Source organism: Alosa sapidissima, chromosome 23 (assembly GCF_018492685.1).
Source record: "Alosa sapidissima isolate fAloSap1 chromosome 23, fAloSap1.pri, whole genome shotgun sequence".
Lineage (NCBI taxonomy): Eukaryota > Metazoa > Chordata > Actinopteri > Clupeiformes > Clupeidae > Alosa > Alosa sapidissima.
In genome coordinates, this window is record NC_055979.1 from 21889421 (window position 1) to 21957270 (window position 67850).

General features: G+C 41.0%; 4 protein-coding genes across 6 annotated transcripts in view; 3 read left to right on the top strand and 1 right to left on the bottom strand.

The window, feature by feature from the left end:
- The window catches only part of tdgf1 (teratocarcinoma-derived growth factor 1), a 2552-nt gene extending 2254 nt beyond the window's left edge, over positions 1-298 (bottom strand). Inside the window, exon 1 of the mRNA XM_042080979.1 lies at positions 76-298. Coding sequence (XP_041936913.1) covers positions 76-92 — 17 coding nt within the window. The 5' untranslated portion in view covers positions 93-298. The remainder of the gene's footprint in view (positions 1-75) is intronic.
- Positions 299-6025: 5727 nt separating this feature from the next.
- On the top strand, positions 6026-11587 carry LOC121698638. The gene is made up of 3 exons (XM_042080916.1): positions 6026-6114; positions 6860-6998; positions 8226-11587. Exons 2-3 carry the CDS (start codon positions 6871-6873, stop codon positions 11308-11310), a joined length of 3213 nt encoding a protein of 1070 aa, XP_041936850.1. The 5' UTR covers positions 6026-6114; positions 6860-6870; the 3' UTR covers positions 11311-11587.
- A 4778-nt stretch (positions 11588-16365) lies between these two features.
- On the top strand, positions 16366-22547 carry LOC121698637. The gene is made up of 2 exons (XM_042080915.1): positions 16366-16707; positions 18408-22547. The coding sequence occupies exon 2, from the start codon at positions 18924-18926 to the stop codon at positions 22152-22154; it is 3231 nt and encodes a 1076-aa protein (XP_041936849.1). The 5' UTR covers positions 16366-16707; positions 18408-18923; the 3' UTR covers positions 22155-22547.
- Positions 22548-32288: 9741 nt separating this feature from the next.
- Positions 32289-59229, top strand: LOC121698636. Of its 3 annotated transcripts, none has more exons than XM_042080911.1 (4): positions 32289-32397; positions 35096-37013; positions 55695-55839; positions 56290-59229. In XM_042080911.1, exons 2-4 carry the CDS (start codon positions 35480-35482, stop codon positions 58385-58387), a joined length of 3777 nt encoding a protein of 1258 aa, XP_041936845.1. In that variant the 5' UTR covers positions 32289-32397; positions 35096-35479; the 3' UTR covers positions 58388-59229. The 3 variants fall into 3 exon arrangements, with proteins under 3 accessions (XP_041936845.1, XP_041936848.1, XP_041936846.1); XM_042080914.1 differs by having other exon boundaries at positions 35096-35371; XM_042080912.1 differs by lacking the exons at positions 32289-32397; positions 35096-37013 and adding an exon at positions 54764-54829.
- The last annotated feature ends 8621 nt before the right edge of the window (positions 59230-67850 follow it).

Consider the following 67850-nt stretch of genomic DNA (forward strand, 5'->3'; position numbering starts at 1 on the left):
GAAAATAAATAATTGAGAGTTCGTCGAAAATCAGAACATTTCATGAAGGCTGCAGAAAGAAAAAAATGCACTTACAGAAGGAGGTAATTCATGTTGATGCTGTTATCCACTCAGAAATCAAGCTATTAACCCAGTAACCTCCTATAAGCAACCAAACGAACACAAGAGTTCCTCCACAGCCAACGTGCGTATTCCTGTCCACTGAGACCGACACCATAATAAACCCTCGGACCTGGAGATGGCTCTGTCCTACCCACACCCCTAACGGACAATTATCACCACGAGGCCCAGCCTCCTCCGGTTCAATAGTCATGCATGAGGTAACCATTCGCGAGGGCTTCCAGATGTTAATGTAGGTATGCTGGCTTCTCTCCATATTTGCATGCAAATGTAAAGCTTAAGCAAGAGAAGAATTCAATTAGCTGATTTAAAATAAAATCTAGAATTATATTGCTATAATTCCAAATGTACATGTTTTATATTTAGTTATTTATTTATTGTTTACCTTGCAATGTTCAGATCTAATGTCCCACAGTAAAATGTTTTTAAGAGACAGCAGTGGAATATTATTTTGAATATAACAGGCATTTTCAGTTCCACTGAAAACCTAACTTAACCTGCTTATTTCATTGAACTATTAAACAGTATTGTAGGTTCAAAAAGAAAAGCTTTGGTCTATCCCATTGATCCATAGTAACATGCTTCTTTTCACTGGTCAAATGCTAAAGCAGGCTAGCCTCCAATAATACTCATTGAAGTCAAAACTGTATATTAATAATGTGTTTTCAAAAGAAAAATCTATAATAGGATGTAATGCTGTCCTCTTCTGCTGCTCATCACATGTGCAGGAGTGTACATGTGATATCTCCATTGGCCTGTCCAATTGAGATGTTCAGTGTGGACAGATATTGGCCTTTGCTTGGGTAATTAAAATTTACAGCGTATGCCTAACTTGCCCTGTAGAATTGTATACACAAGACCCTTTTAAACATCTAGTTATCTAGCTTTAACAGACACACTTTAACAAAGTGTGATGTGTAAATACTCACAGTTTATGAATACTGAAAAAAAAAAACACAACATGGCATTACTTTACAACAAAAAGTCGGATGTTTTTTCCCTAATAAAACAGAAACTGCCTGTCTTGTGAATCAGTTTGAGCAAATATTTCGCAATATTAATCGCAATTGCTAATGTACTATGTGAAACACCCCTGAAACTATGTGACCCCCCCCCCCCCCACACACACACACACACACACACACTAATGGTGAAGAGACAGACAGTCAGACAGTTTTCTTGCTGGCCCACAGCAGACCCACCCAACCCCACCCCACCACTCGCTAGATGAGCTCCCTCTGCCTGATCTGGTGTGATAGGTTGCTAAATAAAGTGGGAGTCGGCATCAGACGGCCACGCGGGCCCAGTGTGAACGGTGACCCCCAAGAAGTCAGGGGTTAGACAGAAATTATGTCTCACGTGTGCCAGCAGATGCTTGGCCGAGAGCGGTCTTAAATCACCCACTGGATGGCGAGACGGACAAGTCAAGCCCCATCTAAGATGACCTGCTCAAGAGACACAGAGGCCTGGCTTGGCCCCTGAGCACAAAATGGCTGACCTTGGTGTCATTGTCAAGTAAATAACCTCATCTATCACTCTCTGTGGAGTCAAAGGGAGAGATTTATGTGTGTGATTTCTAGCAGTGAATAGCCCAATAAAGAACTACTTTGTGGCCAAAAGATCATCACAGCAAGTGCAGTGGAAAAGACAAAATTTGATATATTTTTTCCCAACGATTCCTCCAATCATTTTAAGAGAAGAGGGGAAGATTGACTATTGAATTCTCATAGACGATTGTGATGTGTGCCTAGCGAGCTTTAATTACCGGTGAGAAAATTAGACCACTCAAATGATGAATCGGAGAGCCAGTACGAGTTGGGCACTAAAGTGACCATGAAGCAGAAAAGGGACCTATTGAGCTGCCAAGGTCATGGATCTTTCCGGAGTTTCTGCCTTTCTCCCAGCGGCCTCAGGGGCTCTAGCTGTGTGACAGAAATAGAGGGAAGTCAAAAGGTGATTCACTCGACTCTGTGCCCAGGTGCAAATCAGTCTGCACAAGCCGACAGCCTGTCATGTTTTCCGTCAGGGGTGCATGTGCGATAATTAGAGTGACAGAGGAGGGAAAAGGGGAATTGGACGTGCCGACTCACAGGGATGGAGGGGTATTGGTGTTCAGACGAGCAGAGGAAATGACAAAACAAAAGTGGACCTGGTTGGTAACCACCTTGAGAAACCAACATTTGCTAAAACTGGAGTGCAGAGTAGGCTGCTGAAGATATCTCCTAAAGGGGTGTCATGCTATGCAGGGTTTGATTGGGAACCCAGGGAAGGCCTGGGGCCATCCAGCAAAGTTCTAATAAACAGTGGAGGTGTGAATGTCATGCTAAAATATTATGCACAGCGTCCACAACTAATTTTATTGACATGAAAATTTGCCTGGCTGACCACTTCATAAAGTACACATAACTTAATTAAAACATCTTTTATGAGTATGCCTCGATCAAAATAAGCCCAATAAAAGATGATTACGATATGTGGAGGAAATAAGAAACCGCTGGACTTTTATAAACCTAATGTCTCCATGTGGCCTCTCACTCTGTAAACTTGATTTACATCAACTACGGCACCTCCTGTTGGTTGCTAGTTTTATAGCTGCTCATAAGCAACACCTGCTGGTGCTCAATTAATCCACACATTCTAGCTGGGTGGGTTTTTACAAGTGTACTGTACTGGCAAGATGGGACAGATAAATGCCCTTGTATGCTTATGCACAACCTGCAGAGGCAACTGTTTTTGGATGGTTGTGCTGTTACAAGCTTTACAATTTCACATAGACTTTGGGTGCTTATACAACTGCTGAATCCTTTGTTTTTGGGTTGTTTCCTCACATCCTTAAGACCATATAGACACACCGTTTCACACAATACACACACACACACACACACTCATACAAATATCATTACCACACGTCTGCACAGCACCCCACAGCAGCCCTCCTGCACACACTTCCATAAATCCATTATGGCGACTTTTTTCTCTCACATGGATTCTGTGTATGTGGACAGTCTTTTGAAACGCAGCCAGCGGTTCTCAGGCAAGTGAGTGTTTGTCACTCTGCACCCTGTTGGACTATTTCCAGGTGACTGTGGATAGCTAATGGTCTTGCAGTTAAACAAGGCTTTTTTCTTTTTTAAAGCACACCAATGCGGATTGGAAGGAGGCTAATTCGCACCACCATGGTGCTGCAAGTGCTAGAATGATGATATGTAGCATGCTGTATGCCAGCACACAAGACAAATTAACAGCTTTCCTGTCAGGCGAATGCTATCTCTCCAGCATGGACTTAAAGCTGTTAAATTCACTCAGTGAAACCCTACACCGGCCCAGTGTTATGTTTAGTCCATGTGAGAGGGGATATGTCACGCCGTATCAGGTGTCAGACATCAGCTTGTGTTCCCAAATGTTGCGCCCGTGCAACAGGGTTGAATGTGAGACACAGGCAAGGCGGTGGACGCCGAGGCGAGTGTACTTTTCTCCATGTCATCGGACTGGTAGATTGGCATTCTGGTGCCCTGTGCAGTGACAGATGGATGTATGTGTTAGTGAAAGACATTGATTATGTTCTGTTTGTTGCAGAATGCTTGTGTTTTGTGCTAGCAGAAGGCGAAAACAGAATAACCCACCCTCACTGTTTAGTTGGCAGAAGTGGAGGCTATGAAAGTTGAGAGGAACATTTATGATACTGTAGAAGTCAAGGCAAAGCTCTACATTGATCCAAAGGGCAACCAAATGTCAACAACTTCACCACCAACGGTGTGCTGGTCCTGTTAAATTCACACACAATCATTTATCTAAATCCCCATTTCTCTTCTCCCATCACCATGCATTGCATACATATATTAAGAGATACTGAACCTTTTGCAGTTGATAATGGTTAAAGTAGTCCTGTTCATTGAAGTATGTGGAACATGTTTCTCACAATGTAATTAAATTACTTCTGCAGTCATATATTCATACAACTGTAATGTAATAGTCACTGTGAAACACTTAAATATTTACGCTAAATTGTAATAACCATGGAATGTCTGAGATTTATGCTTTGTTAACCTTCAGTTTGACCTCTGTCAGCGACTCTGGCTGGCTGGTCTTTTGCCCAGATAGTGATATTGCAGAGCTTCACTCAGTAGGAAGGCCATTGCCAGACTTGATTAACAATTGGATTCATTTTTTTGATGGGAAAAACTGACAAAGTTGACATATGAATCTTTATCAGACATTCAAAAGGTTGACAGTTCTATTCCTAATGAGCTGTCTCTCCCCTTCAGCCATGATCCTCTTTAGTTCACTTTGAAAGGTTAAAAAAATCAAGATGTCATCAGCTTCAAACAAACCCCAGAACAGTGAGCCTCACAATGACCCACCTCTGTCATAAGTGAGTGTTAATCCTAATTAAAATACAGTTAGTTAAAAAAAAGGAATGAATCAAATGTTATCTAAGACAGTATATATGTGCATGTGCATATGTATACATCCATCTCCCTCTCTCTCTCTCTCTCTCTCTCTCTCTCTCTCTCTCACACACACACCCACACACCTATATTCACTCATATGCATATGAAAAATGTGCTTGGGAAAGATTTGGGAAAAAGTTGAATTAGTTGGTGATTACCAGCTAGAAATAGTAATATCTATTGTTTAAAAAAGGGGAAACCCTTTATACAGCAGTGCTCTTTTTTGAATTATGTGGTGTCACAGTTCCCACCCTCTATGACTTACCTGTTTGATGCCTGTCTGGGGTTACACAGAATGTGCAAGGCTGTCCCTGAATCATAACGCAAACAGAAAAGAATTGCATTACCTGCATGCTAATTGAACAAGACGTGTCACACACACACACACTGAACGAGATGTGTGTGTGCCGTTGTCTGCAGGAACACAAGTAGTGTAGGCTGTCATTGCTTTTGACGGGTGAATGCGTCATGTCTGAGACCAGGTGTGGTATGTGTGATGCTTTTGTGGCACTCTGCTGAAACCCTGAGGTGTGTAGGAAGACCAATGAAACATCACAACAACGATAACTGGTTAATTGAAAATGTGTTCGTCAAATTAATATCAGAGGCGCCTGGAGTTATGCTGTGCTATGTGATGTATGTTTGTTCCCCTGACAAAAGAATAAAAATAGAGATGTCATAACTTGTATAAGAGAGGATCATATGAGGACTCTGTAGGCATGATAGTCACTCAGCACCCGGGTCCAGCAACATGTGATCCACCCCATCTGTACCATGAGGGGACAACTTGTGCTATACTATTTATACACTCAGGCTACACCCACTCTTTAGATGTAGCTGCGTTAGGTGACGTGTAGATGTTTCATTCTTGGCAGGCATCTCACTTACTTACATTTAGTGTCGACAAACTCTGCGGTTGACCCTATTCCTGGGTTGAGAATAAAAATGGGTCACAACTCAGCTATACCACTTCTTTAAGGTGATCTTGGCAGAGACAAGTGGTCTTGTTCTTGTGAAGAAGTGGGACTTGTTCTTAAATAAGCATGTTAATGTGGTGTGAGCAACATAATCATACAACTTGGTATTTTGCTTGAATGCCCATTGTGGGGCTGGTGCCTGGCCAAACCATTGTGCATGACAGGTGGGTTGCATGGGTGTGCCACCACAGCAGCTGTCACTGTGGCAACAGGCTTGGCAGGAAAAGGGCAGATTATAGCCCATATATATTTACACTAGGGTTTCCTTCCAGCCGCCTTTCCCTGACCAGTGTGCCCTGCATGGTGCTTGTGGCACAGTTAAGCTGTGCTCTTGATGCCAGCTTAATTTTCTCCACACGCAGAGAATAAGGGTATACGGATAGGCATCCGAAGACGAGAGTGAGGGAGCCGCATCAGTCTTAAAGGTCTATAAATAGTGAAGGCCAAAGCATCCCTGGTCACACGGGGCCAGTTAATTACAGTTGACACTTTGCGATATATAGGAGTTGCTTCTGTCTGCCGGTGGGAACAGGATATCTACAAGTTTGCCCCAGGAGCTGTGACTGGTGAGTTTTCTTATTTATCTTTTACTTAAGTGATTTAATGGAAAAGCAATTGTCAATATTTTGTCACAAGACAAAACAAGGCAGGTGAGATTATTGAAACTATTTTTATAATGTGCCACAGACATATTAATTAAGTGATAATGGCTGATGGCAGGGTGCACTTTCTCATTTAAATATTTTCATTTATATGATGATTGTGTGCTCTTGAAAGATAACAGTGGATTAAAAAGTGACCAATATTTTTATACACATAAATATACAATTGTTTTATAATCAGGAAATAAAAAGCCATTGTATTTTCTTCACTAAGCATTGCTTTCTCAGTATGCACGCTATGCGTGTGGCAGGTATATGACATTTCTGTATTTGCCTTTGTGCGTAGCATAATGTGGCATAATGCTTGTTGAATCTTTCCCTGGCTAATTAAAAAAAAAACAGTACAAAATACAATACCTAGGCAAGCATGTGTTTTATCAGAGAGAACCTTGACTTGAATATGGTTTGTTTTAGATTGCAATCCTAATAAAAAAAAAATGTGGTACACAGATATTGTGGTACAGGCTAATACATAGGCTAATACATACTTAAAGCATCAATGAAGTTATTGGCATGGGAAACAGTCCTCACCCTACTCATGGTTACATTTTCCCTAGACTTACGGCAAATTACCACATGACGTATATTTTGTTTTCACATATTGCAGTAGACTCGTCTTGCTAAAATGTTGTTTTTCAACTGCCTGCAGAGAAAGACGGGATGCCGCGGTCAGAAGACGTCGTCTGTAATGCGCTCCTCATCAAGGGTGTATGGGAGATCAGGACCAGAGACACGCTTCAGAAGCAGTATAATGACGCCGTACGGCAGGAGAAAAGTGCACTAAAAAAGTAAACATATAGACAAAGGGCACACACAGAGGGCTCTTTTGAGACATGCATGTTGTGTGAGCTAACCACGTGTTGTCTAAGAACATTGAGTGAGAACAGGTTTTTTTTTTCAGAATTGCAGTCAAGAGAAATAACATCATTTTACACAACTCGTGAAAAATAGTAAAATCACTAAACATAAAAATGTAGTGAATGTAGATGTAGGAAGCTTGTTCTGTGTTTGTCTTTAACCCTCGACATATTAGATTACCTACATCATCCCAAGGAACTCAAGCAGACATACAGTATGACATGTTGAGCCACCATATGTTGCAAACTAAAATTAGACAGCACATATTAATAACGAAAGTGAACCTTGACCTTCCCATGCTTTACTGTAATGGCAAAAGCACTGTGCTTTTGGACATTGTTTTAGGTTTGCCCAACCTCTACTGCAAACAGACAGACAGACAGTCACACACACACACACACACACACACACACGCACACACACACACACACACAAACACACACAGACAGAGTGAGTGAGAGAGAGAGATTGAGCATGCATAGTTCTGTTATTCTATGTTCTGATGTTTTCTACATTTTTGTAAGCTAACTGAATTGAATTGATAGAGAGAGAGAGCTAGAGAGAGAGAGAGGATCACCTTCAAATCATACATCTTTCAGTCTTTCTTTCCTTGTTACAGCACACAAAACTCCTCTTTGGATCAAAGCTATTCAGAGTTTTACATTACTGAGTGAACTAGACCGGGACCTCTGGTTCATTTATATTTCTCCTGGTTGGCCAGCAGGGATTTTCTTAATGCTCTTCTGGACACTGAAACACTTTGCTCCAATTTCACAGGTTCCACATCATCATTGATTTCCATTACAGGTTGTCCTCTAAAAGAACATTACCCTATCAACCCGCATGTCCTTAGGAAACCTTTTGGGACATGCCCTGATCACCTCTATGATGTCACACTGTATTTAATTGTACTCTTGATTAGCTTTTCTTACTATTTGGAGGAAGGTCTTTTGATCAATAAACCACTCTATTGGGTAACAAAAGCTAATAGTTTGACATTTCTGAGGCCAGCAGTTCAAAGCCCCTTGTCCAAAGCCCTTTCTTTCAATTGCATGAGAAATACATCCAAACAAACTCTTTAGCTTTTTTTAATTGCTTTGTAGTATTATTATGCTTTACATGTTAATAAACTGGACTGTGTTATGTTTTAACTACAGGATCAATGAGGAATGGCAGAATCGTATGGGTGACAAGTACAAGCCTCGCAAGAGGATAGAGACAACAATCCCAGTTCCTGACGCAGCACCACCAAAACTCAGAATCTCAGTGAGCAAAACAAAATCATCACCAGAAATCAACAGACCTGGCCTCTCAGTTGGTCGTCAGCCACTGGAAAAGAAGGCCCTTGTGAAGAGTGACAAGCTGGCCTTATTGTCTTTATTGAAAAGCTCTCAACCTAGTGGGACAGTATGGTCATCATCTTATAAGTTTTCTAAGCTCCCAGGAGAAGGTTCAAACAAACCAGAGGGCTCAGATTGGGGAACGGCATGGAAATGTTTGAATTTTCAACCCCAGCTTAATGGGAAAGCTTGGATTGAGCAAGAAAATGCTGATATGAGCCCCAATGGTGAGTCAAGCTTGTGGGAAAAATCCCCAAGGTTTGTTGATATGGGGCAGTCTTTGGAGAATCACATGTCATCAGAGTGGGAGTCATCTTGGAAATATAAGAAATCTGGGGGGAAAAAAAGGGATGGTGTGGCCAATGGGCCCAAGCATGGCCGGATGGCTCGACTAAAGCACCTTGAAGCATCACACCACAAAAATGAAGAGAAATGCTCTTCTGAATGGATTGAGTCTTGGAAGAGCACAAAACCATCTGAAAATGGGGACGTGTGTTTTGAGGAAAACATGGTTCAAAGTGAAAAAGGTAATCAACAGGGCAATGAAGACCAAACTGGATCCAAGTGGGAAGCATCTTGGAAATATTTAAATAGACAGTTCCATTCTGTATCAAAGTCCTCTTCAAAAAAGCCAAAGAGTTGTGGATGGTCTGATGCATGGAAGATCTCAAAACCAATAGAGAACCACGATGAGCCTACAGAAACCAAAAGCATGGATGTAATGGATCATGAACCACTAGATCCCTATGTTCATGGTGTGATAATACCTGTATGCACGGCTGAGAAGTACAAGTACAGGAGTAACCAGTTCCGTGAGGGAAAAAACATCCTGGCTGAATGGGATAAGTCTTGGGAGGCTGCAAAAAACATTTCTATCCTAGCAAGTGTAAAGCCAAGAAAGAAAGTGGAACCCAAGGGAGAGGAAAAGAATGATGAACCAAAGAAGGTAAAGGAAAGTGAAGTTGATGGATTGCCTAAAAAGCTCCAACCCAAAGATAGATTGGAAGTTTGGCAAAATCGTATGAAACCTCTTTCAGAATGGGATTCTCCTTACGAGTGGAATGAGTCTTGGAAACTCCCCCTATCTCAGCCTAAGAAAGACCATTGGGCAAATACTGCTGTGCTGAATGGGCCAATGGTCCTCCAACCTCATTTGAAGAAAAGATGTTTGACAGATTGGATGGAATCCTGGAAATGTTCAAGATCCCGATCTAGTTTTGGCAGGCCCTCGGCCACTGAGTGGAAAGAGTCAAGCTGTTTAGGTTATGAACTCAGAAAAGGTCGAGAACAGTGGATGAAGGAGATAGGTATTGAGAAACATCAGGGCAAATCTAACAAATATGAAGTATTCTCTCTTCCAAAAAGAGGCATGAGAGCAGAAAGGCAGGTGTCCATTGGTACAAAGGACAAGTATACATTTGCCCCGGAATGGAAAGACTCCAGTCAGACCGTAAAGCATCAAAGGAGAACTGAAGTAGCCAGAGCAAGGTCTAATAGATCACAGCCATTCAGAGAGCCTGAGAGAGGAGAAACACCTGTGTCTGATTGGTCCAATGCATGGAAATTTACGAATGTTACACTGAACCAGGACAGCAGCCTTTGGGATCAAGGCTGGTCCTCCACTGAAAATGTTCGACAAGACAGATGGACAAGAGAACAGGAATTCCTGAATGAAGAGGTTCCTCACAATGGCCCAACTGGATTTAGAGGATGGGGTGACGCTTGGAGGTCCACAAGAAGACAGCACCGCGTAGAGGGCGCAACTGCAGGTCAACCTCCTCGGCAAAGACAGCAGCACAAGACATCCCTGCTTTCTGCAGGATGGGAGGACTCCTGGAGAGTTTCAGGCACCCAGGTCAGACAAACGCTCCGTGACAGACCCTCTATGACAGAGTGGTCAGATTCATGGGAGTTCTCTGGACTCAACTGGTATGAGTGTCCACCAAGAGAAACATTGCTTCAAAAGTCTATGGAGATCGTACCAAGGAGAACCCTCCATCGTGTGCCAAAAGTGGGGCAAATTAGCAGATCTTTCAACACTGATGTGTTTAACGAGAGAGTTCCTCCATCACAATGGATGGAATCTTGGAGAGTGGCAAAACTTCAGAGACATCACAACAGATTCACTTTCCAAAATAAATCTCACTTGTCTGTCCCTCTTCATCAGGTTGAAGATGTTCAAGAATGGGCTAAAACTTGGAAGTTCATCAATCTTCTCTCTCAACAGGACAAGTCACTCTGGGACAATGGTTGGGAAAGCTTTGAATTGGAAAAACGGCCTCCGGCGCCTAAATATGTTCCCCTCACCAATAAAGCACAGGGAAAACAGTCAGAATGGAGCATGTCGTTCAAAATATGTGGCCCGCAGCCTCTGGAGTGGGATGACACTCCTAAAGTATTCCATCATAAAGATAAAGTGCTGTGGTCAAGGAGAAGGTGCAATAATGACCTCTATTCTCATCTCTCCTCGAATGCACTCTCACAGAGATTGTGGGGCAAATCTTGGAGATTCATGAAGCTAGAGAGTGTACTTTTCCCTGTAATGTCACAGATGAGTAACACCACATCCAGCCAGTCTGACAATTCACTTATTGTGTCAAAAACGAGTAAAGCAAAGAAAAGCATGTATTCTGAAATAGAAAAAAGCAAACCACAACCAAAGAGGTGGTCAGATGCTCCAAAATTAGCCAAAACCCAACCACGGGCAAGAGGCGGTCCCATCAAAAGAGCCAAAGGCAAGGAAGAGGCTGAGAATATTTCTATGGAATGGGTTGACTCGTGGAAGTTTTCAAATGATTCAATTAGCACCAAAGTGGAAGTAGTATCTTGGTCTGAGTGGGGAAACTCCTGGAAGTTCCTCCTGGCCTCTTACCCTCCAGAAAAGAAAGGAAGGTCCATTTAGGAATATTAGGAATCTTGGCTTTAGTTATTTACAGATAAAATCCAACTTGCCCAACAAAGTGTCCTTGATGTTATGTCATCATAGAAGTCAGTCATCTTACATTGTTAATTGTATTCAAGAACACCTAACACAAGAACCTTTAATGTATGCGGTATTGGCTGGTTGAAGTATATTACCAAAAATCTACAAGAGGCTGCTGATGTTGAATAGTAAACATTTTGCCATCAAAGCATTTTCTACCAAGTGAAACTATACTGTAATAAAGAAGCTATGTTGATCAGTTGGTCTGTTTTCATTTGCCCTTGCACACTCAGTCTCAGATCCTGCACAATAACACTGCCGGTGTATGTGACCCACTCATGTGCGCAAATAGGATTGTGCACATGGTATTAAATTATCAAAATTATTTCGAATTGGAATTCAATTAGTTTTTCTTCATGCACGATGGGCTTGCCTGCTACGTTGTGTGTCACCCAAACCAGACCCCATAGAATGCCAAGAAAATAATTTGGTAATTTGAATATAACTCAAAGAATGATACCTGATGACTCCACCTGATGATAGCTGATGCAATCACATTACAGATGCTCTCTTTGAGATAAGACAGAAAAATACACATAACAAAGCTTCATAACAGTTCAAGTAGGCAAGTAAGATTATAATGATGGTTATGCTGTCCAAGTAGATAAGTAGTAAGTACCTTGCAATTTAACTAGTTGTGGAAGACCTTGTCTAGCTTACATGATTATGACTGAAATGCTTCTGTGACACATTTTGATAACATACATATTTCAATGTTTCAACGCTTAAAGCAACACAATGCCATACACAATTGATACACTATGCACTATGTAACATGTTAATTGGATAGTACCAAGACCCATTTAGTATTTTTTTGACAAACTGGGTACCACCTTAGAGCTTAATGGTGTTGAATATTGATGCTAACACCAGACCAATATTATCATTTCATTTTTTTTTTATTTCCAAGGGGGTTTACTTGGCCTGGAAGCCAGTCCAAATGTACTATATATTTATAATTCATTTACTTGAGGGAGGGAAATTCTGTCTGGAGTCACTCCATTGAGAAGTCTATAATCCCAGTTAAAGGAGAATTCCGGTGTGATATTGACCTAAAGTGTGTTGAAACATGATACCGAGTGTGAACGTATGTCTCATAGCCCATCTCGGCTTGTCCCCTGCACTCCGAAATCTGGCGCTAGTTAGCCGATGCTACCAACAGCTTTTTCAATGGTGGTGCTTCGGCATCGGGCTAGCCATGCAAATAAATCACTGTTGTACACCATTTACGAGGCTCAATGTATCTCCACAATTCATTGGTAAACTACCGAGGGCCCTGACATTTAAAACGAGACATTGAGAACTTTAAAAAAGCACTGGTAGTTTACTTACAAGACGATTTATACAGACAGTATCTTCACGAAGTTTAGCGTTTGCAGCCATCTTGAATTTAGTCACGATAAGTCGAGCGACGAGTAAAAATTAACAGGTATGATAAGGGATCAGATTCCAAAAATAATTCAGTGGAAATGCATGGATTCCAGTTGCTGCTACTGGAAGAAACTGGAATCCATGCAAAATCATAACAGAAATATGCACACATCTTGCAAAACTACAAAAGCCTTGAGGTGTTTGAGGTATTGAGGAACTTTGAGGAATTTCCATTTGGGAAAAGAGCACCCTGTAATACCTACATGCTGCAAGGTGCTTCATGCCATCAGAATTTCACCACATCCTTAGAAAAGGGATTGGCAGCTGAAGTCAAATATGCCTGTTGCTTGTGCCATAGTAAGATGAGAGGGAAGGACTCATATCATGTCTAATGGTCTATAAATAGCAAAGACCATAGCGTTTTGGTCACAAGGGTGCAGTTAATTACAGTTGACACTTACTGCAATATATAGGAGTTACTTCTGCTTGCCTGTGGGAACATCTACAGGTCTGTCCCAGGAGCTGTGACTGGTGAGTTTTCATTCACCTGATATGCTTTAATGTACATGCAATTGTTAATTTTGTGCCATGTTGTGACAAAACAAGTATAGCAACTATTCAAATGTGCTTCAGACATATCAATGCAGTGATAAAGACAGTTGAGTAAAGGGTATGATGTATGATGATGACTGTGATAAGATAGGAGTGACTGAAAAAATGAACTGTAATGTTATAGACATAAATATATAAGTCCTTTTAAGTAGATAAATAAGAATCCATTGTTTTCCTCTTCTAAGCAATGATATCTTGTTATGCTTACTTCCACTAGTGGAGTTTATTTTTTTGTTTTGCTTTATATAACATTTTGAATGATGCATGTGTCCCTCTTATGTGAGTGAGACATAAATATGGATTGTTTTGGATTGCAGTCCTAGAAATATAGTACACAGTTAAAACATATACTGTAGGTGTTGGCTAGCACAGTAGCGTAAAACAGCAGAAGTTACTACTGTAGCATGGGGAACTCCATGCACCCCCATTTTACTAATGGATACATTATTTCATGGACTTTCCACAAATCACTGCATCACATTTCACATTGTAGTAGACTCATTTTGCGAATGATCACACAGTAACTAACTGGTTTGTGTTATGTTTTTTTTAACACAGGACCAATTGAGAATGGCACAGCCGTATGGGTGATAAGTACAAGCCTTGCAAGAGGAAGAAGAGGTAGCTCCAGTACCCAAAGGCCCACCACCAACATCCAGAATCTCAGTGAGCAAAACAAGGCCACGGAATCAGCAGGCCTAGTGGGTTTCCAGTTGGTTATCAGTCTCTAGAGAAGGATGACAAACTCTCCTTCTTAAGGCCTACGCACACGGCCGGTTGACGCGACGGCAGTTTATGGCATGCGACCGGCAAAATGGAATAGAATCTATTGAAGTGAATGGTGCAACGCACACAGCAAGTAGAGCGACAGGGCGACCGTCGCCGTCGCTCGACCCTTTTCTATTTTTCAGGGCGATTTTGATACGTCATATTAGAAAACAGCTGTCTGGCCACTGAATCGATGGGTAATCGCGTCGCCAGCAGTGTAGTAAAGCGCTGACAGAACTCCACCTTTGCGTTTGACTGTCGTATCGCCCGCCGTGTGCGGTGGGCTTTATTATTGCTGAAAGTTGTTAGTGCATCGGTATGGCCACTGTCGAGGTGTTCCAAGCCACCAGGAGAAGGTCTATACAGGCCAGACAGATCAGAGAGGGAAACGTCTGACTTTCAAGCACATCTTGATAAGAAAGCATGAGCAAAAGAAATACTGAGAGCGGCCCCAATATTGAACAGAAGGGCATGAATGGTGCAACTCGTAGGCCCATTGATGAGGCTACTGGCTACAACTAAAGTCCCTTGAAGAATCATATGACCTGATTGATTGCCTAAAATGCTCAAGTCAAAAACAGATTAAGAATTTGGCAAGTAATTTGGCAAATCCTTTATCAGAATGTAATTTTCCTTACGGGTGGAAAGAGGCTTGGAAACTGCCCAGATCTCAGCCTTAGAAAGACCGTCAAACAATGCAAGATAATACAACTGTAATAAATGGGCCAATGACCCTCCAACCCCATTTAAAGAAATGATTGGCAGATTGGAAGGAATCATATAAATAGGAATGTTCAAGATTCTAACCCAGTCTTGGCTGACCCTCAGTCTTTAAGTGGATACATTCAAACTTATTGGGATATAAGCTCAGAATAGGCAGGGAATAGTGGATAAGAAGGTAAGCACTGAAAAATCTTTAGGGTCTGAATATTTCCCCCTTCATATAATGTACAGCATAGGCCAAACAGCCAGAATGGAGCACGTCATGGAAGATGTGTGGTTCACAGCTTCTGGAGTGGACTGACTATTCCATTGTAAAAATGAAGTGTTCAGTCAGTGATTACTCTAGTCAGTGACCCTCTCATAGACATTGTGGCGCAGATCTTGGATTCATGAAGCTAGAGATTAAACATGTCTCCCAGATGAGACACACAGTCATATATTCCACTTATAATGCAAAAACATATAGAGGGAAAGACACATTTATTTAAGGTATCCAACTGATATCCAACATAAGGAATATGTATCCTTTACACATTAAACTATATTCATGTCACCACCCACTTTACGGTCCATTTTACATAAAACCAGTAACATGGCATGTCCCATTATGACCAAAAATGGAACAGTATTTTAAATTGATACAGAAAAAAACAGAAAGAGCCTGGCGCAATAAAGCGCAAAATCTAAAGTGAGGCTAAAGCTGACTAGGCAAAATCCATTTGCCAATTTAATATCATGAGCCTTTGCATACACAAACATCAGTGCTCCAACATGGTATCTTTAGTTTGTGAACGAGACGAGACACTTTGCACTTTGCCCAACTTTGGCCAGCAGCCATAACAAACATGTACCCTCTCTGCTGAATGACTGAAGCTCCTTGGAAAGCTAATCTGCTTCTGGAGGTTGTGTTGGTAGACCAGTAGGGGGCATTCTTCCCTCTGGTCATAACAAGTCCAGTGCTCCAGTGCATTGCCAGGGGCAATGTGCTGTACGAGATGCCATCCTTCAGATGAGACATTACATCTAGTTCCTGGCTCACTGAGGTCATTTTAAGATTCCATGACACTCATCAGAAAAAGAGTAGAGGTTCCCTGGTGTTCTTGGCAAAATTCCCATTCCATCAGGCCACCTAATCATCACCCAGTGGTACTGCTGAAAGGTTCCATTGCTCTTCACCTCAAGCTGGTGTGTTGTGTGCATTTTGGTGCCAAAATGTCTGCCATGCATCACTCAGGTGGGTGTGGCGATGGTTGAGGTGACGGTGAGATTTCCCCCACTTCATTGTAAAGCCCTTTGGGTACCTAGATTAAGGCTTATGAATGGTCATGAATTTTGTTGTTGAAATTAAGTCTTTACACCATAGAGAGATTGTGTTCCAAAACAGAGCAAAACTATTTAGCCACATTTATATCGGAACTTGAGAGCCAGTTTCATGTTTCCAAATAATAGTTTTGAATCTCCTTAGTTCAGCAACTAACATTTTTTAGAGCTTACATTATACCATATGTGTGTTCACTAGTCTTTTCTCCAACTGTCTTTCCCTGCCAGTATGTCACAGGAGCTCTACTGCTTGAGGGACTATAAGACTCTATGACTGTATGGCACATCTTCACATCCTGAAAATAGGGATATGCAGCTGAAGACGAATTTGCTTGTTGCTTGTGCCACAGCAAGACGAGAGTGAGGGAGTCATATCACGCTTAGGGTCTATAAATAGCAAGGGCCAAAGCATTTTTGTCACACGGGTCCAGTCGGTAACAGACACTTTGCGATATATAGGAGTTGCTTCAGCCTGCCTGTGGGAATATGCTATCTTCAGGTTTGCCCCAAGAGCTTTCACTGGTAAGTCCTCTTATTTACATTTTATTTAAAAGTAAAGCTTTAAAGTAAATATAATTGTCAATGTTGTGCCATGAGACAAACTATTTTCAAAGCTGCTCTATGTAAGCCTGGCCCGATTTCACACATGCCCCACCCCAAGCAGTTTGGGGGCAATGTGTGACTATATTTACACACCAGTGCCTTTGCAGTAAACAACAAGTTTGACCAGAGCCTGTTTATTGCAACAAAACTCTGGTTTGGGAGACTGAAGTCTACATTTAGCATGAAAACACCTATATGATTGAAAGTCCCTCTGTTGACATCAGTTATATGTACCATTAACATGTAATAGCAAATTCACTCTCCGTTTTCATTTAAGCACCAAAGCTTTTCAGTTAGCTGATATTCTATTCTTCTCAACCGTTCATTTTAACCAATGGACTCCTTACTAAGATACTTGGGTCCATATGTAAACTCAATCCAGTACTCTGCAATTGGACTGATGCTCTCTAAAAGTAGAGCAATCCATTTATCAACAGCTTAAAGGAGAATTCCGGTGTGATATTGACCTAAAGTGTGTTGAAACATGATACCGAGTGTGAACGTATGTCTCATAGCCCATCTCGGCTTGTCCCCTGCACTCCGAAATCTGGCGCTAGTTAGCCGATGCTACCAACAGCTTTTTCAATGGGGGTGCCTCGGGCATCGGCCTAGCCATGCAAATAAATCACTGTTTTACACCATTTATGAGGCTCAACGTATCTCCACACTTCATTGGTAGACTTCCGAGGGCCCTGACATTTAAAACGAGACATTGAGAACTCTGAAAAAGCACTGGTAGTTTACTTACAAGACGATTTATACAGACAGTATCTTCACTACTGGAAGCAACTGGAATCCACGCATTTTCACAGAATTATTTTTGAATTCGGATCCCATATCATACCTGTTCATTCTTACTCGTCGCTCGACTTATCATGATTAAATTCAAGATGGCTGGAAACGCTAAACTTTGTGAAGATACTGTCTTCACAAAGACAGTATCATACATATATTCACCAAAAATAAAAACGCCCTCTATTTATTGATCCATCTAACAGCAAAATTGCAAAATTTTATTGACAATATCGTCATTGATTTCATGATTATCATCTAAACTAATCTATTGTAACATTATAACAGTCTAGTTAAAATCATTGGAACATTTTTTTTATATTCACTGGAAGTGAGTTAGACCAGTTAGCCTAGCTAGCCTATAGCTAAAAGGAAGTTATAGGATAATTGACCTGACAAACTTCCAGTAAATTATTCTAAGCTAGGCTAACGGTGTCAGACTAAGTTATTGTATGCACAGAGAAGAAAAGGGTATATATCCTCTTGTAACTTTGGGTTAGACAGCAAATAAGCTTATTTCCCAAAATTTTGGTTTTTTCCTTTAACATGAAAATAAAACCATTGTAATTCCTCTGATTAGAATTGCTATCCTGCTGTGCATACCTTAGCAAGTAGATGGGTTGTATTTGTTTTCTTTTGAATGTACTGTATATAAACGTATGAGATGAGCATGCAATTTTATGGGACAGAAACATGATTTGAATATGATTTGTTTAGGATCACAATTGTAGTTAACAGAAATGTGGTACACAGATAAAATATGTAAGCATTGGCTAATATACATTTTATAACACTAAGAGATAAACTAACCTCTGATTTTACCATAGATTCAATGAAGAATGGCAGAGGTGTATGGGCAGCAAGTACAAGCAAAAGGAAATAGAGGAAGGCTCCAGTACCTGAAGGCGTACTACCAAAACCAAACTCATTGAGCACAACAAGGTCAACAGAAACCAACAACAGGCCTAGTGGCTTCCCAATTGATCATTGGTCTCTAGAGGAGAAGGCTAAGGTTGCCAAGCTCCCTGCTGCTATTACTGGAAACTACCCAACCTAGTGGATCAGTATGGTCATTGCCTTGGAAGTTCTTCAAGCAACAAGAAGGCAATGAGTGAAGAAAGTAATGGAAATGCATTATATCTACTTGATTATTCTGTGTTTTCAACCACAGTTTGATGGCAAACCTTGGATTAAGCAAGAGCACACACAGGCTTACTGATGTTCCAGAGGAGAGCAGAGGGAGGTGAACTTGTGTGAAAAAAAACTGATAGATTTGCTGACACATTTCAGACTGTGGAAAATCAATTGTCATAAGAGTAGAGGTAGTCTTGGAAGTATGCAGAATGGATTGGGCCACGTCATGGAGGCTCATGAATGTTGCACTGAAAAGGGACAAAAGTCTTTGGGATCAAGGCTGTTCCTACACTGAAAATGACATAAAGGATAAATGGGTGGTTCCTCAAAATGGCCCAACTGGGTTTAGAGGATGGAGTGACTCTTGGATACCTGAGGGGGGGAGAAATGATGGTGAAACCAATGGGCCCATGTTTGGGCCACTGGCTCAACTGAGATGCCTTGAAGCATCACACCACCAAAATGAAGAGAAATGCTCTTCTGAATGGCGTGAGTCCTGGAAGAGCGTAAAATACACTGAAATTGAGGATGCGAGCCTTGAGGGAAATACATCCCAAAATGATGATCAACAGTCTGATTACGAAAATGAGGATGTGAGCTCTGAGGAAAATATGTCCCAAAATGATGATGATCAAGAGTCTGATGATGAAGATGAGGATATGAGCTCTGAGGAAAATATGTCCCAAAATGATGATGATCAAGAGTATCAAGAGTCTGATGATGAAGATGAGGATGTGAGCTCTGAGGAAAATATGTCCCAAAATGAAGAAGATCAAGAGTATGATGATGAAGATGAGTATGTGAGCCTTGAGGAAAATACAGCTCAAAATGAAGAAGATCAAGAGTATGATGACAAAGATGAGGATGTGAGCTCTGAGGAAAATATGTCCCAAAATGAAGAAGATCCAGAGTATGATGATGATGATGATGAAGATGAGTTTGTTAGCCTTGAGGAAAATATTTCCCAAAATGATGACGATCAAGGGTATGATGATGAAGATGAGGATGTGAACCTTGAGGAAAATATGTCCCAAAATGAAGAAAAGCAAGATCCTGACATCGAACAATCGATTTTGAAGTGGGGGGAATCCTGGAAATATTTACATCATCAGTTCCATTCTCCTCCTCCACCGCCCCCTCCAAAAACCTCAGAGAGTCCAGGATGGGACGAGGCTTGGAGGATATCGAGACCACTAAAGACTATTGAGCTTTCAGAAAGTGAAGCTGATGAAACGGATTACAATGAACCACTAGACCCCTATATTCATGGTGTGATAATACCTGTATGCAAGACTGAGAAATACAAATTCTGGGGTGCACAGTCCTGTGAGGGAATCACTGCCTTGGCTGAATGGGAAACGTCTTGGGAGGTTGCTAAAAACCCACTCTTTCTAGAAAATGTGAAACTCAAAGAGGAAATGGAGTCAATGGAAGAGGAAATGGAAAGTGAGGACATAGAGGAAGAAGACAGTGAACCTGATGGATTACCTAAAAGGCTCCAGGCCAAAGACAAATTTAGAAATCGGCTTAAACGTATGAATCCTCTATCACAACGTGATTTTCCCTCTAAGTGGAAGGAGGCATGGAAATCCCCTATATCTCCACCTAAGACAGATCATTGGGCAGAGCCAGATAATACTGTTGTACTGACTGGACCAATGATTCCTCAACCACCTTTGAAGAAAAGAGGCTGGACTGATTGGGATGAATCGTGGAAATGCTCAAGTTTCCAATCCAGTTTTAGGCCCTCAGCCACTGAGTGGAAAGATTCAAGCTGTTTAGGTTATGAGCTAAGAACAGGTAGAGAACAGTGGATGAAGGAGATAGGCAATGAGAAATATCAGGATGAATCTGAAAGATATGACGTATTTGGTCTTCCAAAAAGGAGCATAAAAGCAGAGATGCAGGGGAACTACACAATTTCACCTGAATGCAAAGAGTCCTGCAAGTCTTTAAAGCATCAGACCAGAACTGAGGAAGTCAGAGCTAGACCTAATCAATCAAAGCCATTTAGAGAGCATGAGATTGGAGAAACACCCGAATCTGACTGGGCTGAGGCATTTAATCTCACAAATGGTACATTAAACCAGGACAGCAGCATTTGGGATCAAGGCTGGTCTTCCACCAACATTTTCAGACAAGAAAGATGGATAAAACAACTTCAAGTCCTGAATGAGGAGGAGCCTCACAATGGCTCAAATGGATTAACAGGATGGACAGAGTCTTGGAGGTCCACCAGCAGACAGAACATTCTAGAGGATGCAACTGCAGCACAACCTGCTCAGCAACAGCAGCAGTATTCTACCCCATTATACCAGCAGCAGTATTATACCCCATCTTCAGCAGAATGGGGGGACTCCTGGAGGTCTTCAAGCACTCAGTTCAGACAGACCCTCCATGATGTAACCCCCATGATAGAGGGTCCAGATTCAACAGACTTCTCTGGATTCAACCGATATGATACAATCTCAGAGGACAATAGGATTAAAAAATATATGGAGATCCAGCCGGGGAAAAGCCTCCATCGTGACCTACAATTGGGACAGTTCAGCATATCTTTAAACCCTGATGTGTTTAAGGAGAGTGTTACTCCATCAGAATGGATTGAGTCTTGGAGAGTGGCAACACTTCAGAGACACCACAACAGATTGGCTTTGAAAAGTAACTCCCACTTGTTTGCCCCTCTTCTTAACGCAGAGGAAGTTCCACCCTGGTGCAGAACCTGGAAGTTCATCAATCTTCTTCCTCGGCAGCACAAGCCATTCTGGGACAAAGATCATGAAAACTTTGAAGTGGAAATATGGCCGCCTCCAGTGCCTGAGTATGTTCCGCCCTCATATACAGCAGAGGAAGAAGAGCCAGATCAGAGTGCATCATGGAGGATTTGTAGCCCACAGCCTCTAGAGTGGGATGACGCTCCTAAAGTATTCCATCGTGAAGATGAAGTGCTATGGTCAAGGAGAAGGTGCAATGATGATATCTTTTCTTATCTTAACACAGAGATACTCTCACAGGAATTATGGGGCCAGTCTTGGAGATTTAAGAAGCTAGAGAGTAGTCCCATGCCCCAGACTGAGCCCGAACCAAGCTTAATTATAATGTCGAAAATAGATAAAGCCAAGGTTGACATTCATTCTCAAATGGAGGAAACAAAACCATTTGCCCCAATGTGGGCTAGAGCTTTGAAGTTGTCCATGATAAAAATCTGGCGGGTTCAAGGGGCACAAAGAGGAGGCAGTTCCTCTCGTGTGGTGCCCACCTGCCCTACCCCGGTGCCCAGCCGCCCTTCACCGGCACCCAAACGCTCTGACCTGGCTAGCCGTTTTCTCATGCTTGTCAACCGCCCTTCCCTACTGTCCAACCGCCCTTCCCACAAGTGCTCTTCCCAGTTGTCCAACAGGCCTTCTATCGTGCCAGCATGGTTGAAAAAGTTTGTCTAAAGTGCCCACTTTAGTGTCTTAATAAGTGCATTTGTACTGGAGAAATGATGATTTCATGCCCTCCAAGGTGCCTTGCAACGTTCTAAACTTCCCAATAGGCATCCTCCCAAGCCATTATAAAGTATCCTTGCTCTATGATGCTTTAAATGAGAATGTCCTAATGGGTGTCCTTTCCAGTAGAGAGGATCAGATGCAGTGCGGTATAGGATACTACAGGTGAGAAAACATGATGAAGTATCCAATTAGATGCTTGTCTACTGGAGAGGTAGATAATGGATAAAAATGTGATGCAGTGCTATAAAGTATGTTGCTAAATGCTTGAGAATGTGGGAAAGTTCCTTAATGGATGCTCCTCAAGTGGAGAACAAGTGATCTTGTACCATTTAGCTTAAGCTTGCATTCAAAACACATTGTTTTGTAAATCTTATAGGGCATAACAAATCTTTTTGGTGTTTTCTTGCAAGAGGCTGATACGTTAGGCTAATATCTAGCTAGCAATTTGTTGTAATCTCACTGGCATGTCCCCACTTTTGTCAGTCCATGCAACACATACAGTGCACACAATAATTTAATCATTCCAAATGCCTGGATGCTGAATGGTCTGGCTGCTCACTCTATTGTGCCAACAGAATTTCTGACTGTAGTAGGAAATCAGGCAGCTGACATTTTATTTACATAAATGTCACATTGTGCACAAATATGACCAATGGATTAATTCTGCTCTTTAGATTTGGAATGTGTAATGCTAACTGTGAACTAGAGATGCACCGATATGGAATTTTAGGGCCGATAACGATAACCGATATTTATTGGTTTGTTGTGGCCGATACCGATACGATAACCGATAATATTACTCTTGAAAAAAAAATATGTGAAAAGTGATTTGGGGAAAGCATTTAATAAGCATCATTTTATTGCAGTAATTTTACCTACCACCAAATGATGGACAGAACTCATAATAGTCCTCAATAGTACGGCAGTCAACAACATAACAGTAGCCTAGCCCTACATGTGTGGCTCCTTTAAGTGAACCTGACGTCAGTGAATTGCGAGTGAGTGGCTAAAGAGTTTGAATCGTTTTATTGGATTTCAAGCAACACAGCTTATACAGCAGCAGACCTTGTTCTTTTTTCTCCCTAGATATGATAAGGTAATATCAGTTGAACTGAACCTCAGTTGTTAAAGGATATCTGTTCAGTTTTGAAAACCAGATCATCTGAACACAGTTGAACACAACACAAACATCAAGTTGTTTTAACGTGCGCACTGTGCATTAATGTATTTATGTTAATGCTTTGCAACCTTATATTTGCTAATGCTACTTACTGTCCCTTGAATACCTTACAAGGCTGTATACACTCTGAGAGAAGACTTTTGTTTTCTTACTCGTGTGTGTGGACTGGAGTCGTGTGAACCGGGAGAGGTGGTCTTGTGCTCAGCCTCATTTCACCTGTGGTCACTCCGTGTCCAGTACTGCCACACAGGGATGTGGCATAGACCAGCAGAATCTGCACTTACATAGGTCAGTCGTCATGGGATTAGAGACCTAACGCACACACAGACACACACGCACACACACTTCTGATGTAGTCCTACGCCACCCATCATAATTTGGATTGTTTCCGTCTGCAACTATGACGTTATGTTCAAAGCATTTTGGTTCAAATTTGCCATTCCAGAGTTTGTGACGAAGCTGGCAAGTGTAAACAGCCATTGATTAAGGGTGCACAGTATCCTGTAGATAATATGTAAAAAGCGCTCAACCATCTGTAATAAAGCAGCAGTTTCAAAAGTTAAAAAAAAAAAAAAAAAGGGTTTGAATCGTTTTCATTTAGGACTAAATGCTCATAAACGGCTCAGTTTGGAATAAGCTACAGTATAGCGACCAAATCAGAGTTTGTGAGGGAAACTTAGGGAAGGTTTAGTTTCAACAGCGGGTAACTGAATAAAGCTGCAACTCCTCAGACTGTATCTTATGTCCGCACAACCTGCTGCAGCAGAAATGAAAGGCGTTAACCCCGAAGGTTTTAATAACTTATTATGATGACCTGTCTGGAACTGAAGCACGAATGGTTAGCATATTTCTCGGTAATAATACAAAACTCAAGCTAAAGTAATGCAAATATAATACTAAAACACAACTTAGAACTAGGCCTACTTATGTACTCGTCCCACTAACGAGAATTGTTTATTTGTTTCCCCGACCAGCGCGGTAAAGTGCAAACACACCAGCACAAGACGGCTCTAGATAGGGCTGAGCTCCGCTCTCTTAAGGTTAAATGGCGGATCATTCACGAGAGGATTTTGAGATGCACAGATTCCCAAATGAACACATATCCACAGATTTTGTTAGAGTGGTGAAATACATTCACACCGCTGACATTATATTGAGGAAAAAGTATAGCCAAACAAGCTCAAGTAGCTCAGTGTAGCAGGACGGACCTTACATAGGCCTAAATTAGGACTTTAAAAAATATCGGCGCAAATTATCGGCCAGAATTCTGTTTTCGGACTGATAATAATATTTTCATTTTTTCACTTATCGGCTAATAATATATCGGCCGCCGATATATCGTGCATCCCTACTGTGAACCTATCTCAGTTATTAATGGCTAGTTGCTGCCAAAATGGTTTCAACAACAGATATTTACCCATCAACGACACTGGCTGATCTAGGTGAACAGATCAACTGAGGATGCCATTTGTCAACACAGCCCTCTCTCACTTGGAAAGATACAACACCTATGTCAGGATGCTTCATAGTTTAAATGCATCATACCAAGCAAGCAGAGGGGTATTTCACAAAGGCAGAATTAAGACATCCAAGATAAGTGATAAAGCGAGGTTTGACATAGTGTTGTCTGGTCATCCTAGCTCAACTAGTTTCACTAATGCCAATCCTGGATGAGTAGGAGCAAGTATGTCAAGCCAGGTGTAAATAATTCAGGATGTGTGCGCGTTCTCGTTTCTGCTCCAAAGTGCCCCCTGTTGGAATAAAAAAGACGCGAAAAATAGCGTCATTCACACAAAGTGAACCACCGCTTTTGATATAGACTAACAATGAAGTAAAGTTGTCCTTTTTGGAATGGGGAATCATGGCTATTTCTGTAAAACAGCAGGAGTAGGCGTGGTAGACCAACTGAATGCAAATTTACGTATGCACCCACGTGTGAGTGCTTCCTTGTCTCGGCACGCAACGTCATTAAGAAAGCTTGAAGCTCGCAAAGATGCACATAGTATGATATACCTTAATATTATAGTTGAAAATACCTTCAAGAACCTGCCCCTCCACTTCCAATCAACTACAGTAGGCTATTCATCAAACGTCTATCAATAAAATAAGCAAACAATTGAGTACCTAGGCCTATGTTAATAATTATAAGGCTATCAAGTAAAATAATAACCATATGGTAGTAGGCAGACAATCTGTTTTGTTTTGCGAGCAAATACATTTAGCAAATAGTTTATAAATGGCATAAAGCTCCTTAAAAATTAGCACGGAGGTCTGATGTGAATGACAGCTAGCTGAACCAATAAGACGACATAATTACCATTAGAATTAACTTAGCTTGGCTGTTAGCCTGGTCGGGACCAGGCTAGGTGCAGAGAATAAATCCCCATGGTAACTTATGTGCCATCTCTTTTGTGAAACCAAGTCAAGGCTAAATTCATCCAGGATAACCTAAAAATCCCAGCTTAATCCCTTATCTAGGTTTTGTGAAATACCCCTCAGGTTGACTCCATGCAATAGGGTCTTTCTAGGTGCAGTTGGATATGAAGTTTCCTCATCAACCACCCCCAGACTGTCAAACTGAGTAAATACACATCCTCACTCTGACTGGTCCGTGTAACGCTTATCAGTTCAAATTTTTACTGAAAATGTAAAAATTAGAAAATGTAAAAATTGGATTAAATTTTCTAAAATCTTTTTCTTTTTTTTTTTAAATTGGAACTAAAGTTGTTTCTGGCAGCAGGCAGCACCAGGCACGGATAGAAACAACATTAGTTCCGATTATTCAATTATCCTTTTTTCTATCCAACGTTACACAAATTCAAAATCAGGATACAACTCCAAAATCCTAAATATGCATTTATTTGACAAGCAAAAAAGTTTTAGAAATTGGAATCCAATTTTTTTTAAATTTTCCATTTTCATTTTCAATAGAAAATTTAACTGATAAGCGTTACACGGACCCTGACTCCTAGCACCTGTATTCCTCAGGGCTGTGTTGAGTTCCTTCATGCATTCTTTACACAACTGTCGGCCCATCCAATCCAAACACTACTGTCATGTTTGCAGATGATGCATCTGCCACATGGTTCAGATGCAGAACACAAGATCCAAGTGGTGGAGCTGGATCTAAATCCAATTGCGTACCCTTGTATCACTACACTACATTATGTGCAAGTTGCTTCAAAGTAGTACTGCATAATTGTTTTAATGACCACCATACAAGCTTAGCTTTTTGCTTAGCTTAGCTAGCTAGCATGCCCATTCTCTGCCTTTGGTTTAGCTAGCCAAACGTGACCGAAACCTTTTGTTTCCAATCTGTTTTTTTTCAGCTAGTAGCTAATGTTAGTTACCCAAAACAGCAGTTATTAACACATATTTGTATTACGTATCAAACATGTCTCGTTATATCAGCAAAATATGACATGGACGTATGTATTCATTGACATTTACAAGTCTACAAAATTCTAATTAACTTATTTTAATCCCTGGTTGGCCAGCTGAACCAAATCGGTAACAACAAGCTAACAACCCCGAAACTATTGCCACCTTCATACTACATTAGATATTCGGAAATGTCGACCTGCAATAGAGGAAAATTATTATACATTTAATTTGAACGCAAAGTTGGATCGGATTTTCTGCTTAGAGACTCATGCAGAACTCTTGTGCCTCAAGGTACCCGACTTGACATCACTATCATATTCTCCAACCACGACAGCCACCCTAGCAACACAAGAGGTGAATCTTACTCTCATTACAAATAGGCAAGGTAATTCATCACTAAATTAACACTACAGATAGAAACACCCGCCCGAGACATTTTCCTTCTTGCTTAACCATAGTAAGCAATTCTAATAACTTATTTATTTGTTTCCTGTATTTGTTTTCCGAGCTGATCTCATGAACACATTTTTTTTGGATGTCGGGATTTTTAAAGTCGGGTCCTCCAAGTTTACAGCTGACATGAAGGCAGTATACCTGTATGTTCAGGTAGATCCGATTCCGCCCACTGGATCTCGCGCTCTGCAGTGAGACCCACTTGATATGGTTGGATCAGACTACAACAAGGTCGCAGAGAGAGAGGAGGTTCAAAGTCTGGCAATGTGTTGGGACAACTATGAGGTGGTGGTAGCGTAATGGCTAAAAAGCTGGGCTAGAATACAGTAGCCCAAACCACCAACAGAAAAAGACTGTCTGTGGAAAGAGCCTCTTTAGCTTAGGGTTCCTGGGAGACACCATCACAGAGGGTTTCTCCTAGACTGATAGCATCTCAGCAGTGGAGGGTAAGGCCCAACAAAGTGAGTTAAAAACATCACGAGAGATGTTACACTCCCAGGACAAAATCTCTTTCTCCCATCGTGCAAGCACTTCAGATAAATGCCTACATGCTTAAACATGTGCAGATTAAAAAATGGTTTCTTCCCAAAAGCTGTGGCACTACTGAATTCACACATCTCAGTCTGACAGGACTGTTGTGCTGCTATCATGGAGTGTGTGCAATACTGTACTTTTACTTAATCAGATTCTGTACTTTTTAATAATCTTTTATATTTATTATTGTTGTCTTATTTATTTTTAAAAGTATGAATTCTTTAACGCACCATTTAAATTGACACAACAGCAATTTTGTTGTGTTTGCACAATGAAAATAAAATTCTTGAATCTTGAAAGTGAAGCACTATACAACTATACATCATGGGCGTCTTATTCTTGCTTGTAGCAATTTTTGTGCACAATTCAGTTGTTGTGTTGTTTTTGTGAAGAATTGTATTCACTCTCTCTATTTCATTTATTGAATTTGTCTTTTACACAGCCTACCTGTTTTTACTGTGGCTTTTCTCTCACTGTCTGTGTTTGTCTTTATCAGAGCAACTGTCTCACTCTGTATAATAAAAAGGAACTACGTCCCCAGATTGTGTTTCCTTTCGCATATTCATGCAGTGACCTATAAGTATATATTTTAAGTATGTTCTTGGTAATCTTAGTAGTCCAAGGCTTCAGTTAGTCAAACTAATATTATACTAACGATATGATATATGATATGATATGATATGATATATGATAAATCCCATTTGTTTAAAAACCTATAGCACAAAGTCTAAAGTTTTGTGATTAATTTATGATTAATTAGTTATAAGGACTAATTAATCATATAATTATAAGGAATTAAGTTACATTCATTTTGAGATCTACTGTATAAAGGAGCAAAGTGAATGTTAAAATGCCACACTGTATCACAGATAAACAGTGGAATACATAATGGGATTACAAAAGTAAGATAACACAATAACTCAGAAATGCAACAATATTTTAAAATACATACATTATTCAAAATCTGGAGATATAAGGGCATTTTAAGGTGCACCATCAATGTCAAAATATACTGTATGTGGATACCTCATCACATTTCTCTGTGTTATTCTATCATTTATCAGATTAAGAATCTCTCATCATTACTCATCCATCAAAGACAACAATTGTCAAATAAATAACAAACAACCGTCGTCCTACTATCATTGTTATAGTTACCATTCATAAGCATTGATATGGAACGGCGATTAAACTTTTTTTACCAGATCTACTTCATAGGTGTCCTGTTATTCAGAATTAAAAGCCACCCCGCCAGGCCAATCAAAAAAGAGTATTTCTTCTCTCTGGGTGATAAGAGCTTTTTAACCTGTTGAGGAGTGAATTATTTTCCTGGTTCCTTCTAGAATTCTACGCAAATTATCTATAGTTTCAGTGTTCTAAATACAGTCTATGGGGAAAATCTCTGAGAGAAATTGTCGCATCATAGTGCGGAACTCTCGTTTCGCGAACTTTCTAATCACATAATTGTGACCGTAGTCCTTGTTTGAAACCTCCGATTGCTTGGGAACTGGGAAGCACAAGGGGTAAGTTGTGTTTGTGTGTTCTCTCTGGATTCATAAATGCATATAAACTGTTTCCCAGTATCCACATGTACATGGGAATACAGATATATACAGATTTATGCCTCATTTGGAATACAAATAGCCTACTCTATAATAAATATAAACACCTTGGTTGGAATTAAAGCTGCAGTTGGCAAGTCTGACAGATTGAGGGGACTTAGCCAAAATTTTGAATGTTTACAACTCTCATGCCCTCCCCCACTACCACCGAGCACCCTCTAATTGAGTTTGTGTTCGTCAGTGCGCACCAAACTGCACCAGACTGTGATTGACAGTCAGATCTCACACAGCCCTGCTCTGACTGGACCGGAAGAACCGGGAGCTGTGGATTTTTGCAAAACAAATAACAGGCTCTAGGTGGAGGCAGAAGTGCAGGTTTTTTTCTAAAACCGGCTGATTTATGTTGTTCTGTTGGAGCATAGTTTCAGTGAATATGATCAAACAAAATCTTGCCAACTGCTTGAAACAGTTATTTGCTGCAATTAATCTTGAAGCTATTATCTTAATGCCATTTTGCAATAAAGATTTTGTTACTGCTTTGTTGTCTTGATCATATTTATCTATTCTAACTTGATTATGTCAATCAACTGTATAGTGCACCAATAATGCACTAATTCAACATTTCATTGGGGGTGCGGAAATGTGTATACTTAACCAATCACTATTGTGAACATCACTTGCAATGTTGACCATTGAAAATCATGTTGATAGATACACTACACAGTACTCATTTACCACTATTTACAAAACATCAGCTTTACAATAGCTATACAGCAGGGAAAATAAGTATTGAACATGTCAACATTTTTTTCAGTAAGTATACTTCCAATGAGGCTATTTGCATGAAATTTTCACCAGACATTAGTATTAACTCAGATAATCCACCCATGACAAAATCCAAACATTATTGTCCATAAGTAGAGTTATGAGTAAAAAAGTGGAATGACACAGGAAAAAAGTATTGAACACGCCTACTGAAATTTCTCAAATACTTTGTAGAAAAGCCTTTATTTGTAATGACAGCTTCAAGGCATTTCCTGTATGATGAAACTAATCAGTCGCATTATTCAGGTGTGATTTTGGCCTATTCTTTTAAACAGATAGTCTTTTAATATTGAAAATTCCAGGGGTCCCTCTTGTGAATCCTGATCTTTAGTTAATTTCCAAAACTGTTCAATTGGATTCAAGGTCAGGGCCTTGATTTCCCTTCTCTGAAACCAATTGAGAGTTTCCTTTGCTGAATGCTTTGGATCATTGTCCTACTGGAAGGTCAAGATTCTCCCGGAACAAAATGACTCCATTCATCTTTCCTTCAACTTTATGAAGTCTGCCAGTACCATGAGATGAAAAACAGCCCCACACCATGATGCCTCCACCTCCAAACCTCACTGTTGGTATGGTATTTTTAGGGTGATGCACAGTGCCATTTCTCCTCCAAATATGATGTGTAGAATGACATCCAAAAAGTTCAATTTTGCTCTCGCCTGAACTTTCAATGAGCTTCGACATGTTTTATTTTCCGTAATAGAGTCAGATGCAGGGTGAGTGTGCATAGAGGCCATGGCAGTGGAGCGCATTACCTATGATTGTCTCTGTAACAATTGTATCTGCTGCCTCCGAGTCTTTCTGGAGCTTTCTCCGAGTGGTCCCTGGCTCTTGGGCTACTCTTCTGACTAGCCTTCTGACTTCCTGGTCAGAAATCTTGCGAGGAGATCCTGTGCATGGCCGGTTGATGATGCAGTTATGTTCCTTCCACTTGCAGATAATGGCTCCAATATTGCTTACTGGATGATTCTGATGTTTTAAAATGCATCTGTAACCAGTTCCATTGATATGTTTTGCAACAATAAGGCTGCGAAGGTCTTGGGAGAGCTCTTTGCTTTTACCCATCATGTTTCTTGTGTGACACCTTGGTAACAAAAAACCTTTTTATAGCCCATCAATATGTACTAACCCATCTTATATTAATTTGCACAGATAGGAGGGATAATTACTCTCTAACTGCTTATAGATTCAAGCTTGTTCCGTACGTTCCGGACATTAATGTTTGGATTTTTTTATGTGTGGATTACCTAAGTCAATACTAATGTCTTGACGTGTTCAATACTTATTTTCCCCGTTGTATATATAGTGGGGTACAAACTCATTAACAACATTACCAAAGTCTTACTAATATCTAGCCCATCTATCTGAAGCCTAATGCTTATAGTCAAATAATAAAGTTTACAACCAAGTTTACAGACAATTTAGTAATAATGACTGAAAATGGTGAATATTCATTGTTTGTTAACAGTAACTATTACCTAAACTTATTTAACAATCAAATTTCCATTCATGAGATAAATAGTAATAAATAGTGAACATTATTTTTTGTATTATTGTAGTAGATTTCAAGTTATCTTTTATTGTTAATATGTCCAATTCATGTGTATTGTGAATTGTTTTCAAGTCTGAATTGATTGACAAAGCCATTGATTACAGTATAGGCTATGTATGCCATAATTTGTTATCCACAAAAGTGAAAAAGAGATAGAGCCTTAGACATATGGAGAGAGAGAGAGAGAGAGAGAGAGAGAGAGAGAGAGAGAGAGAGAGATTGTGTTCCAACTTAGAGCAACACCATTTAGCCAAATTGTCACCAACAAAGTAGGAAAGCTTATGTTTCATGTTTCCAAATGACAGACTTGACCCACCTCAACCTTCTCCTCAATCCCTTGTTTAGCATGCTTAGGTGTAGACAGGTCTTTCTTCCGACTCTCTTTCCAGTGTGTCATAGAGAGTGACCTGTTACTGTGCCGGTCACTGTATCTAAAGCTCTTTATTCCAGAATGTTCTCTACGTCTAGAATAGGGATAGACACCAGAAGACAAGTATGCCTGTTGCTTGTGCCACAGTAAGATGAGAATGAAGGAGTCGTATCACTGTTAATGGTCTATAAATAGCAAAGACCAAAGAATCCTGATTACACTGTGTGGGTCCAGTTAGTTACAGTTGATACTTTGGGAAAAATAAGTTGATTCCGCCTGCACTGTGGGAACAGGCTACCTTCAGGTTTGCCTCGAGAGCTGTTACTCTGGTGAGTTTTCTTGTTTACCTTTTAATTATGTTTTCATGTGGATGTAAATGTCAAAGTTGTGCCATGAGACAAATAGAAGAAACTATTTTTAAAGCTTGACCTGATTTCACACGCTCTACCCAAAGGAGAGTGAGTTTGCGGGTGGTGTTGCCACATTTGCACACTCTCTCCCTTTGCATCTTAATTAAACAGACAATTTGACCAGAAAATGTTCTGGTTTAGGAGACTGTAGGCTACATTTAGCTGAAAACAGTATATGACTGAAGAATATATATGCCCTATCAACATCAGTTGATATTAATAGACTTATAAGCTATAGTATAGTATATATTAATAGATCTTAGTTTAAGAACTAAGGGTTTTGAATTCACTGATGGTGTACCAGGTAGTATAGAATCTATATAATTTTTGCCGCTTGCTACTGCTTCTTGTTGGTGCATACCATCCTTGGCGCATTGGTAAATTCAAGCCAGCACTCTAAAAATGGATTGAGGCTCTGCAGTTAAAAAATGGAGCAGTCCAAACTCTAACTTATAGTGCACCCAGATAGCAAAATCCTATTGGCATCAATCTGACCACCTGTGGATTTTGGTGGGAACCCATTAGTGCATACCTGTCAACATTTAGCTTTCCAAAAACGGGATATTTTTGGGAGGCAGTGTTTATACCGGATCTGTGTTTGCATATTTAATACGTTTCATACACGTGTTTCAACACTGCATTTCGGTCGTTGCTTTTACCTTACCATTACCTTACGCATGCCAGTTATGTATCCACCAGCTGCCTGCCTGCAGCCTACTTCCAAAACTCCAACAGCTAGTTCTGGAGTAGGCCATTCAACTAGCCCGCTTGCTTACGACGAGACTCTTCTTTATTTGGGTTTTGGGTTGCCAGGTTTTAGCCTATGACAAAACGGTTGAAATTGAAACTAAGTAATCGTGTATGTGTAGGGTGTGTTTCATACACAATCTGGCAGCCTGGGAAATGTTAGACTAATAAAAAAAATGAATGGATCAATGATTTTAAAATGAAGTTTGATGGCCATGCAAATTACGGGAGTTTTCCGGGAGAAATAACAAAACGGGAGGGTGCTGGGAGATGACCTTGAAATACGGGAGAACCCAGGAAAAACGGGAGTGTTGACAGGTATGCATTAGGTGGTGTGCCACTTTTTATCTCTCAGGAGTGTCGATGGTGGTCATGATGGCTAAGATGGCCTGTTCAATGACCATCTTTCACAAAACCCTTCATAGAAATACCAATTATAGCCACTAGATGGCAACACAAGACAATAATGTTCCTTAGGCTACATAGCCTGGTATAAGTCAAGCAATTCAAATTGACCTAATATGAGGTTTAATAATTAAAACATTTTTAATTACATTTAAATAAAAAATAAGTAAATACAAAGATGCAACATGAAACATTTTTTCTAGTAGTGGTGCCTTGGCAACATAACAATGTAGTTCCGAGTATGTATCTTGGAATGTATTGCTTTTCTATACATGTAATCAAGAACAGTTTTTAGGATGTCTATTTTGTCATTTTACAAGCTATAGGCTAAAAGAATCCAACACATTTCCAAAGAATTATGCTAAGCTAAGCTAATGTTGGGGATGTCAGAATTCAGAGAAGAGAAGGATACGTATCCTCTAACTCGGGGATAGAAGGCAAATAAGCTAATTTTTGTTAAGAAAAAATCTACCCAGTCTCACTCCCTACTGAGGAGTGTACTGTACTGTACTGTGTACTGAGGACTGTACAATCCTACCTAATAGGCCTACTCGAAGCAGATAGCGTTGTCTGACAGTCGAGTGGGTTAATGCACGTATTTCCAGAACAGGTCTGCAACTTTCAGGCAGTTCTGAGTTCGAATCTAGGCAGGAGCAGAGCCTATTATAATGAGCGCATACGGGGAGTAAAACGACTGTTACGCGCTGTTACAACTGTAGGCTACAATGTTCGCAATACAGAAATATGCGCGTTAGTTTAGTTAGAGATTATTGTTATTATTATTATTATTATTATTTTACCTTACGTTACCTACACCAAAGCTGAATAAAATTATGCAAGATTAAAGTAACCTAAGGTAGCCTATGGCTCTGATGGTCTGCGATTTTTGTTTTTAGATCATTTCAAACAAATCATTAGTCTAACGTGACGGCATCACCTTTGATGTACATTTATTTCCTTTCGTCTATATTTGACGATGAGGGATTAACATGAATGTCTATCTGACGGACCCCCATGTCGGAAAACAACGCAGAAGGTACACCTTTCTCGTTGGAATTTGATGTCTTGTTTTCCCAGTTATTTACCAACTTTTTGGCAACTGTCAAACATTAAATGTAACAAATTGGGCAATATCAAGGGCAGCTATCACTCTTAAAGGGGGAATCTGGCGATTTTTTTACATAGATCTCCGTTTCTCGAAATCACCGAGTACTGTTGGTACAAAAAAACGAAAACAATCAGTTTTTATCAAGTTCAAATTGCCACAGCCAGCAGCTAAAGTAGCCAGGCAGCTGCAGCGCTACACTCTGGGCGCATGTTCTTAAGCCCCCATGTTCATGCCCCAGAGTGTAGCAGATCTGAGTCTGATCTGAATAGAAATGTGGTACACAGATGAAACATTGATTTGTTGGCTAATACTGTACAACTCAGTAATAAACTGATTTCTGATATGTTCTTACCATAGGATCAATCGAATGTGGCACAACCAAATGGATGACAAGCAAACACAAGAAGAAATCTTCAGTACCTGACGGCACACCACCAAAACTCAGAATCTTAGTGAACAAAACAAGGTCACTGGCCTTTGGAGAATGAGGCTCCCGAGAAGGTTGAGTAGCTCTCCTTACTGTCTGTGCCGGAAAACTCCCAACCTAGTGCATCAGTACAGTCATCTTCAAAGCTTCGCAAGCTCCCTTGCTGGTTTGAGCAAGCGTACACAATACTGAGAGGAGCCCCAGCGGTAAGTAGAGGGAGGTGAACTTGTGGGGGAGGAAAGGTTAGGCCTGCTTTACCATTGCAGTCTTTGGATCAGTTGCCACTTGAGTGGGAGTCATCAGAGAGGAAGACAATGGATGGTGCAACCAAAGGGCCACTTGTTCGACTAATGGGCCTTGATGAATCTGAATGGATTCCATCTGAATGGATTGAGTCTTGGAAGAGCACAAAAGTCTTCAAAAATGGGGATGGGCCCTTTAAAGAAAAAATGGTCCAAAACATCGAAAACAAACAGTACAACATAGAAATATCAAAGTCCATGTTGGGGGAATCTTGGAAATATTTAAATTGCCAGTTCCATTCTGTGTCAAATTCCATTCTGAGTTGTCTATGGGCTGATGCATGGAAGATCTCAAAACCAATGGAGTACCATGATGAGGCTTCTGAAACCAAAGATGATGTAATTGATTACAATCCACTAGACCCTTATGTCCATGGTGTGATCATACCTGTATGCAAGGCTGAGAAGTACAAATTCTGGAGTAACCAGTTTCATGAGGGTAACACTGCCCTGGCTGAATGGAAAAAATCTTGTGAGGTTGTTAAAAACTCATCCATTCTTAAAAATGTGACACCCACAAAGAAAGTGGAGTCAAAGGAAAACGAAAAAGAAAGTGAGGAAATAAATGTAGAAGAAAGTGAACCTGATGGATTACCTAAAAGGCTCAAGCCCAAAGATAAATTAAAAAATCGGCAAAAACTTCTGAATCCTCTATCACAATGTGATTTTCCTTTTGAGTGGAATGATGCTTGGAAATTTCCCAAATCTCAACCTAAGGAAGACCACTGGGAAACGTCAAATAGTGAATGGATGGAGTCATGGAGGGTGGCAACACTTCAGAGACACCACAACAGATTGGCTTTGAAAAGTAACTCCCACTTGTTTGCCCCTCTTCTTAACGCAGACGAAGTTCCACCCTGGTGCAGAACCTGGAAGTTCATCAATCTCCTTCCTCGGCAGTACAAGCCATTCTGGGACAAAGATCATGAAAACTTTGAAGTGGAAATATGGCCGCCTCCAGTGACTGAATATGTTCCCCCCTCAAATTCAGCAAAGGAAGAAGAGCTAGATCAGAGTGTGTCATGGAGGATTTGTGGCCCACAGCCTTTGGAGTGGGATGACACTCCTAAAGTATTCGTAAATCGTAAAGATGAAGTACTGTGGTCAAGGAGAAGTTGCAACAATGGCCTCTATTCTTGTCTTAACTTGGAGATACTCTCACAGACATTGTGGGGCAGATCTTGGAGATTCAGAAATCTAGAGAGTAGTCTTATGCCCCAGATGAGTACCACATCCTCTCTTACAATGCCAAAAACTGATACAACAAAGAGCCACCTTTTTTCTGAAATGGAAAAAACCAAACCATTTGCCCCAACATGGTCCAAATCAGCTAAATTAGCCACATCCCAACCCCAGGCAAAAAGCGGTCCCACCAGTGGAGTCAAAGGCATAGTAGAGGCTGAGAATATGTCTTTTAAATTGGTTGATTCGTGGATGCTTTCAAATGATTTAAGTAGCCAAATGGGAAAGGTATCTTGGGCTGAGTGGGTGAACTCCTGGAGGTTCCTGCTTCCTTCTTATTCTCCACAAAAGAAAGATCTTTCATGTAAGTATTTTTATAATGTCTGTCATCTTGGTGATTTGCAGATAATATTTTGCTTGTGCAACAATGAGTCCTTAACATTCTATCATATCAATACTCTTCTATTACTAATTTTGTTCACAGAACCCTGTGGACAGTAACCTTTGGTGGAAGTTGCTGGTTGAAATACATAACCAAACAATCTAGAAAAAGCAGCTAATATTAATTAAGCGGGCACATAAAAACTTGCATAGCCTTTAAATGGTAAAATGTTGTTTGTATGTGTTGGGCGTAAAAATATTTAGAAAGTGAAACTATGGACCCTTTCAAGAGAGTTCCATTATCAGCATCATAGTTGGCCCCACAAGACTTCCTTTTTAACATTCCATATGTTATCTTAATGCAGAGGAAGTAGATTGGGACCCAAATAGAACGTTCAAGCATTGTTTTTGTTTTTATTGTTGAAAGGGTCAATACTATAATAAAGATATAACAATATAAAGATACAACTATGCAGATAGGTTGTGCTGTTTTCATTTGCTCTTCAAAATGAAGGAATGTGACAAAAGTCAAGGCCTTGCAGACCAATTATGTGAATACAATAACAACCTGAACTTTTGGTTTGTGCTTGCACAACTGTGATATGCAAGCACATGTAAAATAACATTCAGAATTTGTCAACGTATGCTAACATGAATTAACCAATTAACTACACACCTGTGCTCTGGAAATTAAGTATCGAATCCATTGAATGCAAATCCTTAACCCTTTAACTAACTCTCATTGTAAGGACAATACATCTATACATCTTGTTTTTTTCCAGGACAGTCTAGGCTAGCCATATCTTTTTTTCTTTTAGATACTTTTAGAGATACTTTATTGATCCCTAAGGGGAACACACACACACACACACATGCACACACACACACACACAGAGCAGTAAGCAGCCCCTTAATCCGGCGCCTTGCTCAAGGGCACCTCATCTGTGGATGTGGATGCAGGAGAGCACTGTTCAATCACATTTTTCCTACCAGTCAGGGATCGAACCGGCCACTCTTCGGTCACAAGTCAGATTCCCTAACCAGTAGGATGCCCAAAGGATGTCCAAAGGATTCCCATATCTTCAGCCTTTATATCAAGGAAAAATAATTAGTGTCCCATGATTTTTTTCATGCTTTTGCATTCATGTGGGATTATTTGGAAGCTGGCAATATAAGAACGGAGTGTCTATTCGTATAGCCTTGGCCACACAACTTGGCTATTCACACCCTGTTACATAACAACAAAAACATGTTGCTCGCGTGCCCAAAAAACATGGCCGACATTCGTTTTTTTCGTCAGCAGAAAGTGAAGAATTCTGAACGGTTTCAGCACTAATATCTGTCTAAATTAAAGTTGAGATGGAAAAGTTGTGTTTTATTTTCATAATCTTTGTTCAGTGAACACATACAACCGTCAGTTTGTTAGCTATCAGAAATTTCGTGAATATGACGTTCAGGCCTATAAACTATAAGTTTACCTGCGTTTTGGTGGAGTGAGTGTGCATGTGTACCAATGTCTCTGGAGAGAAGGCGCGTAATTTGAACAAGAAATCGGTTCTCAAACGGAAGTTTGGATTGCAACAATTAGCTAGTTCATGCACCAGGGTGTAAATAGCATGCAGTACTATAAACACCTGGGTACGAATAGCATCCACTTCTAACTGTACATTGATGCAAACAGCATACCTTATTCAGAGTGTCTATTACACAGCTGAGCTATTCACACTCTGTTATGTAACAACAACAAAAAACATGTTGCTTGTTTTTTAAAAAAAAAATATAATATTACATTGTGTGATCAATATGTAATATATGTAAAAATATATATTATTACATTGTGTGATCAATATGCCAGATTAAATGCACAGGGGTGCAAATAGCATACACTGATATTGGTACCAGACGAGGTACTAATAGAACACATTGCAGTGTGCACTGGGGTACGAATAGCATACATTGATATTTGTACCAGACGGGGTACTAATAGGACACATTGCTGTGTGCACCGGGGTACGAATAGAATTCACTTCTTATTGCACCAGGGTACGAATAGCATACACTGCTAATTGTACCAGGGGTGCAAATAGCCTTACCCATATAAGAATCATGATGGTGGGTGGGATACTCTATGGCTTAGCAATTAACAAAAATATATGTGCTGACATAAATATTTTATTAATTATGAATGGTTTTATACACTGGAGTCTTGCCACCGAACCATTGAATGGATAATATGGCCTTACTTTAACCTGTGTTTACATATGTGCAGATCTCACGTTGCCCAAAGCACAGTTGATTTGTGCATGCAATGACCAACTTATTGTGGAGTTCTTGTGACCAACTTTGATTCCTTGATATGGAAAAAATAATATTTTGGGGTGCTGTTACAATAGAATTTCATCCCAAAGTTGGAGACCATGTAGACATTTGCTGCAATTTCAAGACGGGATTACTTGGGGATGACTAACTGTACAGGGGAATGCTTTACATCTTTGTATTCGGTAAGGTCTGCTTTGATAGGTTTTGATATATGGTTTGCCATGTGTTGAGTGAAGAGTTTGTGAGATATTCTACCAAGAGTAATGTGTGTGAAGATGGACGCCGAGCTGTGTGGAGAATGTAAAATATGATTAAATGTCATGTAAATTCAACGTTCATTTTCCTGTGAATCGTTTATCACAGGAACTAACCTCTAGTACCACTGAACAGCTTAGGTTGCACACTTTCATGTGATATGCATGTGTGACGAGTATTCCATGAGCAATTCAACTGAGAAAAATGGATGTGAATTTTGACCTGCTTTGGACCATCTTCTATTGGCCTTATAGGGTTAAAGTGTGTTCAATCGTACTTGAATTCAATACAAGATTCATACCTTCATACCTTGATCACCTCTATTTGTTTTTTTACTTTGCAGTAAATGTGACCAACTCTCTCAATTCTAACACACTAGCTTTACATTGGCTTTTTGTAACAGTTCTAGTAGGAAATACCTTAAAAACTGATTTGTGCACTTAATAAACGTAATCAATAAAGTCAGTGGTGGGTTGGGTTTTCTGTAGGCCAGCAGCAAATGGCAAAAGCCAAGGAGCCACAAATCCATGTTGATTTTGTAGCATTTACCATCTAGCATAGCAACTCCATTTCCAGAGACACAGACTGACAATAAACAGCTTGGGCATTTGAAAGTATGAAGGAAGCATGATATCAGATGACTCAAGATCAGATGACTCAATATGGAAGACTCCATATTTCCCAATAAAAAATACAAAATGTAATCAAAGGTTATAGACATATACATGCAGTCACAAAAAATTACTTGGAAAATATTTTCAGAACAAGATCTTAAAGGAACGGGCCAACATTTTGGGAAAAAAGCTTACATGTAAATGGGAGAAATGTTGGAGTTTTTGTCACTTTTGAGAGATTTGTCACTTTTGGGAGCTATAGGCTAATTGGATCTGCCCACCTCAATGAACTATGCTAAGCTAGGCTAATGGGTATTTGCTGCACGCACAGAGCTAAGATGTGTATCTGTGAGGGAGACGATGAATAAGCTAATTTCCCAAAATGTTGGCGTGTTCCTATATAGCTAATGCTCATTTAGCTGACTAGTTAAATTCATTGCACAGAAAATGTCAGCAATTCAAAATCATTAGATGATATCTGCCACTAAACACCCACAAAACATCTTTGTAATTAGAAGCACACAAGGTCATTCACTTATTAGGCCAACAAATGACTGGCTCACTTGAATTTTTGGCTCAAGCTTGGTCACAACTAAGGTAAGACTCAAGAATAACAAAGTTTCACAAAGTTTCATTACCTCTCACAACAAAGTTCTTCCATGTAGCCTAGTTCGTGCATTTATGATTAAAGTCAAAGATTATACATGGCGGAGCAACATACCGGTATCAGGAGCCACTTCCGGGAACCGGATCGTACGAGGGGGAGTCAAAATCCCCCGTTATGCAGAGCAGAGGCAACGACTGTTCCATTGAAGTCTATGGCCTTAGCTCAGAATTTCACCTTATATGTTAAGATCTTGGTTCTATAGAGTTAGGAATGTGAATTTTGGGCACGTTATCATGATCCTCAAACCCTTCTGTCCATATCAAGTACATTTTTAGCATTTTTGAGCATTCCAGTCTGGAGAAAATCGACCTTATATCAGGTCTGCGTCTGTTGTTTATTCTGCTACTGTTGGCCGGCTGCTACGTACGCTCAACGACTCGCCTCTTTATGCAGACTGGTAGTTAGGAAAAGTTAGACTTTTTTTCCGCCAATCTGCAAAGTAGAAGTAGAAGTCAAAACTCTTTATGCATCACTATACACATTTAGCAAAGCAAAGTAGTTATGATGCATCATAAAACTGACAAGTGAGTAGGCAGATCTTGACATATTTATAATGCATTATTCAGATTAAAATTATAATCATTCATAATTAGCTGTCATAATGCATAATTGGCAAGTTGGTTATGACAACTTGTGAATACATATAGATGGTAATAATGAGCATTGCAATGCTTTATAGACACCTTATAAAACATTATGAATGCATTCATAGGGCGTTATAAATACAACCTTCATAGAAAGTGTTACCAAAAATTCTTACCAATAGCTCATACTATGTGTTCCTATAGGTGTCTAGTAACACCTCCCAATTTAACTACGGCCAAATCCTCGGGGAAACACCTGGAGAGCCCATCAAGTTTAGGGTGCCCAGAGAGACTGGGCGAAGATAATGAAAACATTTTGTTGACCAATATTATCTTTTGAGATGTCTAACTAGGGGTTTTTAGGGGTGCTGAATCTATCCCAGCCATAAGTTTTGAGTAAAAATTACTCCATGTCCATAAAAAATTCATAACAAGTGGTTTTATTGAACAATTACAAAACAAAACTCTTAATCAGTTTAAAATTTAACAAACCTCATCCCTCAACTCCCCTGCACTTCCTCACTCCTGTTATCTTCTGGCTGGTTGATGTTCTGGCAAGAGTTACCATGACAGTTCCAACAAGCAGAAATATACTTGACTCCTTGCTTTTTACAGCAGCACCTGAGAGTGTCACAGACGCCTGCACAGTTGCAGCTAACAAACTTTAGAAGGTAGTCTGGTGCAATGGGACCTGGTGTGACAGGTGCATAATCATGTTCTCCTTGTTTCTATCCACACTCAAGGACATCTAGTGATGGATTTTGTAGCAATAGCCAATCTCTGGTCTGGAGATATGCCCGCAGAGAGTGCTATGCTGCACTTCCTGTAGTCGGAGGTAGTTTCTAAGGCTTGACACTAGTTATGTTGTCCTCATGAGTTTTACATGTTGCTCACTGTCCACCCTCAATGTTGGACACTCTTTTCTCTCTCTATCTATCTCTCTCTCACACACACATTTATGCACATTGACTCTCTCACAAACACATTTACAACCACACACCCACACATCTATGCACTGAAACTCTCACAAACACATTCACAACCACCCACCCACCAACACAAACACATATGCACACACTTACAAATAAAGTTCACACCTTCACTGATACTGTCTCTCTCTGTCTCTGTCTCTCTCTCTCACACACACACACACACACGCACAAATACACACACATGCAAAATGTCCTCTCACACACACCATGTTGAGACAAAACTATCTGTGATTATAGTACCAGTGTGTTACACGCAAAGTGTGTGTGTGAGAGAGAGAGAGTCCAATGTGGAGAGTGGACGGTGATCAACAAAATGTAAAACTCAGTCAATGTGCATAAATGTGTGTGTGAGAGAGAGATAGATAGAGAGAGAAAAGAGTGTCCAACGTTGAGGGTGGACGGGGTCATCCCTATGTTCCCCGGGTCCTATGTTCCCCGGGTCCTATGTTCCCCGCTGCTTCCAAGTAGACTGCAGCCGCACGGCGAGGCGCGGGTTGTTGTTGCTCCGTGCCCACACTTTGTTTGTGATGAGGGAAGGAGAGGGGGCGCCTCGAACTGAAGTTCTTTGCACAGATGCGCAGTGCTCAGTTGAATACCTGTTAGTGGTCACTAAATAGTATACAGTATATTATCTCCCGCTACTTGATGTCAAGCCTGGAATGAAGAGTAGGTGGGTTACACGGATAACTGTAGCCCATGAGTCTGGCGTTGAAGTGGGAGTTTCCTGTTAAGAGAAGCTAGCAGGGTGACCTGTAGCGCAGCGGTAGTGTTGGTGTTCCGTACCAAAAACAGAGCAGGTTTGGGTCCAGTCTGAGGTCACTTCTTGAATCCACTCCCCATCTCTTTCCATCACTCATTTCCTGTCATCTCTTCACTTTGGCGTCAAATAAAGCCTAATAACTGTAAGTAGACATGCCAACTATTAAAACATTTTCAGTTAGGCCTAGGTTTTATGATGGAGTTCCATCTTGTCTTTGTTGCCACACTCGTGTTACAAGTACACCAATTAGTTGTTCTGTTTTTGTTATCGCCAAAATGACTATTTACAGCTATAGTTTCAAACCATAGGCTACCATTTGCATAGGACAATTAAAAAGAAAAAGGCAAATAACTGTAAAAACACTTTCGTTAAAGACGTTTTCAGTATCATTCCACCATCTACACACTTTCTTCTACCAGTTCACTAATGCTTAAAAAGCTGATTCTGTGGGGAAAAGCATACCATCATCATAGGAAATCTGTGGAAATCTAGGAAAAATATAGTAAAATACAGTAGAGTAGCAGTCTTTTAGCCTAGAAATCTAGACGCACCCTAGCGGCAATTACATTTGCTGCCAGGGCTAGTCTAGCAACTCTCTGTTGGCTTCTGTGCTGGAAAAATTTAACTTCTATCAGGCCAAACAAATCGTATAGAGACGTTAGGTGGGCTTAACATAATGATTGATGGCAAACGGTTGAGTTGCAACGGTTTGGCTTGAATTCCCTGCTACTTGAAAAAAAAGATGGATGTTGCTGTTGGCGAACAGCGACACGAGTTAAGCTTTTTTTAAGTTGGCAAAAGTTTGAACTAGCCAACTAGCTCCGGTGGGAAAATGCATGGGACTCATTGCGCTGTCCTATTGCGTGCAGAGGGAATTTGAAAGAGAACCGATTATCCCGCCCCTCGGACTGAGCACTGCCAACGGTGAGTGCCCAGACCCTACATTTTAATGTGGGTCTGGCTCGTCAGGCTAGCAGTCTTTACCAGTACCGACAAAATGATTAAATGTTTCCCCCCATAACAGGTATCGTTCACAGATTATATAATATAGCCCTAATTTGAATGATGGGCAGAGTGTGTGCAGTCTCAAGTCTACTAAAGGTAATTTAATAACTAAACAACATCAATTTGCTAGTTTAAAATCATGGGCAAAAATGTTGCTTACTGGCAGACTTTGCCCGCAAAATAAATTAGGGTCCATAGAGAGTTTAGGAATTTATAAATGCAGAAGCCTAAGATAAATAGATGTACCTCATAGCGGTACAAAATATAACTGCCGCTCAGTCCTGTACATTCTCTCCGCCAACAATAAATCACGCTTGTCAATTTGTCTCGCGTGTGTGTTTATGTATGTGAGCACCTGTGTGCATGTGTTTAATTGTGTGTTTATTAGCGTGAGTGCATGCCTGTGTGTGTGTTCGTTTATGTGTGTGTATGTACGAGCGCCTGTGTTTGTGTGTTAAAAAGAGTGTATGCATGCCTGTGCGTGTGTGTGTCTTTATGTGTGTGGTGTGTTAATTAATTTAATTATGTATTTCAGGTAATATCAATCAAATTCCAGCTGTGTTGTTTTGATTTAGTAAAGATAAATCAAATAACAATACGCAATTATATTTGTACTGAAATTACTTGGAAAACAAAATGTAAAAAAAATATTTAGGAAAATTCATTAAAATGGTGGATATTAGGGGTGTAAAGATTAACCGATACGTATCGGTATCCGTTTTTAACGTGTAAGATACGGCTACATCGATACGTGAAGCCCCGTATCGGAATAAAACTGAAATGAACTGGTCGTTATATCGATTTACATGTTAGAAATCGGTTCACAACCTTTTCTGCTCGCTCAGACTCTCATTTACGTTGCAAGCAGCGCGTTCATCCCACTTCCGGTTTTGAAACTACATGTGGCACGGATTTGTGGGTAAGGCAGTTCGTTTTGGGCTACATTCATTGCCCAAAGTTGTCAAAGGACTTCATTACCCATACATCTACTGCAATTTAAGCACGTGACAACTCGCAATCGGTCGGACAGTTTTTACTCTTTTGTTTTTCAAAATCCAGCGCGAAATTAAACACTTACTGTAGCATTCCTAAACGGCAACGATAGTCTGTAGAGTAGCCTTACGTTTGATGAAGGGATTTCCTTAATGTTAAAGAATAATTTGGCCCTTGCTGCTAAAACGATGCACAAATTATTATTATTTTGTTCATATTCACTCAGACTTAGAACAAAATAGGCCCAGTTCATTGATATGTAGGCCTATTTTATTCTTGTAGGATAGGCTATATGAGAAAAGGCCAAGATTGTCTTAAGCACTGTTTTATTTTATTTCGGTATTGTCTTACCTCAACAGTAGGCTACAGCTCCTTGAAAACAATCAGATATAACTCTATAAATTCTATAAAGTCTATAAAAATGTATTTTTATGTTGTATTTGGCTGCTGTGTTTGACTGAAATGTAGACTATTCTTTTTTCATTTCAATACAGTATATGATACAAACCTCAGTTTAGATAATCATATTCACACTTTTCTTTTTTGCCTAATTGACATGACCATGATAATTGATAATATGAAATTAATGTGCACCTTCAGCAAATGATAAAAAATCTTTCAGAATGCTTTCCATTCTTCAACTGCCTTGAATTGCATCGAATCGCATCGAATCGTACTGAATCATTTTTTATTAACATGTATCTTTTCTTGTATCGAATCGTGTCCATGTATCTAGATGTGAATCGTATCGTCTTTTACATGAGAGATTCACACCCCTAGTGGATATAGTGTTTTGGAGTGTTTTCTTCGCTCATCACCACCATCTACAGGCCGATGGGTGTACAGTTTTCGGGTCTATGGGGGTCCAGCGTGGGGGTTGAGTGGCCGCCGGGGACCAAACACTTATTGGCCACAAAAGAAAAAAAAAAAAAGAAACTTTGACAACTTCTATATGACCGCTATGCTAGCTATGCTGTCATGTGGCAGTCATAGCAGGCAGCCACTTACAACAACCGGACAGACATAGAGGAGTATACAGACACTGTAACCTCTTACATCACCAAGTGCATCGATGATGTGACCCACACAAAAGACATCATCACTCGGGCTAACTGGAAGCCATGGCTGACAGGGGATGTCCTCAGGCTGCTGAGGGCCAGAGACAAAGCCTACAGAGCTGGGGATGAAGCCGGCATGAGAACAGCGAGAGCCAACCTGTCCCGTGGCATCAAGGAAGCAAAAAAGGAATACACTCACAAGATAACCACCCACTTCAAAGACAGCAGGAACGCACAAAGCCTATGGCAGGGCATTCAGGCCATCACGGACTACAAGCCCGCGCCACAGAGCTGTGAGAGCAACATCCCTCTGCTCAACAACCTGAACCGCTTCTTTGCTCGCTTTGAAGCACAAAACAGCACCTGCCCACAGAAGACCCATCCCCCTCTACATGAGCAGCCCCTGTGCCTCTCTGCCGACAGCGTGAAGAGGACACTTGCTGCTATCAACACCCGTAAGGCAACAGGTCCAGACAACATCCCAGGTCGTGCGCTGAAGGACTGCGCAGGGGAGCTTAAGGATGTCTTCACAGACATCTTTAACACTTCCCTGAAGCAAGCCATCGTCCCATCATGTTTCAAAGCTGCCACCATCATACCTGTGCCGAAGAAAACTGCTCCATCCTGCTTCAATGACTACCGCCCTGTGGCACTGACACCCATCATCATGAAGTGCTTTGAGCGGCTTGTCATGTCACATATCAAATCCATTCTCCCCCCCACCCTGGACCCCTTCCAGTTTGCATACCGAGCCAAGCGGTCTACAGAGGATGCAATCTGCTCTGCCCTCCACCCAGCCCTCACCCACCTGGAAAAAAGAGACTCATATGTGAGATTGCTGTTTATAGACTTCAGTTCTGCATTCAACACCATAATACCACAACAACTCATCTGCAAACTTGACAAACTGGGACTCAGTACCTACCTCTGCAACTGGCTACTGGACTTCCTCTGTCAGAGGCCTCAAGTAGTACGTGTTGGCAACAATACCTCAAGCAGCATCACACTGAGCACAGGGGCCCCCCAAGGCTGCGTGCTCAGTCCGCTGCTCTTCACCCTGCTGACGCATGACTGCACTGCAACCTACAGCAACAATCACATAGTGAAATTTGCTGACGACACAACTCTGGTGGGTCTCATCACCAAGGGCGACGAGACTCAATACAGGTTGGAGGTCGACCATCTGACCACGTGGTGCAGGGACAACAACCTCCTGCTGAACGTCAGCAAGACCAAAGAGATTGTTGTTGACTTCCGGAGAGGTCACACCCAACACCTGCCACTGACCATCGACGGTGCTGTGGTGGAGAGAGCGAGCAGCACCAAATTCCTGGGGGTACACATCAGCGAAGACCTCTCCTGGACCACCAACACTGCATCACTGGCGAAGAGAGCTCAGCGCCGCCTGTACTTCCTGCGGAAACTCAGGCGAGCAAGTGCTCCACCAGCCATCATGACCACATTCTACCGAGGCACCATTGAGAGCATCCTCTCCAGCTGTATCGCTGTGTGGGGCGGAAGCTGCACTGAATACAACAGGAAAGCCCTGCAGCGCATAGTGAACACAGCTGGAAGGATTATTGGTGCTTCACTCCCCTCTCTGAAGGACATTTACACCACCCACCTCACCCGCAAGGCGACCAAAATTGTGAGTGATGCAAGTCACCCCGCTCACAATCTGTTTGATCTACTGCCCTCTGGGAAGAGGTACAGAAGCCTGCGCTCCCGCACTACCAGACTCACCAACAGCTTCATACACCAAGCTGTAAGGATGCTGAACTCTCTCCCTCCTCTCCCCCCTCCACCCTCAGCTACATAACATCCTGGACATTGGACCCACAATGGCCGCCTGCACTACTCCACTTGCACACTTGCGCACTTGTACACTTTACAACTTGTTGTTGTTGTCCTGAAAACACAACACTTCTGCTGCTCTTACTGTACATAACTTGCACCACTATGCCACTTTCTTTCTTACTTAGGTCAAACAGAACTACCCAAGCCTTTTATTGGCCTGACTTTGCACTAGTATTTTATTGACTGTCTATGCACAATTTCAACCAAATTTTGCTGCTCTTATTTTTTTCATTATTATATGTGCCCTCTTATTTACTTATTTACTTACTTTTTTGTTTACTTGAATGTTATGTTTGTCTGTGGACTTAAATTGGTAAAATATGTCTTGTCTTCACCGTGGGATAGTGAGAAACGTAATTTCGATCTCTTTGTATGTCTGGAACATGTGAAGAAATTGACAATAAAGCTGACTTTGACTTTGACTTTGATAATAAATAGTCCACTTGACATTGTGCATATGGGTGATTATGTGCATGTTACAACCCATTTGCATGTGCATATTGTTATGCTGTCTAATTCTAGTCTTTTATGTCATTGCACTTGTTGTTTCCAGGCACATTGTAATTATAAAAATAATTTGAATTTTAGTATATTTAGTATAATCTTTATCTTCTACTGTCCTTATTGCTTAGTTGTGTTTTTATATTATATACTTTTTATTTCCTTTTTCTGCTGTTAGTGAATGTGTGTGTGTTGTCTGTATGCTACTGAGACCTTGAATTTCCCCTGGGGATCAATAAAGTATCTACAGTATCTATCTATCTATCTATCTATCTATCTATCTATCTATCTATCTATCTATTATCTGGTACGGTCATGGTTGTCCTTACACATCACAGTGTCATTCCGTGCATTGAGATCACTCGCATCACTCGCTCTTACATGGTTTACCTCACCTATAGGTCAGTTATGTATGAACAATCAGTCTAAATCTCATATTTCCAAGTCAGAGGCCGATGTGAAGTTAGTTGTAGTGTCTGGTGACAAGGCAAAATGGTCTTTGCTGGTCTATGTGAAACATAAGGATACTAATTTCCTTTTGCTGCTGTTTTCTTTTTTTGTGATAAGAGTGACTAAAGAGAGATTTAATGTTATTAATTTTCCTTACCTAGTTCTGTCACAAAGATTTAGGACCACCACTTCTTGGAGCATGTCTTACACTCAAGTTCTCAATAGGGGGCAGTAGGGGTCAGATCTGAATTGGGGGAGTAGGGGGCAGGGTCATGACATATGCTACGCCCTAAAAGTTCATGGCAAACCTGAAAAGCTGAAGTGGAAACTCAAGTGTTTCATTTGGGAACTTAATTCATTAATCTGCAAGGCACAGCCATTATTAATCATTCTTTTGATTAGGTCCATAGTTATCACTCAGAACATATTTTAGTTGTTTAATGGCAATGCTGTCAACGCTATAATTAATGTCTTTAGCATAATTAAAAAAAAGAAATGTTATTGGTTAGAATTCCATTTCATTCACAGCCATTGACAGTGAATTTGATTGTAAACTGATATATATGTGGCTTTCTAATGACCCTCTGCCCTTTGGAAATGCACTGTTGTTGAGTCATGAAAACATAATTGCCCAGGCGCACATATGGTAATCATGCCAGCCTATTCCCTGCCTTAGTTGCTATAGAACATTTTGTGCAAGTCTATGTTTACCTCTTGACAGAACATACTTTAGCCATATATGTTTTTGGACACCCGATATAAATAGCAGGTTAATACCACATGATATAGACTGCGACTCACATGTGTACACTTTGTAAAATACTTACTACTGTTGGGGTGGATTACATGACCTCTGTTTTGGAGGACTGCCAGTTGGTACATAGATTGTGCAGATTCACTGCTCACCTAAGCTTTGCAGTGGAATTGCGTCATAATTGACAGTTTGGCCTTTGCTGTCAAAATCTGAGAAGACAGACGGCAAATAGGAAACTACTTATTCTGCATAGTGGAAGTATTGCATGTGGCCTCCTTTGTAGTATACAGTGTATGCACATGTGCAAGCACACATGAAAGCATACAATTCCCTTGCATCCATATGGCTGGACTGACTGTATGTCCCAGTGCAGGCAATAGATCTGCATTCCTTCTGTTCCCCACAGGGTCACATTTCTTTCACCGGGGGCACTTTAAATATAATGTTAATGCCATGGGGTTCACACAGGCACGTTACCAAAACTGATCCATCGGCAGATCATTTACTGACCATCTGTCTCGTTAGTCCACAATCTTACGTAATTGTTTGTTGACTCCTATTAGCAAAGGTATCAGTTACATCATAAAATAAAAAGCTTTTAGATTTTCACAATGGTGTTAATTAATGAGTTCACTGAAAATGTAGGCCTACTGTAGAGCTTTGCAGTAGACACAGGGTTTGTCTAGGCTACTAAACACGTAGTCCAATATTCAGCATATCAGTCACCTTCACCTTTACCCATATGCCTATTATGAATTATTGTTTTGTGATAAGATGAATTAAGAGCAGAATAATATGATGTAATATGAGATCCACAACCCTTCACTTTGCTTCCTTTTTGTGTGGCCAAATCAACTTTAATATTCTTATCAGCCACAAAAGCACAAAGTAAATTGCTCTCCAAAGAGGGAGATCTAAGACCACCAACAGCAGCCCAGTGATAGAAGCAGGAAGTGCTCCCCGCTGTAAGTGAGAAATACTTGATGACAGCCACACTCAAGGACATAGTCCATCTGCTTCTGGCTGTGACAGGGAACTCAGAATGTGATTACAGTTTTTTCTGATTGCTTAAGCACATTTTTTGTAACTATGGCTTTTTTTGCAAAACTCTACACACAAATGGCAAAACCTCTCACCCAATCAGCAAAACATTGTAGTTATCTTGCAAAAGCTAACACATCTTGCTTAACTCTTCATTACCTTCGTAAAAATGGTGTTTTTGTATCAAACAGTAAACACAAGCCATCACAATAATAAGCACACAATGTGGCAACTACACACTAATGGTATAAATAAAAAACACATCTGGCTTTTGCTTTCTCTGTGCACAAGGTAGGCTATGTCAGTTTGAGGTAATACTTTTGTCATAGTTCTGTATACAGGGATCCAAACATCAAGTATTACAGTAGTGTTTATTTAGACACATCAAAACAAACACAAGTGGTTCTGTAACGATCCTGTGTTCCCTGTCCCTCCTTTGTTTACCTCCTGTGCCATGTGCTCCTGTGTTTACTTCCTGTCCCTGTGTTTTAGTTCCTGTCAGCCATGTGCTCCTTTGTTTGTCTTGCCATGTCTCAGTTCCCTGTGTCTCCGCCCCTCACCTGTTCCTCATTATTAGTCTGCTAGTTTAATTATGATTTCCAGCCCTGTGTTCACCTGTCTCTTGTTTCTTGTCCACTTGTGCCTTGTTAGCCTTGTTTAACCCCTGTGTATTTAAACCCTCTGTCTCCCCTCAGTCCCCTGTCGGGTCATTGATGTTTCGTGGTTGTAGTGTGCATTCGCATTAAAGATTCCTGGTTTCAAGTTTAAGTGTGCCTCGTTCTCGACTTGCCCTGCGCCTGGGTCCAGCTCTCCATACTGCAACCCTGACTGGTTCCAAGTCAAAACACCATATAGTAATTTCACAGAGAAAAACAAAAAAATCAGTCTACATTGTGTCGTCTCTCTGGGTCCGGCCACAATTTCATCTACATCACATGCAATGTTCTCTAGTCCAAGGCACCGGGGAAAATATCTTCTGGAATGCCGTATCCAGGCCTGACATGACAATATCCCCACATGTAGACTTATTTTATTTTTTTTTTGCCTGTAAAAGGGCTATTTCATTCTCTTCTTGCCCTTCCTTTTCCCCCTCCTCTTGCTCCTCCTTGTCCACTTCCTTTAACTTCACCTCCTTGTCCTTGTCATTCTCTTCACCTCTGCATCCTCTGCATCCTCTTCCTCCTCTTCCTCATACTACTTCACCTCCATGTCCTATTCTTCAGCCTCTAATTCTTGCCTTTCTCCCTCTTCCTGCTCCCTCTATTGTACCCATTGTACATTACCTGTGGCTTAGTGCTTAGGCTGATTGCAAAGTTAACTAATTATCTAAAACAGTTTTTACATGAGAAAGTGTGCCAGAGAGTTGGCGAAATAGTGTGAATAATAGCCATGCATGTGTATAGATTTGCTAGGAGTATGTTGATCATTTGGAAATTGAGTGTAAAGCATGAGTTGTGTTTACAGTTCTGCAAAAAGAGTGCTGTGTAGTGAATTGTGCCTACAGTTGTGCAAAGTGTGTGTTACAAAAATGCAAACTGAGTGCAAAGCAGTGTTTGTGCTTTTAGTTTTGTGAACTCAGTGAGTGGTTTTGCTATAAGTATTAATAGTTTTAGAAATTGTGCTATAAGAATCACAGTTGTGTTTAAGCATTCAGAAAAAAACTGTAATTGAAAATGACTTAGTAGCCATATTGTAAAGCACACACACCACCCTACTGGTCATTTATGACTGCTTGTCTCTGTATTGGTGACACCTCCTGATTAACATGTAGCATACATTTCACACCAAAACAAATCCAAGTTTACTTTGGTTTTATTTTGTCTGCTTTGTTTAGAATATGTTATTTATAGTTCAGTGATAAAACCTTTATTGACTATGTATGCTTGATACAAGCATGTTTAGAAATATGTGAGTGCACAGGCAGTCACTCATCTGTTTAGTGTTTCCCCCTTTTTTGATAACATTGAAAATTCAACTCCATGGAGCTGTCATGCACAATTTGTTCCGGCACGAAGATTCTAAGAGACATTCACCTAGAAATTAACAGCTGATCGGAACGTGATTATTACGTCATCTGGAACTTTTTCACAAGCCGGAACTCTGTTCATGACAGAACCTTAGTCAGTTTTGGGAAAGTAGCATGCGCACCAGTGCTGTAAACTTAAGTTGGTGTGGGAGGACATAAGTTGATATAGAACAGCACAAAGTTTATTGAAAGTATTTAGTTTATTTGTGGTGCTCATTAATGAATCCAAATCTTGACAACATCATCTTGAAACTAAGAACTACAGGAGCAAAACTGTGTATGGTGCTATTTTTTAATCACTGTGGTGTCAAGGAAAAGACATTGGTAATGTTTGTAGAGTGCTTTCTGTTGGGAATTATCACCCCTCCCCCATCCTTCACGCACACAGGCATGCACACATGCACACACACGCACACACACAGACACACACACACACACACACACACACACACACACACACACACCCTCTTTCTTTAACACACTAAGTTCTCTTTCGATTCTGCCTCGCCCAGCCGCTCTGTTGTGCGCTCAGTGAGGTGAGGTGTTCATGGCAGTACTGAACCATGTCGTTCCGCTCGTCTCTATGGTTTCAGAGCACCCACCCCTCCCCTCCTCTCCCTACCCCTCCCACCTCGAACACACAGCAGGAGGACTTCATGTGTCACCCACTCCATTGGGGGCTCTGCCATCCCTCAAACTCCCTGCTGGAGGGCTGAGCTCGCTTGCTTTCAGGGAGCCAATTTAAGCTGGATACTGTCAGCACCGGCAGTGCCGCACAGTCAAACAGAGCACCAGCGAGCATACAGTGTACTTGTGGCTGCAGTGGGAGGGCTTCTCGTGGGCTGGCCTGGATTTTTTTCAAGTTGCTGACTTAAATGTTTATGGTTCCATGTCATACAACATGCCACGGATTTGGCAACACTGTACATCCCAAATTCCTTGTATATGTTTTGAATTTTGTTTTTTCAGTTTATGAAACTTTTGTTTGCTTCAGTAATAACAACAGAAGCACTTTATTGAGTTAAAAGTAATATTTCAGCCACTTATAGCTGCATATCCATGATATACTATTTACTAGGGCTGTCAATCGATTAAAAAAATTAATCTAATTAATTACGTACTCTGTAATTAATCTAAATTAATCGCATATATAATTTTTGCTGTTCAAATAATTGCCATAATAATCTATGATATGACCTAATATGCTGAGGAAATAAATTCAAAAGTGCTTCGGGAAGAAGTTTTTTTTTTTTTCACATACAAGGCATTTCATTGCAGAGGACTTTATTTTCAACACTTTATTTTTTATCAACACCATCAGGCCGTTTTTTAAAAGTAAATGTTCCAATCAATGATCCAGGCAGCATGTTTTCTTCTCTCTCCTTCATTTTACAGTCTAATTTTTACTGACTAGAATGGCTCGGGGTCAAAGGTCATAATGAATCAATTCATCTGCATGAATTTTTTTAATCAGTTATTTTTTCTCAAATTAATTAATTGAAATTAATCCGTTATTTTGACAGCCCTACTATTTACCTTTTAAAGGTACATTTTTATTTAGTATTTTACGATTGTCATCTACTCCATGGAAGATCAAATGCACAGTATGCTATGCTGTACACATTTGTGGTTGCAGTGCAGAATATATACTGTCAAATATAGTGTGGGCTAAACTCCATATTCATACAGAAAATCAGGTTAGATCATATGAATTAAGGGCATTTAACAGCATGATATCTGTCATGACACTCTGTCGTGAGCGAGCCAGTGTAACGTTACCCAGAGCAAATAAAAATAGCACACTCTAGCGATGCTGGTTATATGTACAGGTTATATATGAGATGCTCTCTGTCCCTGCAAAGGCATTGTGGATAATCCACTGAGGAGGGTAGTGGAGATTTTTGCTGTGATTCTACAGCCACGGTAAGCAGTGTCATGGTAATTGTATGAGGATATGGCTTTAAAAGCTGTGGTGATGCTCAATGTTTTGTGATAAATGTAGAACATTTGTCATGTATATATTACTATATATTGACAAAAATACAGCGACAAAATTGTGCTTCATTGCAAAAACCCAATTAGTATGGTGTTTAGGGATGAAAATATCCTGTTTATGAAAAGGCTTAATCAATGTACGCAGTGAAAACAGCTTAACAGCAGTAATAGTGACTTGTCCCCTTTTGAATTTCACTGGCAGTTAACATTAATAAACAAGGACTTTCATCCATGTGCACGAGGCAACAAATACATTTTGTGAGGGATGTGACTTATGAGTGTTGAGATCTGCATCTTTGCACGTAGTTAATCACATCACACAATGTTGTTATGCTCTGATTAACTGTGATTTATGATAGTAGCAGCAAAACTTGCTGGTGGAATATGATCACTCACTTTAGCCACCAATTATCCATGTTAGGCTGGATTCACTCCTTGCTTTGGTGTAATGTTTGTGAGGGTCATTATCTTGGTGATAATCTGTCATCAATTCCTTGGGGACTATACAAATTTGAGCTGTGCATACCTGACTGTTCTTTGTTGTTTGTTAGACTCGAGTCTTACAAATGCCTTTGTTTTTTAGAGGAGCTGTTATTTGTGTTTCAGCATGCCAGCTGACAACTGACAGATGAGAATGCATGTGGCCTTTGTTGTCTACTTTTTCAACCATGTCAAAGTCATAGTGTTCCATGCAGAATACATACTAGCTGCATGTGTAGAACACAAAAATTGACATGTTACAAAAACAACAATGCATTCAAATATAACACAATATTATTTCATATCCTTTCAGCCCAGGAAGTTGAGATGGCTGAGCGGCCAGAAGTGACTGTCTATGACAATAAGGAACTGCGTAACCAATGGGAAATCCGTGCCAACGAGTTCAGTAAGAGGGATCAGGAAGAACGCAGTCGAATGGAGAGGAGTGCCCTGAATGGGTGTGGATTTAACACATACACTACACTACATCCACGGCCAGTCCCACTGATGAATGAAGTGTAGGACCACACTGCACCCCATTGTGATATTCTCACCTTGGCTACACATGGTAGTAGTCTATAGGTGCAGGTTCACTTTAGATTATCAATGCATGCCACACAAATTAACATAATTGTTAATTAATGTATGCATAATTAATGAAACAATTAATTCAGACCTAATTTTGATAACTTCAAATATATCTAATGGAGAATATAATCTAAAAATATATTTGACATTCAACGCAAGCAGCTACTGCTCATCTCACCATAAAAATAGTTGGTATCTGTGTTTTCATGTGCTATCAATGGATCCAAAAATGAGTTAATTAGACCCTCTGACCAAATTGATTACAAACTATTTGGATGTTGTAACTTTTATTGTAACGTTTATGTTGCATTGTTTGTCAGGCTGTTCCAGGAATGGAATTATCGACTGGCAGTCAGAACTGGGCTCCCTGCTTCAGGGGAGAAGAAGGCCAAAGTCATGTCGGACTTCAGAAAGTATGTAGTCACAGCCCCTACTGTAGAGCAAGATGAGAAGGCCCTGCAAGCAAAGTTCACGGTGGTGATACCCCCGAGAAAACCGGCACCACCACCTCCACCACCACCTGCACCTAAGAAGCGTGAGCCCAGACCCCCACCTCCAGCCAGGAAGGAAAGGCCCAAACCAGACGAGAGGAAACCCGCCAGAGCACCACAACCCGCCAGAAAGCCAAGTGCACCAACACCAGAAAAAGCACCAAGTCAGCCAGCAAAGCCCATGGCTGCCCCAGCAGCCATTCCAGCTGCGTACAAGGATAATCTATCTCAGGCTGGCTGGAATGAGTCCTGGAAGATGCTGAAACCCTTGATAAATATGAAGAGAGCGTTAGGCACAGGAAGAGATGCCTCTGATTTAAATGTGCACAAATACCGCCCTGTTCAACACTCACTGGATGAGATGCTCCCACCTTCGTCAGAGTGGAACAAGTCCTATACATCCTTGAAAAATGATATGCATAAAAATGATCGAAAGGAACAGAAACCATGGAGGTCTTTCCAGGAGCCTGAAAACCTCAGTGGCTCAGAATGGGAACAGTCGTGGAAGATGCAGAATTTCGAGTTTCAGCAGCAAGTGGAAGCCTGGGGCCTGGAGTGGTCTGGTTTTTGTCGGCAACCACGTGACAGGATTTCAGATAATACACAACAAAGGGGAGATGCTCCCCAGGGATGGGAGGAATCATGGAAGTCCTTCAAACCTCAACCAAAACAAGAAGGTGAGCACCTGGAATCAGAGGACTACTGGTCTAAGGAATTCTTGGACTTTTACAAACATGGGGTGTTTTGTCCGGGTTGGAATGACTCATGGAAAGTGCCGGAAGTGCAAACTCACATGAACGCTTTGGAGGAAGTGTATCTGAAAGACTGGGCTGAGTCGTGGAGGTGCTCCAGACACCACAGCTGGTGCAAGGAATCCTCGCACCTCCGCCATCGCCTCCATGCCCTGCTGATGTCAAAGCGTATGATGTGCAACAAACGGAAGACCTCTCACCTTCAAGAAGAGACTGCAGCTGAGTGGGCGGAGTCCTGGATGTGCCTGAAAGGTCAAACTCAGGAAAAGGAGGAGGATGAGTCCACCTCAGCAGAAGTTGATGTTTCACATGTGCCTTTGCATCTGCAGTTTCATATGTTGAACACAAAGATCCCTGGTTGGGATAAGTCCTGGTCTGTCGCCAAGACCCCCAGTCCTGGGGATGAGAAGCAAGGCAAGCCCCAGTGGAGAAACTCCTGGAAGATCTCCAACTCAAATCCTGTCGGTAGCTCTAAGACCCAGCAGCAAGACATCGTGTGTTGGTCAAACGAGCACAGGTCCTTCAGGTACACGGAATCAGAAACAGACTATATCACCCCAAGTGAATGGAGTGCATCCTGGCAGACCATGAAGCCTCCAGCTGAATCAGAAACCAAGCCCCAGCAAGAGTTAGCAGAGGTGCAAAATGGCCATCCCATTCATGCGCTACTATTCATGCATCTACTCAAAATTCCTCTTCTGGATTGGAACGATTCCTGGAAATTCTCAAACAAGCAGGCCAGCTCCAACACACTGTCACTGTCAAGGTGGAGTGAATCCTGGAGGTTCTCCAACCCTAACCACCCCGAGGAAGAAAACTACAGACAGAAGGGCAACGGTCGGAGGCATCAAAATGGTCCTTTCAAAGTAGATCCACAGTTCACAGAGTGGGGTGAATCGTGGAAGTACCTGAAGTCTGACTCTCTGAAGCCCGACATGCCTCGGGAGGACAGTGGGGAGTGGGGCGAGTCCTGGAGGGTGTTGAATCCCCAGCTCTACCTGAAGAAAGAGGCCTGGAGCGAGCAGGAATCTGCGGGAGAGTTTGACGACCTCCGTCTGCAGCTGTCATTCCTGTTGAAGGAAGATAAAAAAGTATTTAGCCCTGAGTTCAGCATGCCAGAGTGGAATGAGTCGTGGAAGTTTTTAAAACTGGAGGGAGAGCACGACAGGAAGTAGAACATTGAGATGAATTGCTTTGGCACTGGGTGGTGCTCAACTGTTGTGTGGGTAGATTTAACGGTTTGTTTTCGTTTGTTGTTGTTGAAACAGTTGACTGATGTCTCTGAGCTCCACAAATGTGACATATGAACACTATTCATTGTTTGATTTCTTATTTGAAAACACAAATGAATCATTGCACAGCAAAGCTAGAAACTAAGTAATATTGAATTTAAACCCTAAGGCCAAACACCATAAGACATTTTAAATGGATGAGACTGGGGAGAATATAAAGCAGCAAGCAGATGAAGTCTGGTCTGGTTTCCTGTCTGCCATACACAAATAAACATACGGATATACCGCAAGTTCAGTGGTATTCATATTGAACAAAAGACACATTTGACCAAGGTTACTCCTCACCTTAATTGAGAGTATGAAGCATACACCCCTATGAAGGTTTTCAGATATCACTCAAGATGCCAGTCATAATGCAGGTAACGTATACAAACTTAGCTTGCTATAATGGAATATTTTCTTGGGTCCTAAGTGCTGTAGATGGCCAACGAATACATCTTTTCTAAACACTTGTCAAGAAATAATTGACTGATGAAGGTGTTTCCATGCATGTTAGGTGTTTCAGAGTTTGCATCTTTCTTAGCTTCTAAGTTTGATAGCTTATTGCATACATAGCTGATAAGTGTAAGATATATGCCATGAAGTGTGTCCTCTTCTTCAGTACTATCACAACAACTTGTGTGTTCTCAAACAGAGGATATGTTATTAACAAAAAAGATATAATTACAAGGCATTCTTTCTTTTTCAGCCATATTGAAATAAAAAATAAAAATGCCTGTAATGCATTCACTTGTTTTCTATTTCAGAAATACATTTTTCATTTTTACCCTTCGTCACAGATGGTTTTGATTTTATTTCTAAGATGGTGTTTCTTTTCCCTAGTCGTCTTATTATAATTGCCTCAAAGCAGTGACTCAGCGGTAAAACTATACTCAGAGAACTCTATATCATGAGCTCAACAATATAAACATATGCCTTATTTTCTGTTTCACAATGTGTCTAAACCCCAATACCATACAGTATCTGTAGCCGCCAAATGATACTTGCATTTTTCACATTACTTCAGTTTCAACAGTAATTACTGATTAATATCATAACTAAACAAAGCTTTTGTAGGAGACAAAGTGAGGTATTTATGTTGCAATACGGCACACCAGAGGTTGCACCTGTGGCAGTATACATGACGAGAAATATTTTGCAGCAACCAAAGGAAGCATTTATTAAAATTAGTTAAACAGAGAAACGTTTGAGAAACATGTTCATGGAAAAAGATCTCCATTTTCCCCCAGGTATCCTTTCAAGGTATATTCTAGTTGTAAGCTCTTTAGAGGTACATTGGCATGTTGTATTTCACTGTGACAGGCACATGTATGCGAGCTAGTGACTAACGTTACTGAACTGGCCTCTAACATGTGACATACATGCCAAGGGGGCAGAGAGCACATGTGAGGCACATATCCTTCGGGTAAAAATACGCCACAGGTTATGTGAGAAATGAAGATGCCCGAAGGGCCGGTATAAATAGCAGTGACATCAGTCTCTGCTGAAGTCACATGGACATAGCGTTTTTCACAGAAAAAGCAACAGCGTTCGAAAGCTATTTGTCAAAACTTATCAGATCGAAGGTTTGCCTATGTCAGGGATGAATTTCAAATAGACCACCAGCCCCTGCCCATCCGTCAATCATTTTGTGACCTGCAGTTCTGCATCTCCTTGCACTTTCTCCTTTGTCCATCGGGAGGCGATCAAGAGGCCAGTCTAGTCCAGTGAGTGCAGATGAGGAAAAGTGACTGGCTTGAACACAAGTTTCACAAAACTCCAGGTGGTCTTTGTGCCAAGTGTGAATGGCTTTGCCACAGATGTCAAATCCGGAATAGATAGACTGCAGAGTTATTTTAGACCAGCCACACCTGCCTAAAGGAAACTGTAAATGAAATTGGTCACACTACTACAGCCAAAGGCAAGGAGATTATAAAAGAGCGGCTGACCCTTGTCAGGGTTCAGTCCTATGACAATCCCTGTATTATCTTGTTACATAAATAACACTTAAAATGCCAGCGCCTTTGTGGAATAGGTGAAGCACTGTGAACATGAGTTATGCCTGGTGGCTTGAGCATCTCTGCAACTCAGCAAAAAGATTAATTGGTCCTGGTCCTAGTCCTTTTTTATGTGACAGAAAGACAAGCTTTGGGGTAATTGGGGTATCAACCATTTGTCCTGTTCTGTCCTGCACTTGATTCACCCATGTGAGCATGAACATATGGAATAAGTGTCCAGTCAGTGTGCATTTCCAACAACCTCAATCAAATGAGCATTAACTGCCCCCGCAGAAAACAAACATGTGAAGACAGTGTTACAACATGAGGCGGTGGTAGTGTAGTGGTTAAGGAGCTGGGCTAGCGTGTAGTAGCCTGTAGGGCGGTGGTAGTGTAGTGGTTAAGGAGCTGGGCTAGCGTGTAGTAGCCTGTAGGGCGGTGGTAGTGTAGTGGTTAAGGAGCTGGGCTAGCGTGCAGTAGCCTGTAGGGCGGTGGTAGTGTAGTGGTTAAGGAGCTGGGTTAGCATGCTAGTAGCCTGTAGGGCGTTGGTAGTGTAGTGGTTAAGGAGCTGGGTTAGCGTGTAGTAGCCTGTAGGGCGGTGGTAGTGTAGTGGTTAAGGAGCTGGGTTAGCGTGTAGTAGCCTGAAAGTTGTCGGTTCAATTCCCGGCTTCCACCGTTGTGCCCTTGAGCAAGGCACTTAACCCCAAGTTGCTCCGGGGACAATGTGATCCCTTGTAATATAGCTGACATATGTAAGTCACTTTGGTCAAGAAGTGTCTGCTAAATGTAATGTAATGTAATGTAATGTAATACAACATACAGGTATTGCTATGATGCATATTATGAGCTGAGTGTGAGGTGTTATATCCTCTGAGTGTGGTAAATAATACAGTGTGTAAACCAGGATGATCTCTTTGGGTTAATAAATTATACTGTTGAACTTCTCACAAGCTGTTCCACTAAATTAACATCCCATACGCAAAGGTAATAAGAGGCATAAATAGGTTAAGTGCTTTCCTTAGCTAACATAGAGAGAGAGAAAGAGAGAGAGAGAGAGATAAGAGACAGTGTGGAAGGAAAACATAGAGTGCACTCCCTGCTGCTGTCACTTTTCATGCTATACTGTCAACAATTTCAGATAATGCAGCTGGGATTATAGGGGCTTTTACTGAAGTGACAGGACATTTGAAAATGCAAAGATGAAATGTGGGAAAAACTGTGGCACGTATCTGAAAATATTGCTGACTTCCGCATAAAAAGAACAGTGTCTCAGGGCAAAAAAAATACAATGTCGCCTGTTGATTTCCTTGTCAAAAGGGAAAGGCATGACTGAAATCTGAAGATTAGTTCTTGTCTCTGTACAGGGATTCCACTGTTGTTGTGACTTTGGAGAGATTAATGTTGATGCTTGGCCTTCTCTGAAGTTTGTATTTGAATAGACTCAGGTATGGAGAAGAGAGGCAGACATAGGTTGTGGCCACCAGTATATTGAGGCTTCATTTAAAAAAAACTCTAAACATAAATAAGCTCCAGTAACTATTGAATTATTCTGTGGAAATGGCCCCCACTTTTTCTATTTGTACAAGTATGAGTTTCTTCAGAGAGCAGAACCACCATTGACAATGTGTACACTCTACTAGTGAAGCAAGACCTGAGCGATTCCAGGGTCATGGATTCATTTTCTAGGGAGAGCACTGATCCTGTAGAAATGTATGACTAGAACTCTGTGTATTAGCTGCTGTTGAGTAAATACAGTGTTTGTTTTCCATCACAGTTCAAGTTAAGTGTCTGTGATCAAATGATTAGAAATGTAAGAGCTCATAAAACACAAGCTTTTAAAAGGTCAACTACATTCAAATGAATGACTAATGCTTCTTAATTGCACATCAGTATGTTTCACACACTTCAGCGATCTCAGTGTGAACTGTTTTGTAATTGATTTTATTTCTTTTTTAAAATGTGGGTCAGGGCCATACAATACAGCTTCCACATGGTATGTCTCTTTCCAGGTGTCACCAGCCAATATGCCAGTATGGGGTTTGAATATGAGAATACTGGAGAGGGAAGAGAAGTTCATTGAGGAGACCATATCTGAAGTTGTTGGGCCTGAACCCAGCCTCTCATTCCCATAACTCACCTGTGATAAATGAGCCTGTCCTGGCAGATGTTTGTCAGCTGGCCAAGGCTCCTCTGTTAGAATAAATGGCCTCCTGTCACCCATCAGAGAGATAATATCGGCCACTGAAAGGCCCGAGAGAGAATGGTGAGAGACTACTGCCCCTCACACAAGAAAAAAGCGTTTGTTTCTAATTGTAGATGCATCATGAGTTTTGGTGCCTGGGATTTTTTCTTTCTCTTCCTCAGTGTTTTTAAATTACTATATGATCGCAGAAACAAACAGGAGAAGGGGGATTGGAACACCTGTCCCTAGTCAGAGAAATAACAGCCATACATTTGTGCTGTAACAGCCACCATTTATCTCTTCTGCAATGCATTTTTCTTGGTCCATCTTTATTCAATGATGAAATGCAAATGCAACTTCCAGAAGTAGCAGAACTTATGCGCAGAGGGTGCATAAGTGGCCTACTGGTTAGCGCTTCTGCCCTTGAGCAAGGCACCTAACCCCTCACTGCTCCCTGAGCGCCGCTGTTGTTGCAGGCAGCTCACTGCACCGGGATTAGTGTGTGATTCACACTAATGTGTGGATTTTCCTGAAACTATACCCGATTTCAAACACAAAATGTATAATTTTAAGGCAACCAATACAGTTAACTGAAACGTTGAGTGGCTTCTTTGTTTGTGTGAATTTCTCCCAGTCGATTTGCTGCTGGTTTTGCTGTGGCGTGTCACAATTACACATGGTGATAGTCTAGAATAAATGGCTACAATGTGTTTGTTGAACTACATGTTTGCTATGTCTGCATCGTTTGGAGGATAGGGCTATCATAGGGCTTGCTATCATGAGCAGCATGTCCATTGATGCTAGTCTTTTATTTGAGATAAATCCAGTCTCCTGAAGAGTTGTGTCAGGTCAAACACTGTCAATCTGTTGTCAGCAAGATATCACTGTCTCTCTCAAAGCTGCTTTTAAATGACACTCAAAAGCTATTCTCTCAAGACAGTGGCCATCCATCACCAACAAGACCCACAGAAAAAAATGGCCTGCCTTGTGATTACTCCTAAAACACCCTCTCAACATAAGAAACACACACAGATACACACACACACACACACACACACACACACACACACACACACACACACACACACACACACACACTCCAGTCCAGTGCAGTCCAGTCCAGTCCCTCTCTTGTAAGTCCTAGCGACATCTCTACAATCTCCCATAAACTCTCTGTAGCTCTGATGTTTACCCCTCTTTACAGCCAGCGACCACCCTCCCCTCAGAGTGCTGACCTCTGGATATTCCGAGGAGAAAGTTATTCTGTCGGGAGCAGCATTTTCTGCTTTGTGGCTCCTTCCCTCTCTGGCCAGTGGCACAGGCAGGCGCGGAGAGGGAATACTGCCGACAACAGCACTTTCCCCGGCGCCCAAAACAAAATGCATGTCTGAGAGGTGTAATGATTAAAACCAGTGATGACTTTACACACAATTGAATGCTGAGGAAACAGCAGGAGAGGCGAGACAGAAGAGGAAGCCCCTTAAGAGCCAATATGCTTCTGAGTGCTGCAGTGTTGAAACACGCACACACACAGGAACTGTAAAATATTGATGAGGGGCCTTTTATTTCATTCAGTTGCTTGTTCTCTGTAATCTTAAATTCCATTTTCGGCGCTGTTGTTTTGCTGATATTATACAGTAAACAAAACTGTTTTTAAATCTCATTTGTTGCTCTTGTTTAACATTTTGTCTCTCTACACTTTCCATGATGCTTTTCATGAGTTTTTAAATTTGAAGGTAACAGTGCCAGAAAACTCAATGGTGTACCTGGCTCCAAGCACATTCTTAAACTTGGTGAGCAGTGCACGGTAATATCTTTAATCTTAGTATAAGTATATATACTCTTTTTGATCCCGTGAGGGAAATTTGGTCTCTGCATTTATCCCAATCCATGAATTAGTGAAACACACAGTGAGGTGAAGCACACACTAATCCCGGCGCAGTGAGCTGCCTGCAACAACAGCAGCGCTCAGGGAGCAGTGAGGGGTTAGGTGCCTTGCTCAAGGGCACTTCAGCCGTGCCTACTGGTCAGGGTTCGAACCGGCAACCCTCCGGTTACAAGTCCGAAGCGCTAACCAGTAGGCCACGGCTGCCCCACAATCCTATCTTATTATAATAAGATTATCTTGATCTTATCATCAATTGTAGACTGAAGGTGGATGTACCACCTCTTGATATTGGACACTAACATTGTATATGCACACACACATTTGAACAACACTGCTCAAAAAAATGAAGGGAACACTTACAGTTTTCCACAATTGTTAAAACACATTTTTTTAAACCTTCCACCCTTTTCTCCATTCTCAAACTACATTCACAGAATGTCTGACAGTTCTTGCAAAATAAAAAAAAAACTCACCTCAAAAGTTTTACTTGCGCTCAGAACAAAACAGTGTCAGAGTACCGATCCAGTGTATGATTGAAGTGTCCCCTTAATTTTTTTGAGCAGTATATTACCCAAAATAATTTGAGTATGGTGCAGAAAAGAGACCCACCTGAAAGCAAAGTCACTAAATTGCAGATTCTTTAGAGGGGCTTTTGCAAGACTGAGCTAATCGGAATTTTCTCTGAGTAGGCACTGCGACAAGTAAAGTCTCACACTGTAGAACATTTCTAAATCAGTCTCTGAAGGAGGGGAGACCAAGACATAAAATAAATGCTGTGTGCAATCTTCCAAGAACAGATATTTTCTGTTCTGGCAATCTCACACACAAGTGTAGTCAAATGGGTTATCACCAAGGCTGTGGAAGCCAGAGAACACGGGCAAGGTATTGGCTCTGGACAAGCCGCTTGAAAGCCTTTATTTTTCCCTGCACCAATGTGACGTTATGCTGCAGCAGTCTGCTTGTGAAGATTAACGGGCAAACACACATTTGATTGAATTATACTAATTTAACCGAATCCTCTTGTCTGTTCAAAGTGAGCAAAAGAAGAGCAGAAAAGATTGAATGAAAGAAGAAAGAAGGAAAGAAAGAAAGAAAGAAAGAAAGAAAGAATCAATGCATGAAATGCATGTTAAAGTACCAAACAATTGCATACAGCAACCGGTCCAATAGCCATTGTCTATTATCATGATATGTGCTATGTGGCAGAGATCTCTAAACTGCTAATGGGGAACTGCTTGCTTTCATATTTTACATCAATTGCCTCAGCCCTGTAATGATTTAACTAGCTGTCTAGTAATCTTGTCACTGATTGAATGAATCCCAAGTGTCATTATAAAGCCTCTATAGCCTATAAAGCCTCTGGGGAGATCTATAGACAGGCGTATAAAAACATCTCAGGGAGATATGGACATCAGGCTTCCCATTCGTGGATGTAATTAATACTATCATCAGAATGATAATAAAAGTTAGAGAAGGCCTCTGCTGAGCTAGCAGGCCTTCATTCGTCAAGTTACAAGTTTATACAAAGACATGCCCTCGCATAAGAGTGTGCTAGCCAGCTTGTGTCTATTTAAATTTATTTGACCACATACTGGCCTATCAGCATGTTATCATCATGGAATGTTTTTTAACAAGTTTGCCCTTCTTATCAAATTTTGTTGTGATGAGAAATATGTAAATGCAGTTGCATGCAGTTGTAAACTTTTTTATTCCATCAGGGCACCAGGAGAAATGCCTCGTGCATGTGGAGCTATTTCATTGACTTGGCTTCTGACTGTAATTCACAAGGGGATTGTCGACCTAAGCATCACTTGTAAAATTCTAATCCTCTTTAAAAAAGACTTTGAATGACAATGAGTATTTTCAACACAGTGCAGTCTATGTGCTTTTTAATGTGATTTACATGGCACCATGTTTGCCATAGGAGTCTCAAGTGGTTAAACAGCACATCAATAATTCATAATACATCATTGTCTGCACAAGAGTTTTCTTTGCTTCACTTAGCTTCATCTTAGCTGTCAATAGAATTTTTTTGTCTTGACTATATGGCAACATCTCAGCAGTTTAATAATATCATGTCTGAGTTCATAGGTTCTGGTAATGTTTTAGAAAGTGATTGTGAGTTGAGAGGTAAGAACTCATCACTCTTGATGAATTACACAGTCTCCTCTCACCTGCCTCACAGCAGCAACAGTGGCAGATAATCATCATAAATCATCACAGCTCTGCAGCCTCCCTTTGTATGAGTATTTCAGTTTGGCAAGCCCATTCTAATGCAGTACACATTAAACCCCAATCTCAGACATGATACAGCTAAACCTTCTGTTCTCTGTGGTGCGTAGATATTGAGAAATGTTCCATTAGGTAAACATTTTAGGGTAACCATGACGCCTCCCCTCCCTTCCATGCCTGTAAGCAGGCTCACGCGTGGCTGTTGTGTTGTTCTATAAGGAAACTGATAGTTATCTTTGAACGTCACACTTTGGATGTCTGTAGGCGTCCGCCTTTCGCCATGGTCATCTGATTGCTTGTGTTGCCAGGGCGTAACGGAGCGATCTGTCAAGGTAGATCAGACGCCCCGTCATGTCGTGCATCCTTCGGCAGACGTCTCATTTTCCTGTTTGTCACAACGACACGGACAAGAGAGCCCCAGAGAGTATGCAGCCAGCAAACATGGCTTCCCAGAGGACACGAAGACACTAAGAGTGAGGAGAGCAGACTCTCTATCTGATGGTAGCATGTGTGTGATTTCATCTTCTTGAATTCATGTCCCTCAAACATAAAATATGTTGTTTAAAACACAGAACAGTACAGCACAGTTTGTATAAAAGACCAACTAACATAATAGGATTCCACAGGAACAATAGAATTGGAATTGTATTTCGGAGGAAGCAGAAGCAGAGGATTGATGGCAGTAGCAACCCAAATTATGAGAGTGTTTGTTATTGTTACCCTCGCCTCCGATAGGGGTAGGAAGGTGTTTTATTCAGGTCCATTCATCTGTCTGTCTCTGTGTGTGTGTGTCTGCTTGAAAACAACTGGTCCGATTGGTCACTCCAAATTTTCAGACAAGGTAGAGGGTCACCATATCTCTGTCCTCCTACAGTATATGGTCACGCGGATGCTGGAATGTGGTTTCACTTTCTCTAACACTGCGAGATAGGGGGGCAAGAGCAGGGGCGTAGCACAAGATCCTGAGCCCCTGCACAGGCAGTCCTGATGGACCCCCATGTTCCTCAACCCAGGTCAAATAAAATATATTCCAGACTTTTTAAGGGTCCTCTCTCCCCTTGGGCCCCC

Coding starts and splice junctions, on each gene's coding strand:
- LOC121698638 (XM_042080916.1), top strand. CDS start 6,871: ATGCCGCGGTCAGAAGACGTCGTCTGTAATGCGCTCCTCATCAAGGGT. Junction 6,999..8,225: donor GAGAAAAGTGCACTAAAAAA/GTAAACATATAG, acceptor TTTTAACTACAG/GATCAATGAGGAATGGCAGA.
- LOC121698637 (XM_042080915.1), top strand. CDS start 18,924: ATGGATTGGGCCACGTCATGGAGGCTCATGAATGTTGCACTGAAAAGG.
- LOC121698636 (XM_042080911.1), top strand. CDS start 35,480: ATGGATGGTGCAACCAAAGGGCCACTTGTTCGACTAATGGGCCTTGAT. Junction 37,014..55,694: donor ACAAAAGAAAGATCTTTCAT/GTAAGTATTTTT, acceptor ATATCCTTTCAG/CCCAGGAAGTTGAGATGGCT. Junction 55,840..56,289: donor GAGAGGAGTGCCCTGAATGG/GTGTGGATTTAA, acceptor ATTGTTTGTCAG/GCTGTTCCAGGAATGGAATT.